Below are 72,089 nucleotides of genomic sequence, written 5' to 3'. Positions count from 1 at the left end.
ACGCCAAAGCAGGGGCGAATCCAGATGGAATGGGGGCGTGGGGCAAGGATGCCCCCCCCCACAACACCCCTAGATTAAAGGTCCAGTTTTGAAGCCTTTTTTACTACAACTACTAATACTACTTAAAATAATAATTTCAACAAGTAAAATGTTGAGAAAATTTAAATGTTAGAAAAATGTTAGAAAGATTTTAATAGTTACATTTATTAACAATGTAGGTTAGAAATTAGAAGTTTTACTGTTACAGTGCTGTCAACAGTTAAATATGAGGTCAAGAAAGAGGTCTTTATTTTACTTTTTATAAAACAAATATATTTTCATTGAAGTCAAGAAAGGGTGACTATAAAGTGAGGCGGGGACCACTACGGCCATGACGGTAAGTGAAGGTTAACTTCAGCTATTAATTGATGAACAGCAACCTAACTTGTTCATAAATCAGACATCTGTGTGTGAGAGAGACATTCTGATCTTCTGGTCCAAAGTAAAGTGCTGTCTAACTGGGTCACTCAGATATGAATTAAGGTTGGATATTATTTCCGTTCGTGCTAACTCTGCCAGTCACGTAACCTAGCCTAGCAATGTAACCTGTGCAAATGGTGTGCATGGCTAGCTACCATGCTGTCGCTGCCAGGTTGTTTCTTTATTCTTTATTCTATTTGTGTGACGGTCGTGCGTCGGTCATACGAAGTATGCTGTTTTGCACAGTCTGCGGCACGGTGGCGTGGTATAACGGTGTCCCTGTCTAAAATGTATTTTCCCATGTCCTGGCATAATTTCACATACCTAACATTTTACTTTAAATTGAGAGTCATTCTCTAAGTTGATTAGCAACACAAATTGGTAATAAAAGAAATCCTTGATGTTACTTGTAGCTTGTAGTGAGATAGACAACTGTCTCCATCTTGTGGCCTTTTTGTGTATTGCAGTTTCAAAAGTTCAACCTTTGTATCCAGTCATTGGTCCAGTCATCTAGTCATTTCTTGCTTTATATGATGAATTGTATCACACAAGTAATGATATATTATTTATAGTATAGCCTACAGTATTTCTATAACAAATGTTTTTATATAATTTCTATTTCTAAATTTAAGTAACAAGCTGAATGAAATGACGGCTTATTATGTCTAAAAAGTAATGTGACCTACTGTCAATAGATCGTACTTTTGATAAGCCTATGATAACTGTATTTCAGGAGAAGTTTTCATAATGCTTCTTATAGTGTTAAAATGTATGTGTCTCCTGGTGCACATTGATCGGTTAAGGGACCAAAAAACAAAACAAAAAAAAACAAAACACACTGTCACAGCAAGCTTAATTTTTTTCCCCTTCGATACCTGGTGGTTGCTTGGTCTTGGTTAAAAATGCCCGGCCTGAAAAATTTCCACAGTGCAGCCCTGGGTGAGGATGGAATGGAGAGCCGGGGTTCAAATGCAGGTGCTGATGGGATGTGGAACAGGTGTGTCAATCTGCTTGAAGCACGCTACCTGTGCAGAGAAGAGAGAGAGAGCAGCAGCAGCAGGAACAGAGCAGGCAGCTCACGACAATACCCCCCCTCAATGGGAGCCCCCATGCGACCTACCAGGATGACCAGGGCGATCAGGATGGTCCTGGTAGAAGTCCCGGATGAGGGAAGGGTCCAGGATCAGCCCCCGCTTAAGCCAAGAGCGTTCTTCAGGGCCGTAACCCTCTCAGTCCACCAGGTACTGGAAGCCCTGTCCCCGACAACGCACATCCAAGATCTTCCAGATGGTCCAGGCCAGGTGACCGTCCACCATCCAGGCAGGGGGTGGCGGCAGAGCTGGAGGGCACAAGGGACTGGAATGGACAGGTTTCAGTCAAGAAACATGGAAGACTGGGTGGATCTGCAGAGAGCAAGGTTATCAGAGCCGGACGGCAACCAGATTTACTACCCAGTCAATGACAAAAGGTCCAATATATCAGGAAGCCAGTTTCAGCGTGTCCGTCTGAATGTGATGTCCTGTGAAGAGAGCCACACCTCCTGCCTGGTCGATAGTCGGGGGCAGGGGACTGGTGCCGGTCTGCATGGCCCTGCGTCCCAGTCCGGATGACAGGCTGACTGAGGCCCCGAGAGCAGCACAGAAGCTACGCCAGACTTGCGAGGTGAACTGAGGCCCTTGGTCAGATACGATGTCCAGGGGTATGCCATGCAGCCGGATGATGTGGAGGACTAGAAGGTTGGCGGTCTGCTGGGCGGTTGGTATCTTCAGCATGGGCACGAAGTGGACTACCTTGGAGAACTGATCCACGATTGTGAGGATGACTGTGTTACCCTGGGATGGAGAAAGTCCAGTGTTTAAGTCCATCCCAATGTGTGACCATGGGCGGCCAGGAATTGGGAGCAGTTGCAGGAGTCCAGTGGGAGGATGGTGGGAGGTCTTCCCTCGGGCACAGACCGAGCAGGCTTGGATGAACTCCCTCACATCGGCTTGTGCTGTGGGCCACCAGAAGCAACAACGGAGGAGCTCCAAGGTACGGGTAACCCCGGGATGGCAAGATAGCTTGAAAGAGTGGCAAAACTGGAGGACTTGAGAACGAACCTCAGTTGGAACAAAAAACCGACAAGGTGCCCCTCCCCCAGGGTCCAGATGGCGGGTGAGGGCTTCCTGGACGGCTTGCTTGACATCCCAGGTCAGTGCCCCCACAACCATGGATCGGGGCAGGATTCTCTCAGGTGTCTCAGGTGGATCCTTGGTCGATGAAAACTGGTGAGACAGAGCGTCTGGTTTGGTATTCTTACTTACTGGATGGTAGGAAATAGTGAAATTAAATCTTCCAAAGAATAAGGACCACCTGGCTTGCCGGGCGCTCAATCGTTTGGCAGACTGGATGTACTCTAGATTGCGGTGGTCTGTCCAAATGATAAACGGGACTGCGTCCCCCTCCAGCCAATGTCTCCACTCAGCTAGCGCCTCTTTAACTGCCAGGAGTTCCCGGTTACCCATGTCATAGTTCTTTTCAGCGGGGGTCAGACACTGCGAGAAATAGGCACACGGGTGTACTCGATTGTCCTTCTCTGACCTGTGAGATAGCAGTGCTCCTAGCTCAGAGTCCGAAGCGTCTACCTCTACTATGAGCTGACGATCCGGGTCTGGTTGGGTGAGGACAGGTGCTTTGGCAAATCATTTTTATCTTTTATTTTTATTTTTGTCTTTTAGTACGGAAAAGGCGGAGTCAGCCTGGGGTGTCCACTGAAACACGGTTTTAGAGGTTGTGAGTGCGGTGAGAGGAGCTGCGATCTGACTAAACCCGTGAATGAAGCGTCAGTAGAAGTTCGCAAAGCTGAGAAATTGCTGTAACTGTTTTACAGAAGATGGTACTGGCCAATCCACTACTGCTTTAACCTTGGCCGGGTCTGGCTTGGCTTGATTGTGGGAAATTATGAATCCCAAAAAAGATACAATGTCGAGGTTAAACCCTCATTTTTCAGCCTTGACGAACAACCATTTCTCCAACAGCCATTGGAAAATGAGACGAACGTGTTTAATATGAGCTTGAGGGTTCGGTGAGAAGATCAGGATATCGTCTATGTAGACAAAAACAAACCGATTCAGAAAGTCCCGCAGGACGTTGTTGACTAGTGCCTGAAATGTGGCCGGTGCGTTGGTAAGGCCGAAGGGCATGACCAAGTACTCAAAATGCCCTAGTGGGGTGTTAAAGGCTGTTTTCCACTCATCCCCCTCCTGGACATGCACCAGGTGGTAGGCGTTGCAGAGGTCCAATTTGGTGAATACAGTCGCCCCATACAAGAAACTAAAAGGCAAATCAAGAAGGGCTAATGGGTATCGGTTGTGGACCGTTATGGCGTTTAGCCCCTGCAAATCGATGCAGCCCTGCCGAGCTGCATAGGCTTACCAGCAGGGGGAGCTAGCGTGTCAGAGGAGGACTTGATGGAGCTTGGAAGAGGTGGTCCTGGAGTATGCCGAGAGGCGGAGCGAGCGGAAAGGTCCCGGTCAGCCCGACGGCCGTTGAATCGACGGCGCTCCCTCATGCGGTTATCAAGCCGGATAATTAGTGTAATAAGCGCGTCTAGATCAGCAACCATTGGGAAATGGAATCCCTCCGGGTTGGATGGTCAAACATCAAACTGGACTCCTATGAAAACGCCACGAACGAACTAAGGAGCGGGGAGCGGTTGTTCCAGAGCACGGTTGCCCATGAGCGTGCGTCTCCCTGGAGTAGATTGATGACGTAAGCCATTTTGCTTTCGTTGAAGCTGTAAAGAGAAGGACGCTGGCTAAAAACAAGAGAACATTGCATCAAAAATGATGCGCAAGTGTCTACTCACCTCGCGAATGTTCCGGATGCCATATGAATGGTTCAGGTGGTGCCGTGGAGGCAGCAACAGAGAATGAGGAGGTGACAAGCTGAGCCAGAGCAGCAGGCGGCTGTGTCGGAGTGTGTACAACAGAGCTGTGACATGTTTCGCACCTGCTGCGACAAAAAACACAGAGCTCCGAAAAATCTCTGACAGGCTGCAGGTCAATAATTGCTGAAAGCTAATCAGAAGCTTAGACGCTTAGAATATATAGAATTATACTGCGTAGGGATGCACGTGAAAAGGCCAGTTACCGTGGAAGATTAGCTGAGTTTCTGGCAGAGAAGAGAGCGAGAGCAGCAGCAGCAGCAGCAGGAACAGAGCAGGCAGCCCATAACAAAACTCAATCTTATTTTATATGGTACACTACTTATGTAATCCAAAGACTTTGGTAAAACCCATTTTGAACACCAAAAGAGTTCACCCACATGAATAAGGATTTATTTTCTCTCAATATTTGATAAAAAAAAAACACATCATATTGAAAATATGATATACGAGGTCTGTGAGAAAAGTATCCAACCTTTTTATTTTTTCAAAAACCATATGGATTTGAATCACGTGTGATTGCATCAGCCAAGCTTGAACCCTCATGGGCATGCGAGAGTTTTTTCACACCTGTCGGTGACGTCATTCGCCTGTGAGCACGCCTTGTGGAAGGAGTGGTCCAGCCCCCTCGTCGGAATTCCTTTGTCTGAGAAGTTGCTGAGAGACTGGCGCTGTGCTTCATCAAAATTTTTTCAAAAACTGTGAGGCATGTCCGAATGGACACCATTCGAGAAATTCAGCTGGTTTTCAGTGAAAATTTTAACGGCTGATGAGAGATTTTGGAGTTTCTATCGGTTTAAGGACTTCCCACGGAGTGGGACGTCGCGCAGCGCTCCGAGGTGACGTCGTCATCCTGTTTCAAGCTGAAAACCTCCAAATTTAAGCCTCTGTTGACCCAGGACGTCATGAGAGAACAGAGAACTTTCAGAAGAGGTCGGAATCAGCAGTTTATCCGGACATTCCACTGTTAAAGGAGATTTTTTTAATGAAAGACATGCGGACGGATTGGCGCGTCGGCTCGCAGCCGGTGCGGCGTGCCCGCCACAGGAAAAACACCTCCGTTGGAAGCCTTAAGGACAAGTTGGAACATGCCCTGCTGTTAAACAATTTCTCAGATACTCATTCAACTGAAAGCCACCAAAAGCCGCCTGGATTTTACAAATGGTTATCAACATGGAGGTGTTTTTGCTGTGGCGAGCGCGCTGCGCCGGCTGCGAGCCGACGAGCCAATCCGTCCGCACGTCTTTCATTAAAAAAAATCTCCTTTAACAGTGGAATGTCCGGATAAACTGCTGATCCCGACCTCTTCTGAAAGTTCTCTGTTCTCTCACGACGTCCTGGGTCAACAGAGGCTTAAATTTGGAGGTTTTCAGCTTGAAACAGGATGACGACGTCGCCTCGGAGCGCTGCGCGACGTCCCACTCCGTGGGAAGTCCTTAAACCGATAGAAACACTCCAAAATCTCTCATCAGTCGTTAAAATTTTCACTGAAAACCAGCTGAATTTCTCGAATGGTGTCCACTCGGATGTGCCTCACAGTTTTTGAAAAAATTTTGATGAAGCACAGCGCCAGTCTCTCAGCAACTTCTCAGACAAAGGAATTCCGACGAGGGGGCTGGACCACTCCTCCCACAAGGCGTGCTCACAGGCAAATCACGTCACCGACAGGCGTGGAAAAACTCACGCATGCGCACGAAGGTTCAAGCTTGGCTGACGTAAAAACATATGAATCAAATCCATATATTTAAAAAAAAAAATAAAACGGTCGGTTTCTTTTCTAATAGACCTCGTATGTGTGTGTCTTAGAGCCAAACATCTGTATACAGTCTTCTATACAAATATATGTGCCACATTCAGAAAGATGAGATTGTTCTGAACATTTTGATAGGCTTCTTGTGGTTGTGGTTGGAGAGATTGTTGTGTAGTGCACATTTTGTATGTTGTCTCACCACTTATACAGCTTCATGAAGTGGTATAGCGGAGAATTTTCTTTAAAAGAAGATGACATTTCAGTTGCAGCCCATCAGAAGGCACAACAGTCCTCTTGACCTGCAGCTTACTTAAAATGTGTATAATATTTTTAATATTATACACATTTTAATATTATACACATTTATTATATTATTATAATAAATTTATTATATTACATTATATTTATTATATTATACACATTTTAATATTTATAATATAATTATTAATCAGTTGAAAGGGGGAAAAACCTTTTTAAAAAAGCATCATGCTGTGCTTTGAACTAAATTCTCTGTCTCCTCTATGCAGTAAACAAGTATGGCATGACCTTGAAAAAAGACACAGTTTTCATTTCTGCAGCCAAAATATATTTTACAGAACAATCTGTGATTATTTGTTTTTCTGATCTTGTCTGGACACACTGTAACTGTGCCTTGATATCTGTACTCACTTATTCTGTGCAGTGCAGCGAAAAAACAAAAACAAACAAAACAAAACACTAAAGCGGCTTCATGTCTTCTGATGGTATGTTTTTCTAACTAATTACTTTTATCTAGACCACAAAGCAGGGAGCGTGAGAGTGGAGTTTGATCTCCAGGAATGTGGAGGAAGCTCACCTCTGTCAACATGACACTCTCTTGATCATCCTCAGATAAATGTATAGCTCACTGTACTGTTGGTCTGACTCAGCACCAGACAGATCGGGCTGGAATAATGCACACTGTGATCGTTTTCTGAAAGAAGAATTTATCTAACAGGTAACACCATCCACTGCAAAGCCGGCAAATGGTAGGAAACCAGCTTTTAGCTCTTTATGTTTACCATGTTGGATATGATACATTCTTTCTCTGCAAGCACTCACTAAACACAAGTGTGTTTAGTGAATACTTCTATGTAGCCTACATTGGTTTTTGCAAAGCATTTGAGTCTGCTGATCAGGCTGCTCTTTGGGACATTCTGACAATTTGTGGGATCCCCAACAAGTTACTGGACATCATAGCTGGTTTATACACAGGTACTGTGAGAGCTGTGGGGACTCGAAGCAGAGCTTCTTACTTCTTAATGAATACTGATGTTTAACAGGAACATGTTCTGGCTCCACAGGTCAAAGCTTGCATGGACTAGATGTCGGATGGAGTTGTAGAAACCAGTAGGTCTGATGTATTTATTGGTGAAGAAGGGTTTGCAGATCTTGATTTTGTTGACAGTGCTGTGATTATTGTGAAATCATTGGATACCTTTACTCCAGAAGAGGGAGTGTCTGGGTTTCTGATTGTCTTTTATCTGGCTTTCAATGACTTTGTGCATTCAAGTCATCAGAAGAGTATCTGTTTATACCGAATGGATCACAACTGTTGCAAGACTCTCTGTAACCTATGTCTGTGACATCAGCCTTTGAGACTGAGAGATGCATGGGAAGAGTTTATGGAGTCATGAAGTTGCTGAAAAGAGGTGTTTTGTGATGCTGAATACTTTGCAGGAGAATGAATGTCAGTCTTTTAAGTCTTGATGCTTTCAGTCTGGTTGGATGTGAAACTTTAATCTTAACCAGTGACCTAAGGTGATTCCACCTTAGTGCTGGTCATTCCAGCACTACCAAAGACTGGATGTCTTTGGTAGTGCTGGAATGACTGTGTCAAATGAGTTACTTATTTGGAGTATCATTTACATTGTGAGGGAATGTCAGCTGCAGCATTTCAGAATCAGAATCAAATTTATTGCCAAGTAAGTTCACACATACAAGGAATTTGATCTTGTGTTATTGGTGCATAAACAATAAGAAAAGAAAAACAGTTCGATAAGAATGATAAAGAGTCAAATAGACAAAACTATATTCACTGTTAAATAAATAAACCATAATGAAATGGGACAGTGCAGAGACAGGTGATTGGAGTACATATGTACAGTACCTTTCCCTGTAGGGATGACCAATCTGTGCTTTACGGCAGTGAAGAAGGGAAGCAGAGTAAGTGGGGGTCTTTGGCATTGTTTATGAGTCCAGCTGTGGATGAATGAATGAATGAATGAATAAGTTTTATTCTGCACACACATAAACAAAATACCAACATAAGAATCTCTTACTAACAAAAAATACAAACATTTCTTACAAACAAAGAAAATACAACAATAACTCAAACAATTTCCAAATTGGGTGCGGCCTAAAGGGCATGGTCTGAAGCAAAAGCTTATAAACGCCCACCCCTACACCAGTAATAATACACATTTAAATACACTTAGAACAAGGTAACAATCAGAAAAATAACGTAACTGAACAGAACAGAACAATCAGTAATATGATGTGCAAATAAACAAAAAAGAACCACAAAAACAGTTAGCCTAATTGTTATGTTTCGGACGCGGTCGGAGCACCGACCCAGCGTTTGAAAGGACCCAGCATAAAATAAGCAGAGCATGGTTCAAAAGGAAACAGAATTTAATAAACATAACAGTGGGTGAAGTGCTAAACAACTAAAAAGTCAGCTGTCTGGTGAGGTGGAAACACGGCGCACTCTCAACAGCGCAAACAGTCCGGAGCCACAGCAGTTCGGACCCAGGGACCCCGCCGACACCCCCCAGGTGGCCGCGACAAACCAAGTCTGTGAAGAAAGAAAACATGGAGGTGAGTCCAACTCCACACAGTGAGACACAACTCAAAGGTGCACGCAATCAGCAAACACTTCCTGGCTTAAATCTATACATCAGCTTCTCACCCTGCAGGCACGGAACAACTCAGTTCAAATCTCCACTGCAGCAGAAGCTGATTAGACAATTAGCATAACGTGACAGCTCGATACAACAAGGTGTGAGGGACACCAAATCCACTGTCGTTACTTCATAAAAGTCACCAAAACCAAATTACCTCAGGAAGTGTGCTGAAGAGCGTGAGACCTTACCCAATCCTCCTTCACAGACTGTGGCGTCAAACCTGGAGCGGTCTCTGCGTCCGTGATGGTGAGATTGTTCTCCTGACATCGATCTCACACGTCTGCTCACAAGGTCGAGTCTCTGGCAATCACACACTGTGCATTCAAGGTTTAAATGCAGCAATCTCTGATCAAGACAGAATACACCACAGCTGTGAGTCCTGATGACCTGCACGTGAAAACCAGCCTCAGGTGTTCAGGGTGAGGTCCTAATGCTCAGCCACTCAGTCCTGAATGCATACCACCTGGTGGGAGAAACAGAAAACAAAAACCAAGCCAGCCAAACACCCCAGCCCACAACACTAACATAGCATATTATAGTAAGAAATTACGTTCTTTTTAGAAAGTCTTTTGACACCTACCAATGTACCAGATGATTTAATACTATCACAACAATTATTCCAGATTCTAACACCTTTTACAGAAATACAATGACTTTTAACAGTAGTTTGAATCTTTCTTCTTTCAAATGTCAGTGTTCCTCACAAATGATAACTGGACTCCCTCATTTTAAACAACTCCTGAACGTGGAGAGGCAAAAGTTTATTTTTAACTTTGTACATGGTCTGTATTGGAAAATAATCCACCAAAACTTGAAATTTCAAAATACACAGACAAGCAAACAATTGGTTTGTAATATGTTTTTTTTTTTTTTTTTTTACTTATAACTGTTATAGCTTTCTTTTGTAACAGAAAAACTGAATTTGTTTTTGTTTTATATGCGTTTACCCAGGGCAGCATGGTGGATTAGTGGTTAGCACTGTTGTCTCACAGCGAGGAGGTCATGGGTTCAATTCCCACCTGTGGCCTTTCTGTGTGGAGTTTGCATGTTCTCCCCCGTGTTTGCGTGGGTTTTCTCCGGGTGCTCCGGTTTCCTCCCACATCCAAAGACATGCCGGTTAGGTGGAATGGAATCTTTAAATTGTCCGTAGGTGTGTGAGTAGGTGTGAATGTGTTTGTCTGTTTGTGGCCCTACGACAGTCTGGCGTCCTGTCCTGAGTGTACCCCACCTCGCGCTCTATGACTGCTGGGATAGGTTCCAGTCCTCCTTGACCCTTAATTGGACTAAGTGGTGGAAGATGTGTGTGTGTGTGTTTCCCCAGACCTCAATACAATAGGTCATATATGGGACAAATAATGAATGATACAACATGACCAACGAATGTTGGGGGAGAAAATATTGTGCTTTATACAAAATTTAAATAGCTTTTGAAACTTAATTTATCATCAGTAAAAATGCCAAGAAATCTAGTTGAACATACAATTTCAATTTCAACATTGTTCAATGATAAGTTTCTTTTTAAATTCCTGGGCTTCTTTAAAAATGTAATACACTTTGTCTTACCAAAATGAAGTGACAATTTATTAGAATCAAACCAATATTTAAAATTTAATAATTCCCTCTCCATGATTTCCAAAAGTTGTCCGAAATTGTCCCCACTACCAAACATAGTCGTGTCATCGACAAACAAAATACAATGCACAGACTTTGACACCAAACTTATATCATTAACATACAACAAAAACAGCAACGGCCCAAGGACTGACCCTTGGGACACTCCACATGTAATCCTCAATTCTGAATTTGTCCCCCCAAAATGGACACACTGATACCTATTAGATAAATAAATAGCTAACCAATCCAGAGCTAATCCTCTAATGCCGTACTTCTGTAATTTGTCCAATAATGAAGTCTCTTGTTAATGATTTTGTTTAATATCTTCCAGATGCCAGTAATGTTGGTTTTATTTTTTACCAATAAGTCACAATAATTTTGCTTCTTACACGATTGCATGATGTTTGTTAATTTATTTTTGTATATCTTATATTTACTTTCAGCCTCTTTAGTTCTAAATTTTATAAACTGCTTGTACAACAGATTTTTCTTTTTGCATGCATTCTGGAGTCCCTTTGTAACCCAAGGTTTGTCACTTTTTTGTGCATTTTTACTTTTTGGCACCAGTGGACAATATTTATCGTACAAATTTGAAATAATGATGATAAAAGATTTGTATGATTTGTCATTGTCATCATTATGAAATATCACACCAATCCTGCTGCATTAAGGCCCTTCTAAGATTCTCAAGGGTAACTTCAGTTAATTTTCTTTTGAAATGTACAGGTTGTTTCTGGATGGAAAGAAGCTGTTTTTGTCTTGAAGTTTTGGTCCTGATGGACCTCAGCCTCCTGCCAAAGGAAAGGGTGACATAAAGTTTGTGTCATGGGTGGGAGGGATCAGCCACAGTCTTCCTTGCTCGCTGAAGGGCCCTGGAGGCTTACAGGTCCTGTAGGGATTGCCAACAACTGTCAATCACCTTCTCTGCTGCATGGATGATACACTACAGTCTGCTTCTGTCCTTAGCAGTGGCAGCAGCATATCGGATGGTGATGAAAGAGGAGAGGATGGACTCAGTGATGGCAGTGGAGAAGTTCACATCATGGTTTTTGGCAGATGAACTTCTTCAGGTGCCGCAGAAAGTACATCCTCTGTTGTGCTCTCTTGATGAGAGAGTTGATGTTCAGTTCCCCCTTGAGGTTCTACGTTTTGGTGATCCCTAGGTAGTGGAAGGACTCCACAATGGTGACTGGGGAGTCACACAGTGTGATGGAGCAGCAAGCAGTGGGTTCTTTCTGAAGTCAACAGCCATCTCCACTGTCTTGAGGGTGTTAAGCTCCAGATTATTCGGTCTGCACCAGGATGCCAGGTGATCGATCTCCCATCTGTAGGCAGATTTGTCCTCATCATAGATGAGTCTAATGAGGGTTGTATCATCCGTGAACTTCAGGAGCTACACCGACTGGTGACTGGAGGTGCAGCTGTTGGTGTACAGGGAGAAAACTAGAGGAAAAAGAACGCAACCTTGGGGGGATCTGGTGATGATGGACTGCGTGTTGTTGATGTGCCCTCCATGCTTCACACGCTGCCTCCTGTTAGACAGGAAGTCAGTGATCTGCCTACAGGTGGAATCAAGCATGCCAAGCTGAGAGAGCCTGTCCTGCAGTAGGGCCGGGATGATCGTATTGAAAGCAGAGCTGAAGTTCACAAACAGAATCCTGGCATAGGTTCCCGGGGAGTCCAGATGCTGGAGAATGAAATGGAGGGTCATTTTGACAGCTTCTTCTACAGACCTGTTGGCTCTGCAGGCAAACTGCAGGGAATGCAGGAGTGGGTCAGAGATGGCCTTGAGGTGTGTGAGGACACCACAGAGGTTAGGGCGACGGGTCTGTAGTCATTAGGTCCTGTAGTTCTTTGTTTTTTGGGGATGGGGATGATGGTAGAGATCTTGAAGCAACACCTGTGTGGTGTTGAAGATGTCTGTGAACACCAGAAACAGCTGGTCTGCACAGTTCTTCAGCATGACTAGGAAGACAAAGTCAGGTCTGGCTGCTTTGTGTGTGTTGTGTTTCTTGAAGAGTCTGGTGACATCACTCTCATGAATGGAGAGAGGTGTGGTGGGCGAGGAAGTGGGGATCCTTGCTGTGAGCAATGCTTCTGTGAAGGCTCTCAGTTGTCCAGGTGGTTTCCATAGTAGAGAAGCTTGAATCTTCGACTGGACAGGGTTGCTTGATGCGAGGACGTTTTGCTTCAAATCGCAAAAGCCTCCTCAGCTGATATTCTTGCTCTGGTAGTCTGACTTCTGTCTTGACCCTTGTAGAGAAGAACAAACAGAAGCCACAAAAGCTGGAGTTTTAAACCTAACCAGACCCCTCCTACTGAGAGGCAGACTGCTATTGGCTAGTGACTAAACAATTGCTTTAATTAGAACCTATTGTGTTCTAGTTAGCACCCTCCTAATGACAGGGTAGCTGTCCCTCCTAACGATGGGACTGACGCCTCTCCTGATGACGTGAATGACTCATTACCATTAACAAAAGACTGAAACTGCTTTGACCTGAGTACCCCATTGTAAACAGGGGACAAAGCATGTCTCAGACCCCCCTTCCCGGTTAAAGCTGGGTTTCAACTGTTTCGCATACAATGCCTCCTTCACCCCTCTCTCAAACCATTTCTTCTCTCTGGCTAAGATTTTAACTTCCTTGTCCTCAAACGTGTGGTTAGTGTCTTTAAGGTGGAGATGAACTGCAGACTGAGGTCCACTGGTGCCCTCTCTGCGGTGCTGGTATAGCCTTTTGTGTAAAGGCTGCTTAGTCTCACCTATGTAGTGTTTGTCACAGTTTTCCTGACATCTGATAGAATACACTACATTGCTCTGTTTGTAACTAGGGATCCTGTCCTTAGGGCAAACTAATTTCTGTCTCAAGGTGTTAACAGGTTTAAAGTAAACTGGGATTTTGTGCTGTCTGAAGATCCTCTGTAGTTTTTCCCCTACTCCTGCTAAAAAAGGGAGAGACACTCATCTTCTTCTTGTCTCAGTCTCCTGTCTGTCTGGTCTCTTTGTTTTCTGGGACTTCTGCACTTGGACTGTGATGTTACGATTGGAGAGAACAGGCACCTCCAGACAGGGGTTTACAGAAAACCCACTCACACTGACCAATATCTGCTCTTTGGCTCAAACCACCTCCTTGAACATAAGCTTGGGGTGATCAGGACTCTTTAACACAGAGCCCTACAGGTGCCCACAACTACAGAGGGAAGGGCTAAAGAACAACAACATGTCCGGAAAGCCCTCACAATATGTGGGTACCCACGATGGTCCCTAGATAAAGGCAGAAGTGATCCAGAGTTCTCTCCTCTGTTCAGACATTTAATAAGCTGTCTGCATTTGGGGAGTTCATGGGAGAGATTACTTTTGTTAAAGTCGCCACGGGCAATAGCTAATTAGTCTGCTTCACACACAGCATCTGGTCGGTGAGCATGCGTCTTGCCTCCTGTACGTTAGCCTGCAGTGGAATGTAAACACCAACCAGAATGAATGAGGTGAACTCACAGGGTGAGTAGAACAGTTTGCAATTAATAAGAAAGTTTCCATATCAGGAGAGCAATGCTGTTGGGTCACTGTCACATTGTTACACCAGCCACTGTTGATGTAAAAACAGATTCCACCACCCTTCATTTTGCAGGAGAGTCCTGCGCCTCGGTCTGCTCTGGAAAGTTGGAAGCCTGCCAGCTGAGTCCAGCATCGATCTACAATGAATTATACAAAGAAGCACAAAACTGCAGATGTAGTGAAATCTCTGCTTTTCCCCACCAATAGCTGGAGTTTATCCATTTTATTTTGCAGAGACTGCACGCTGGAGAGGAATATTTGTGGTAGTGGTGTATGGTCAATGCACTGGCGAAGCTGCACAATTGCAGTGACATGTCACGGCCAGGGTGCACGGGCCAGGGTGAGGGCACCTTTGCCCAAGATGCCCAATAAATCCACTGTAAGTTCAAGAAAAACGGGAAACACATCCATTGCCATTGTTACCCTGATCTTTGTGAGTTTGTCAGTGGTAAAGAGATCTGGGAACCACTGCAAATCACAAAAGTAACACACATAAACAACTAAAGAGTGTGCACCAAAACAGGTGCCGTGTACTCTGCCATCTGCAGTATTGAGGACTCCAGTGGGTGGAGAAGGTCAAGAGGACATCCACATATTACTTTGCTGTGGCAGATACACAGATACAGTAGTGTTCAGAATAATAGTAGTGCTATGTGAATTAAAAGATTTATCCAGGTTTTGAGTATATTTCTTATTGTTACTTGGGAAACAAGGTACCAGTAGATTCAGTAGATTCTCATAAATCCAACAAGACCAAGCATTCATGATATGCACACTCTTAAGGCTATGAAATTGGGCTATTAGTAAAAAAAAAAGTAGAAAAGGGGGTGTTCACAATACTAGTAGTGTGGCATTCAGTCAGTGAGTTCGTCAGTTTTGTGGAACAAACAGGTGTGAATCAGGTGTCCCCTATGTAAGGATGAAGCCAGCACCTGTTGAACATGGTTTTCTCTTTGAAAGCCTGAGGAAAATGGGACATTCAAGACATTGTTCAGAAGAACAGCGTAGTTTGATTAAAAAGTTGATTGGAGAAGGGGAAACTTATACGCAAGTGCAAAAAATTATAGGCTGTTCATCTACAATGATCTCCAATGCTTTAAAAATGGACAAAAAAAAAACAGAGATACGTGGAAGAAAATGGAAAACAACCATCAAAATGGATAGAAGAATAACCAGAATGGCAAAGGCTCACCCATTGATCAGCTCCAGGATGATCAAAGACAGTCTGGAGTTACCTGTAAGTGCTGTGACAGTTAGAAGACACCTGTGTGAAGCTAATTTATGTGCAGAAGAGGTTACAATTTGCCAAAGAACACATCAACTGGCCTGAAGAGAAATGGAGGAATATTTTGTGGACTGATGAGAGTAAAATTGTTCTTTTTGGGTCCAAGGGCCGCAGACAGTTTGTGAGACGACCCCCAAACTCTGAATTCAAGCCACAGTTCACAGTGAAGCATGGTGGTGCAAGCATCATGATATGGGCATATTTCTCCTACTATGGTGTTGGGCCTATAAATCGCATACTAGGTATCATGGATCAGTTTGGATATGTCAAAATACTTGAAGAGGTCATGTTGCCTTATGCTGAAGAGGACATGCCCTTGAAATGGGTATTTCAACAAGACAATGACCCCAAGCACACTAGTAAACGAGCAAAATAGTTTCCAAACCAACAAAATTAATGCCTCGCAGATGTGAAGAAATCATGAAAAACTGTGGATATACAACTAAATACTAGTTTAGTGATTCACAGGATTGCTAAAAAAGCAGTTTGAACATAATAGTTTTGAGTTTGTAGTGTCAACAGCAGATGCTACTATTATTGTGAACACCCCCTTTTCTACTTTTTTTTTACTAATAGCCCAATTTCATAGCCTTAAGAGTGTGCATATCATGAAAGCTTGGTCTTGTTGGATTTTTGAGAATCTACTGAATCTACTGGTACCTTGTTTCCCATGTAACAATAAGAAATATACTCAAAACCTGGATTAATCTTTTTATTCACATAGCACTACTATTATTCTGAACACTACTGTACTTTATGCAGATGGGGATAAACTGATTGTCCCTCTGGGAATTCACCAAAAAGGATCCAGGGTGCTTTTGTAATGTTATGGGTGCACAACACTAATGCATGGCCCAAGACCTGACCTGGATGTGTTCAAGTACATGAATGTGTAATCTCAAATTTAGTGTGCAGATTGTCCCTAGTCTAAGTGTTAAAATGTGACCTTGCTGCTACTTATGGCATACACTTGTCCAACCACTGTCATTCATAACCCACTTTATGTCTGTTGTAAAGTTGAGAAAATAAACTAATTTTATGTCACAAGTGTCCCAACCGGTATTAATACACAATCTCGGTGGATGAAAAAACTAAAAATAATGCAATGCTAAAATACCCTCGACTGTATGAGCATTGTGTTCTGTAAAATATGCAGTTGTTTAAGTAATTATTAGGTTCCAAAAACTGAGTTTGCAGCTAGCAACCACACTGTGATGTCACGGTGCAGCTCTACTCTGATTGGCTGTCACCCCTGCCACTCAAAAACTAAATAACAGGAACGTCTGCTGAATGTCTTTTAAATCACTTCAGAGGTATTATTAGGTTCTAAAAACATTTAGTAAAACACGCAATACTTATCATTTTAACACCTTACTCCTACCCTCCAACCGTAACCTTAACCATAACCTAAATCTACTCCTTCCCCTAACCCTAACCAAGGCCGACCCCCCCCCCCACTGCACTTTTAATTACATCCAGCCATTGCAGAATAAATTTGTGTTCCCATGATGAACATTTTGCACTTTTTGTGACAATATGTCAAACCAATAGATTAATGTATATTTTGTGCTGCTGAATCAGGACATGACGTTAGACTGGTATCTTTTGGCCAGCAACAAATTTTAATCAATCACATACAAGAATGTTTTTGCCCGTCATATGCTACAATGTTCCACATAGTCAGTTATCTCTTGTGACCAGACTGTGAGCTATTTAACAAGCGGTCAGAGATGTCTTCTTGTTGCTTGTTTCTTGAGATAAGGTGTCCTTCTGCATTCCTTCTCGCCTTTCCGTTTTCACGTCGTTTCAGCATCGAAGCATTCTCATACAAAGTTAGCACAATACGTTTGTAGTACATTCATATCACATAATGATAAGAGACATATACATTTTCTTACAGCTACTGTATCCTAAAACTCCAGCATGCAAATTTCAGAAACTAAATGAAATGGACATAACCTATTAAAAGAAAATACAAATTAAACTCAAAACATACTTGTCAGCTATAAATACAATACAATACAACATAAGTACATTGCTTTAATACCCAAAATCCACACCTTAAAGTGTACGTCATATAAAGATCTTGTGAGGAATGAAAATGGCTTATTCATGTCTCAAATTTACTGTAGTAGGTTTCAAGAAGCTGCTGTTATATGACACTGTGTCATAATAACAGCATAACATACGTAATATATGTTCAAAATATGGATGCACTGTCACTAAAATTAGTCGTAAATGATAAAAACATAGACAAGGAAATGATCTTTGCTTGTCATCGGGATAAGTCAAAATTTATTAACTTTGAGGAGTTGTTTATTGATATAAAATAGAGAAAAATGTCAATGTTTTCAAAGGAGTTAATTATTGCTTTCTTTAATGTGATGATGAGAGGCATTTTTAAACTTTTTAAAAAATTCAGTTACTTTTAAGGAGGCTGTAAAATAGTGGTAACTTTTTTTTTTAACCTCTAAATCATCTCAGCATTAGACAGCGGAACACAAACATTTTTAATAAGTTGAAGATAATCTTGTGCTGAATCCACTGTCACAGCAGGAAACAGTGACTTCATTGCTTGCATTTCAGATGACCTTTGACACTACAGCAGGTCACAGAGGGCTGCCATGGCTGCCTCTCCTTCGCCTTCTACAGGGAACCAGTCGGAACTATTTCCTGGTGATATTGTGGTGCTGGTTCTCTATTTTGTATTTTGGGGAGGTGATGGTCTAGTGGTTAAGGTGTTGGGCTTGAGTCCAGAAGATCATGGGTTCAAATCCCCGCCTGACTGGAAAATCACTAAGGGCCCTTGGGCAAGGCCTTTAATCCCCTATTGCTCCCAGTGTGTAGTGAGCGCCTTGTATGGCAGCACCCTGACATCGGGATGAATGTGAGGCATAAATGTAAAGCGCTTTGAGCATCTGATGCAGATGGAAAAGCGCTATATAAATGCAGTCCATTTACCATTCCATTTGTACTCGTGCTGGCTGTGGGATTCTGGGTAAGAAATGACAAAAAGCACGAACAGTCAATCTGATAAACTAAAAAAAAAAAAAAAAAAAAAAATGTATGTATGTATGTACCTCTTTGCTATCAACATTGTCTTATAATGACCTGATTAGTTTGATACTTTTTCCACTGCAAACATTACTTATAATCTTATCATGTTTGGAGATGTCAGGGCTGGTGCTGGTTTGATGCAAGAAGTGGTAGGAGACCAATGCAGACTCACAGGCATGGTTGGTTTAGATGAATAATTGGCTTTATCTTGAAACCAGGCATTAGGTACGGTACACTGGTAGTCAGACATGGAAGCGGAGGTATCAGACATGGTATAGGCTGGGACGTGGTCCATAAACCAGGCCGGGGTCGTTCACACAGTGTCGAGGAATATAGTAGGCAAAGCAAAGGCAGAGTCAAAATACAAGCAGAGTTCAGGATATGGCAAGGCGGAGATCGGAGCACAAAAGCAAGGTCAAAACACACAAGAGCAAACTAGACAAGAACGTGAGGCGAGAAAGTGTACAAAGTCAACAATCAGGCCGTGAGCTGTGGAACTGTGAGGGTTTTAAAGAGGCGCAAACTAATCAGGTTGATGTGGAGCAGGTGTGTGGAAGGAGGTGCGGTTTAGTGAACAAAGAAGAGGGAAGAAAGGCAAGAAAGTGCAGGAAGGCAAAACAAGCCGGTGCTAAGCAAGATAAGTAGGTGACAGAAAAACTAACTGAATAACCTGACGTGTTCTAGACAAACAATGCGTGAGTGAAACCAAAAGGGGCAGAACTAAGAAATACGGTGGCAAGTCTAAAGAGAAAAAACAAGGACCTTTGAATTAAACGAAACTAGGATGAAACAGATACTGGCAGACAAGAGAATACAACAACTGATGAAGGCACAACGACTATGGATTGAACTGCAAATAACCAAAACCCAGAGAATACAGAATAATGCAATAAATAATACAAGATAACTGATGAACAGAAAATGCCATGAATAACAAATGGAACATAATCTGATGAGCAACACCAAAGTTAAAAAAATAATAACGTGACTAAGCATATACAATAAATGTGATAAACTTATGATGAAAACAAACTGGCAGGACAACACTAGAATGGAACTGAATCATGACAAAAAAATACAAAGTGACAAAGAGACCAAGTAATAAAGCAAAATGGAACACAAAATAAACACATGATGAAAATAATCCACTAATAAAACAAAGCAGGAGCCGAAGGGGATGTAAAGAAAGAAGGAATCAAAGCCTTGAACAGGGCCAAACCATGACAGTACCCCCACCCCAAGGGACCGACACTGGTGGTCTCCAGAAAACCCAGCACACAAGCCGACCATGGGTGGGAGGATGGGGGAACGGCAGGAGGGCAGTGCCTAACACATCGGGAAAACCAAGTGGGGAACCGTGTGGCCGTCCAATAGTCCACACATAACCAGGGGGTCGGTCTGGAGGCCTATGCCGGTAGACAGGGAAAGACGGAAGGTGGTGGCCAGGCTGCTTAGAGCCCAAGGAGTCACCAGGAGGTGTCACCAACGAACGGCTGGGAACTGTGGCAGAGACAGAGACCAGACGGGGAGCAAGCTCTGAGCTGGGAACAAGGAACTGACAATCAACGGCCTTACTGAGCTGGCAGCGACTGGAACGAAGCACGGGAAGATGGAGAGCCATGAAGGACTGATGCAGACTGGACAGCACAGAGTAGGGAGACAGGTTAAGCTAAACACAAATCAACAAAACCCCAATGAAACTAAGGAGGCAACAGAAAAGAAAGACTAATAACTGAGATTGCAGCCAAAAACTGGATGAAAGTAGAACATCAGATCCCAAAATGAAGTTTATGGTGGTGAAAACAAAAAAAAAAAAAAGACAAACAGAAAACTGGTGACGAAAGTGCTGAAATAGGAGATAAAGAAACCAACAACCAGAAACTCTATAAGAACTAAGTGGATTAATAGAAGTAAGGAAAAAATGACGCAGGGAGTGAATAAAGCCAGAAAAGTTAACAAGATAGCAAAAAGAGGAAAAAATGGTAATAAACCATGCCCCCGAATACTGAAGGACCCCTTCAAGTTTATGGCTACTAGAACCATTGAAAAACATGAGCCAAGAAGCATACGAGCCAAAATATCGGTCAACCAATGAACGTGTGTGGGCTAGGGCCCGACGAAGGGAAATCCCCCGGGGGCCACGAAATCTAGTAAAAATCGTCTCTGGAACACTAAACAGCCATCCGAGAGAGCGTGGAAGGTGGAACAACCAGCAGAACCATTTCAGAGGAAAACCAAAAACCGAAAAACCAAGAGCTAAACTACGTGAGGGGTCAAATGACTTCAGAACTAAGGAAAGGATTAGATGAATCAAAAACCATAAAAAGCGACAAAACCGCTGATATGTGATGCAGATACAAGAAAAATAAGCAAGAGAACTACCGGGGGGAAAAAAAAACATTTGACAAAAGAATACAGAGGACCCAACCAACAGAGGCTTCTTCCACCAAAACATTTTCAAACACAACATGTGAGGTTTATGCACAAAACAATATAGTGGGCTGGCGACCAGTTTCTTACACATATTCAAGCTAAGAAGGGAACAGAAAAAGAAAATATACTTGAGACCAGTGGTGGGCACAGATAACCAAAAAATTAACTTCAATAACAGATAATAAGATAACTGAAAAGTTATCTTTGATAAAGATAAACCGATAAACCACCCAAAAATGTATCGGAAGTTACAGATAATCGATAAATTCCGGTGTTGTCTATGGGACATTTGCAGTTACTAAAGAGCTGAAATTGATTTTTAACATGATTACTTTTGAAAGCATCAAAAGCGGTAAAAGACCTAAAGAATAAGCAAGAATGTGTGACCATGCTGCCCCCTGCAGAAAGCAGCACAGACAAATTCTGAGAGCACCCACAAAATCAACTGTTTATTAATCATAATCATTTTTCTTTCAACATTCTGCCCCTCCTGGAAGCTCTTGTTTACAACAGCGCTCCCACCACAGAGACACACCAAGAGCAACCATAAGACCAGCTCCCTATTAATTTCAACACTCCGGTCAGGCGGAGGTCTTGAAAAATAAAGTCATACTAACTTATGGTTTTTTGAAAAATAGAATAACTAATGTCAATTCTGTCATTTGTACAAAATTAAAATATAACATATATCTTTTAATGTTGAATAAGGCACTAATTCTGAGGTTTTGTAACAAACACAGACCACAAAGCATTCTGGGTAAAAGTGCTAAACAGTGATTGGTTCAGTAATCCATTATGTAAACTAACACGTTAATGTGATGTGTGTCGTGTGTTGGTTTAAAGATAAATGTGCTTTTGTAAAGTAAGTAAATTTATTTATATAGTGCCTTTCACAGACATAAGGCCATGTACACACGTTGTCGGGTAATTGTAAAACCGAATATCTTACCCTTTCAGTTTGGGGAAAAAACTTCATCCACACTACGTCGTTAAAAAAAAAAATCCATCCACATCGAACCGTATAAATGTATTGTAATTAGTCTGGCAAACCTTTGGGTGGTGGTACTGATTAAAATTCTATCCCATCAGGAGCCTTATTCTCTTGTCGTCATTTCCACAAAAACTAAAAACATGGCGCCAACCTCGTTCGTGTGGACCAATAAGGAGTCAGAATTACTTCTAACCGTAGTTTTAGAATACAAAGTTAACATATATGCACACAAAAAGCGCCTGGACAATACACAATACCAACACTTTGAGAGCAGCCATGTACCCAGACGTTTAATACTGCCATGAACACTCCTGGCCAGTAGATGGCAGTAGCGGCCTTGAAAAAATGTCAAACAAAATTCCAGATAATCCGTGTCTGCTACATTTAAGAGCTGGTTATCTGGTTATCCTTTGTCTGCAGAGGATTAAGATGTTTTTATACAAGCAGTTTTCTTCTGTTCTCTCTTCTGCAGATGTTATAGCTGTATATCTGTTATAAAACTTTAACAGGTAGGTACTAAATTAATTTTAAAAATGCTTGTCGCTGTTCAGCTTTGTTTATTTTGTTTATCGGTTTAAAAGTTATCGGACAAAGATAATCCGATAAAGAAAACATTATCTTCGATAATTATCTGTTATCGGAAGTGTGCCCACCACTGGTAATTTGTAATGAAAGCCGCTTCATTTGTGCTCTTTCTGCGCCATGTTTGTTTTTTCAGAAACAACAGTAAGCTCCTCTGAGACTCAGCCAGTGTTTAGCAGAGGCACTTTTACCCAGAATCCTTTGCGATCTGTTTGTTACAAAACCTCAGAATTAGTGCATTATTCAACATTAAAAAATATATGTTATATTTTAACTTTGTACACATGACATAATTGACATTAATGGAGTTATTCTATCGGTATTAATATTATTTATAAATCAAAACCGTAAGTCAGCATGACTTTATTTTTCAAGACCTGCGCCTGACCGGAGTGCTGTAAATGATAAAGAGCTGGCTTTATGGATGTTTTTGGAGTGCCTCTGTGTTGGGAATGCTGTAATAAATAAGAGCTTGCAGCAGGGGCATAATGTTGAAAGAAAACTGGGGTCTCATTGTTTGGGGTCTGTTGTTATTTTTAATATTATTATAAGCTATTTAATTTGTTTTACTAGTAACTGTAGATGTGTCAGAGGTAATATTGGAATTTATCGGTTATTTATAACTTCCGATACATTTTTGGGTGGTTTGTTTTATCTTTATCGAAGATAACTTTACAGTTACCTGATTATCTGTTATCGAAGTTCATTTTTTGGTTATCTGTGCCCACCACTGCTTATATATATATATTACTCTGGAACAAAAAGGACAGTCAGTGTTTGACAAAAGCAAGACATTAAAGAACAAACAAGAAGCATTGCAGCTCACAATGATTCCAATTGAAAATAATGAAGAAACAACCTGAGCTTCTTCTGGCATTTTTACGGAAAACAAACACAATAACAACTTCTATAAACCCAGAGAATATATTCACAAGAGTTTTAGACACAATATATAAAGGGTTTAATGCTGTTGTCCATGTGGAGCCTGATCAGAGCATCTGAAATGCGTTTCTCCTGTCGTGAATATACTGAATTACCCATAATGCAGTGGGCACAGCATGTCCACATGAAAATCTGACATTTTCACTTTACAAAACTTCAGACGTGATGTTAATTTAAATAACTTGTCCAAAAATTAGTTTAAGATTTTAACCATAAGTTAAAACTGTATGCCTCTCTCTCTCTCTGTGTGTGAGAGTAGTTCTTTCTCTGTAGTGGATAGGGTGGGTTCTTTGTGGAAGCAGTGCTTCTCTGTTTGCAAAGGACAGAACTGCCCATCTACTACACTCAAATCTTTGTTTTTAGTCCTTATAAATGTTAATGATCTAAAAATTATCAGGCCAAAATTTATCGGAAAATATAATTAGTCCATTGATGGTTTTCAAAATTATCTGAAAAGCTACTCCGATAATCAAAACATTAGCTTTGATAATTAGCGGATTAGCGGAACTGTGCCCACCACTCGCTGTAACTAACATAACAAAATGTGGAAGAGTGAAGCGCTGCGAATACTTTTTGGATGCACTCAGTACACAGTAAATTTTGCTGAGTAAAATTTACTCTGCTGAGATGACATTTGATCCCAGTCTAAATAGAGTAAAAAACACTCTATTGTAGAGTGAAATCAGCTTGACCAGTGTTGCTGACCCTTCATTTTGTTTCCTCAAAATTCGACGCACACTGCGCATGCATTATTTTGGAGCTCAGACACTCTGTGGCTGGACTGTCTTCACCCAAAGCGAATGGATTAATGGGATTATTAACAATCAGAGGATTGGAAGAAGACTAATGAGGGAAGCCACCAAGACATCCAGACAACTCCATAGAATAAGTTAAAATCACTCTATAGTCATTTTTAAGCAGAAATGAGGCACTGTGATCGCTTCCTCCGCCTTTTCTGATGAAATAATGCTGAATTTATGTGGAAATGATTGTTGTACAAAAGCTTCAGATATCTGAGATGGATGATGGCTGCAGTGCACTCATACATGCCTGTATGAGTCGGCCATCATCCGAACACGCCTGTGATCATCCGCAGAGGCACGCATGTCCGCAGCCAGGATTTTTGAGCTGTTCAAAAATCTGCATGTGGATAACATGCGCCTTACATACCCCATATATACTCAATTCATACACAATACATACTCACTCCATGCGCTGTATATCTGCCATTAACCACTGATATCCGCAACTGATGAGGATTTGCGGCTTGACAGCGGACTGGGACAGTATGTTAAACAGATATATATCGTGCCCATCATGTCCACATCACAAACTAAAATATGTTGTAGCGAATGCATACAAATTGGCCACAAATAAAGCGTTTTTATTACATCTGCTTTGCAGCTATTTGCGGACAATCTGTGAATGCATAACAAACACGTCACGTAAATCCAAAGTACTATATGTGGCAGAAAGCGACATACCTGCCAGTCAGTGCCGGTCCGGCTGTGTAGAGCCACAAAGACGTAACAGCTGCTGCAATCCAGGACTTTTATTTAACACCAACAAAAGGAAGAGTTGCTGTTTACCCACAACTCACTCAAAAAAAAAAACCAAAAAAAAAAAACACCGTCTCACACCCTGAGCGGCTTCCCCCCCTCCCAGTCCCCAAACTCATGAACAGTTAACCCTCACATGACAAAATGAACAAACTCTGATCAACTTGTCCAAGTCCAGCAAATGCTCCAGAGGCTGTATTGTTGGTGTGAATAGTGATGCAGACGGCCCGACTGAGCTTATTTTATGACTGCAATGCAGATGCTGTGCACGTGCAACACGTGCGCTATGCATTCATAATACACCCGTAATACTGCTGTGATCATCTCAATGTGTCGGATCAGTTTCCTCACTACATGAGTTATATAACCGTGATTGTTCATCATATATTTGCTATATATTATTAATATATCCGTAATTCATACTGGGACATTTGTCATTTTTGGCCATTTTTGTTGTGGACGACAACGATCGCCCGCAATTTGTATACTCAATTCATGCGCAATTAATCCTCTCCCCAGGGGGACAGGGCAGAAAGGTGTTGGGAAAGTGTAAGTACACGGACCCACAACAGGGAGCGCAAATGAACGGACAATGGAATAGGTCAAATAACAACACTTTACTGTTGCGAACGTGCACAACAAACAACAGATTACACAATAGATCAAAGGTCAAATTACAAGGTGTCGTGTGGGCAGGCTCGAAGATAGGAGACGCCTGTCCAAAGCAGAACTGGAACCACACGATTTCCTCCGCCACCAGACCCCGGGAATACTGGAGCCGCCAAGTCCCGAACTCCCAGGTGGCCACTGCCTCCGCGTGTCGGACCTGGTACTGCTGGCGAGGAACAAAAACACAATTAAACGTGGGTGCGTCTGCACCCAGCAATCTGCACGGCAGGGAAGCTACCTCCACCTCTCGTTGGAGAAGAAGTCTGTTATCACTCACAAAAATCACAAAAAGGGCTTTCTATCAAGTAGTCAGGCTGAGGATATTACCTTTCAGGTAGAACGATATCTCGGCAAAGAGGTGGAGATGACGTCTTGCTGATATACCGATGCAGATCAGATGAGTGGTGACAGCTATCACAGGTGATGAGTGTCAGCTGTCACCCCGGCTGCTCCTGTGAGGCGGCAGCGCCCTCTGGTGCCTGGAGCCCGCACTCCAGGCAGGGTGCCCTCTGGTGGTGGTGGGCCAGCAGTACCTCCTCTTCAGCGGCCCACACAACAAAAGGTAGGTAGGTTTTTAGGTAGGTTTAAACTCTCTTTTGTTCCCATATCAGTGGTTTTGTTAAATAAGACAAGACAGTAGGAATGTGGGTTTTTTTTAATTGTTGAATTGTAATTATGTTATTTATTGGGCACGTGCAATATACTGAAGTCACTTTATTTGCAAATGCACTTTACTTGGGATTGTGCAATATCATGACATGGTCATATTCCTTTTGTTGAAATTGTGCAGACCAGCTGACTGTTGTAATGTTGTCTGTGTGTTCGGATGTTAAATGTTGTGAATGTTGCTTATGTGTTAAACAACACTGTGAGCCCAAGACAAATTTCCCCTGTGGGGACAATAAAGTTTAACCTAACCTAAACAAGGTATTAATCGGTGAACCGCGGCTGATGATGCATGCGCAGTGAAGGCAGGGCGAACTGAGTTTTAGAGAGGACCTTTCGGTCTGCACCACCATCTCATCAATGCAAGTGATTTTAGTCCAATAAGAGTGGATTTTACATTATGTTGAGTTGATTTGGCCCTGTGGTAGAGTATATTTAACTCTATTTCGATGGGGACCAAATGTTATTCCAGCAGAGTAAAATTTACTCAGCAAAATTTCCTCCTGTGTACACATATACATTATGGTCCATTTAAAAATCAAATGACAAAATAGAAGTAAAAATAAAATGATAATTACAATAACATTTATAATAATACTGATAGTAATTATAGTAATAGTAGTAATCTAACCATAACACTAACAGGTTTCCTTTTTGCTCAGTAATCCCTAAAATACTGAATTAAGTGCTTCCCTCTCATATTAGTAGTGGTTGAAGGAGGGATAAGGAAACAATGGTAGGTATTCCATGCCAATCTTCTGGGAGGGTATGTTGTCAGATGTAATTTCTGGCAAATTGTAGTTGAACTTTCAGGTCTTCTTTTTAAGAAAATCCATCAGAAAGCCTGCTGGACCACTGTATGCTGTAAAGGGTGTATGGGTAATGACTTTTGTTTTTTTTTTTCCTTCTGTAGCAGTCTGGTGCAATAGTATGTGTATGTAGAGCTGGAGGTTGTTCGTTTACAGCTGCATGTGTACAGCCGCATTCTCAGGCCGCACGCTGCTTCTTCTACTACATTTTGGTTGTATAATGTTCATTTACAATTGTCGTCATGTGTTTTCTCTCTGTGCTGTTTAAACAGCAGCAACTCCCTGGCGCGCAAAGGATTATGGGTTAAGGTCTGAGCGTCTGGGCACCAGTAGATGGCAGTGTTCTATTTATTTTGACCCTGGATATATCAGATAGTTGTCTAATCACAACTTGACTTTCGGCTTTTTTTAACATTTGAAAAAAAAATGGCATATTTTACAAAAGCACCTTTATATGTAAACCAACACACACATTACATTAATGTGTTTGTTTTTACACAGAATGAATGAGTCAACCAATCAGTGTTAGCGGAGGCACATTATACCCATAGTCCCTTTGGCATCTGTATGTGTTTGTTACAAAACTTTCAGAATTAGTGCATTTTTTAAAATTAAAAGATATGTGTTGTAATTTAACCTTGTACAAATGACTTGCAGCTGACTTGGCGTCACTGTCCTTCTTTGGCATATTGCAGCAATGAAACTTACAATAACCGATAATGCCAAAATGACTAAATAGAAAATAAGTGAAAAACTGAAAACAGAATCAGAGACAAAAGTATACTACACAGAAAAGACAAAAGTAAAGCATAAGTAACAAATAAAGCAATCAGAGACTACAGTGGAAAAAAGGCAGAACAAGAAAAATAAATTAAAGGCAGGAACATAACTGGAATGACACTAAAGACATGACTAAAGAAAAACTGATCGGGCCAGACAGTGGATCAAAGAGGGGACAAAATCAAAACAGGAGCCGGGCCGGGGCCGAACCATGACAGTTCTAAATTGCAAAAAAAAAAAACAAAAAAAAAAGTGGATGGAAACTGTGACTGGACTATATGATTAATTCACAGCCACTTCATTGAGGGCTCACTTAAACATTTTATTCAAGCAAAAAAAAGATTGTTGTAAATGCCTTCCAAACAATATTGCATCTGATGACCCTGTAACCAGAGCCCTGACTGGACTAAAGACGTGCTGAGGGATTGGCTATGAATTTGCTATCAATAACCTAATAGTTGACTGAGTTGGTAGACTCTTTTGGCAAGTGACAGAGCTGGTACCTTAATTTCTATTTTATTTCAATCGACTTGACTGTAGCAGTACCTGTACTGGTCCTTTGTATAAGACATTTGTCTCTCAAATGCATCACCACTGCCTTAGAAACCAAATTAGGGGTACCTCCCCCTTATTAAATGTTACACCACTCTCTTAATGAAACCATACCTTTACTCTTCCTTCCTGAGGCAACAGATCTGGAAGAAGATGAGGATGAAGGCAGGATGTGTTTTTATTGCCTAATTAGAATGTTGCACTGTTAGGGCCCTGTCCCACTGGGGAGAGGATTAATTGCGCACGAATTGAGTATACAAATTGCGGGCGTTCGTTGTCGTCCGCAACAAAAATGGCCATAAATGACAAATGTCCCAGTATGAATCACGGAGATATTAATAATATGTAGCGAATATATGATGAACAATCATGGTTATATAACGCATGTAGTGAGGAAACTGATCCGACACACAGATTATCACGGCAGTATTACGGTTGTATTATGAATGCATCGCGCACGTGTTGTGCGTGCACGCCATCTGCATTGCGGTCATAAAAGAACCTCACTCGGGCTGTCGGCATCACTATTCACACCAACAATACAGGCTCTGGAGTATTTGCTGGACTTGGACAAGTTGATCACAGAGTTAATGTTCTTGTTGTCATGCGAGGGTTAACTGTTCATGAGTTTGGGGAGCGGGAGGGGGGAAGCCGCTAGGGGTGTGAGACAGAGTTTTTTTTTTTTTTGTGAGTGTCACAGAAAACAGACTTCAGCGTGAGTTGTGGCTATAAACAGCAACTCATCCTTTTGTTGGTGTTAAATAAAAGTCCTGGATTGCAGCAGCTGTCTTTGTGGATTTACACAGCTGGACCAGCACTGACTGGCAGGTATGTCGCTTTCTGCCAAATATAGTACTTTGGGTTTACGTGACGTGTTTGCTATGCATTCACAGAATGGGCCTCATGTATCAACGTTGCGTACGACGATATTTGAGCGTATATGGGGTGTACGCCAAAACGGCTGCGCTACTTGGCATTTATCAATGTGGTCGTTGGCGTACGCTGCGCTGAAAATATACACCAGGTCGACTGGTGGAGTAAATTATACACCAAAATGAACCAGCGCTGGAATCCACATAAAAATGAAGATGATCAACATGATAAACAGTGCCATTATACAAATCAATGCATATGTTACATAAATAACACTTTCCTGATTATACTACATAATAATCAATACAAATCCCGCCCTTGCAGGATTGTTGGTCTCGAGCACGATCCGTGGTCACAGCGCTGACTGCAAAGAAAGCGCTGCTCGCCTTTTTCTCCAGACGTCGAGCCTGTAGCCAGAGCAGCGCTGAGCTTAACTTCATGTGGTGTGATCGTTTTAGACTATGAAATTGATAATAACAACTGTAGTTTCGTCATTCCCTTAATTCGCCCGTGCTGCAACCAGGTTTTCTCGTCTCCATTCGGTTGTCACAATAAAATAAATACAGAAATACATTTAAAAAATAAAGAAATCTGACAGATTAGGCATGTCTTATTAATTGAGCGAGCAAATATCCACGTCAAGAATTACTGACATGTGAAAAGAGAATACAGTGGTCCCTCGCTATAACGCCGTTCACCTGTCGTGGCCTCGGAGTCTCGCGGAGTATTTAGTCCAATTTTGCATGCCTTTTTTTTTTTTTTTTTTTAACAGTGTTCTGTGTTCTGCGTATCTGTTTATAAGAATCTTGTTGCCCAGAAGAGAAAAGAGCGCCAACAACTACTCATAACTGTGTTTGTCACTCGGAAACAGACACCTGCAGCCAGGTGTGAGTGGGAAAAGGCGCAGCGCCAGGACGCAGAGGCGCGATCTGTGAAATACTGGTGAGTCACTATTAATAATTTCTTATGTGTCCGACCTCGTTCGTTGATAGTTAAAATCAATTCGTTAGTTCTAAATGCCATCATAATTATTTATAGGAAAACATTCTATTTTTATTTCTCAAACAAATGTTTGGGCCTGAAAACAGTTTGGTATTATTTTCCTACTAAGGTTTGAGCTTTGAGAGTGTTTACACACGAGAGAAAAGTGAGAAAATGTTCATGCCTGATTGAGAAAGTGTATAAAGCTTTGAAACATCTATAATAATTGTAAAAAATAATGCTGATTACGTCGCGGTTTCGCGTATTACGGGCTATTTTTTAGAACATAACTACAGCGATTAATGAGGGACCACTGTAACACTTTATTGATTATATACTACAAAACAATTGATACGACAGCCGCTTTTGACGCTCTATTGGCACGCGTCGTTATTGGTGGAGTTCTTTTTCATTGCCGTCTTCCCGGCTTCCATGTCGTAAAATGCGGGTGTGTCTGAAGTGGAGTCTGAATATTTATGGGCGTGTTTATTATAATTACGATCATTTCCACCCGCCGCATTTATCAAGATCACGTCAGGCGTACGCCAGAAATGGGCAGGTGCTCACTGCTTGATACATGTCACGGCGACTTTGGTGTATTTCAAGTTTACGCCGTAAATTTACGCCACAAGTGCGCAACATTGATACATGAGGCCCAATGTCCGCAAATCAGCTGCAAAGCAGGTGTAATAAAAACGCTTTATTCATGGCCAATCTGTATGCAGTCGCTACAACATATTTTAGTTTGTAATGTGGACATGATGGACACGATATATATCTGTTTTACACACTGTCCCGGTCCGCTGTCAAGCTGCAAATCCCCGTCAGTTGCGGATATCAGCGGTTAATGGCAGATATACAGCGCATGGAGTGAGTATGTATTGTGTATGACTTGAGTATATATGGGGTATGTAAGGCGGATGTTATCCGCTTTCAGATTTTTGAACAGCTCAAAAATCCTGGCTGCGGACATGCGTGCCTCTGCGGATGATCACGGGTGTGTTCGGATGACGGCCGACTCATACAGGCATGTTACACGGATATTGCGGATGTTTGGCGAATATGGGCCAATTTTGTGCGCAATCCATACGCAAATGCTCCTAAATGCCAGTGGAACAGGGCCCTTAAGTGTTAACATATACAACCCCTGGCAAAAATTATGGAATCACCGGCCTCGGAGGATGCATTCAGTTGTTTAATTTTGTAGAAAAAAAAGCAGATCACAGACATGACACAAAACTAAAGTCATTTCAAATGGCAACTTTCTGTTTCTTTAAGAAACACTATAAGAAATCAGGAAAAAAAAATTGTGGCAGTCAGTAACGGTTACTTTTTTAGACCAAGCAGAGGGAAAAAAATATGGACTCACTCAATTGAGGAAAAAAATATGGAATCACCCTGTAAATTTTCATCCCCAAAACTAACACCTGCATCAAATCAGATCTGCTTGTTAGTCTGCATCTAAAAAGGAGTGATCACACCTTGGAGAGCTGTTGCACCAAGTGGACTGACATGAATCATGGCTCCAACACGAGAGATGTCAATTGAAACAAAGGAGAGGATTATCAAACTCTTAAAAGAAGGTAAATCATCACGCAGTGTTGCAAAAGATGTTGGTTGTTCACAGTCAGCTGTGTCTAAACTCTGGACCAAATACAAACAACATGGGAAGGTTGTTAAAGGCAAACATACTGGTAGACCAAGGAAGACATCAAAGCGTCAAGACAGAAAACTTAAAGCAATATGTCTCAAAAATCAAAAATGCACAACAAAACAAATGAGGAACGAATGGGAGGAAACTGGAGTCAACGTCTGTGACCGAACTGTAAGAAACCGTCTAAAGGAAATGGGATTTACATACAGAAAAGCTAAACGAAAGCCATCATTAACACCTAAACAGAAAAAAACAAGGTTACAATGGGCTAAGGAAAAGCAATCGTGGACTGTGGATGACTGGATGAAAGTCATATTCAGTGATGAATCTCGAATCTGCATTGGGCAAGGTGATGATGCTGTTTGGTGCCGTTCCAATGAGATTTATAAAGATGACTGCCTGAAGAGAACATGTAAATTTCCACAGTCATTGATGATATGGGGCTGCATGTCAGGTAAAGGCACTAGGGAGATGGCTGTCATTACATCATCAATAAATGCACAAGCTTACATGGATATTTTGGACACTTTTCTTATCCCATCAATTGAAAGGATGTTTGGGGATGATGAAATCATTTTTCAAGATGATAATGCATCTTGCCATAGAGCAAAAACTGTGAAAACATTCCTTGCAAAAAGACACATAGGGTCAATGTCATGGCCTGCAAATAGTCCGGATCTTAATCCAATTGAAAATCTTTAGTGAAAGTTGAAGAAATGGTCCATGACAAGGCTCCAACCTGCAAAGCTGATCTGGCAACAGCAATCAGAGAAAGATGGAGCCAGATTGATGAAGAGTACTGTTTGTCACTCATTAAGTCCGTGCCTCAGGGACTGCAAGCTGTTACAAAAGCCAGAGGTGGTGCAACAAAATACTAGTGATGTGTTGGAGCGTTCTTTTGTTTTTCATAATTCCATAATTTTTTCCTCAGAATTGAGTGAATCCACATTTTTTCCCTCTGCTTGGTCTAAAAAAAGTAACCGTTACTGACTGCCACAATTTTTTTCCTGATTTCTTATAGTGTTTCTTAAAGCCAGAAAGTTGCCATTTGAAATGACTTTAGTTTTGTGTCATGTCTGTGATCTGCTTTTTTTCCACAAAATTAAACAACTGAATGAACATCCTCCGAGGCCGGTGATTCCATAATTTTGCCAGGGGTTGTATAGGCCACAATTCTTTTTTTTTTTAGAGATGAATTCTATGTTATGATTATGATTATTTAAAAGGGGACTATTACATTAGGCCACACTCTTTCATTTTCTACCTCACAGGCCAATTTGTAACTGCATGTCACTTTGCAATATTGATTTGTAATTTGTAAGGTTAAATACATTTTGTACACATGGTTATTTCATAAGTAAGTTGTTTAAATAAATGTACATTATGCAATACAGGTGTGCCTTGCAATTACTGAACTATTATGTACGGTCACTTTCAAGAAACTGTATACGTTTTCCATGTTCTCTGAAAAAATTCAGATAAACATAAAATAAAACAGTCTGGCTTAATGGGTTTTAAATGCTCCAGTTCAGGAAACTTGAACACTTCTTTACAGATAGTAAATAAGTGGACTTGTAATGAGGAATGACTCAGATTACAAACCAGTACTGTGGAAATAATTGATTCTTTTTTATTCAACAGTGGTAAAATATTTTATATTAAACTGTGTTAATATGTTGCACACCACTTATTGCTTATGAACTATTTTGCTAACAATATTTCCAGACGTATTTTTTAAAAAACAGCTCTTGTCATTGTATTACTTGTACGTGTTATTTCAAACAGTAATTTTATAACATTGCGTACACAACAGATCGCAGTCTTGTAGTAAGTCATGAGTTCAATCGCTGTAATACAACCCCTGGCAACAATTATGGAATCACCGGCCTCGGAGGATGTTCATTCAGTTGTTTAATTTTGTGGAAAAAAAGCAGATCACAGACATGACACAAAACTAAAGTCATTTCAAATGGCAACTTTCTGGCTTTAAGAAACACTATAAGAAATCAAGAAAAAAAGATTGTGACAGTCAGTAACGGTTACTTTTTTAGACCAAGCAGAGGAAAAAAATATGGAATCACTCAATTCTGAGGAATAAATTATGGAATCACCCTGTAAATTTCCATCCCCCAAACTAAAACCTGCATCAAATCAGATCTGCTCGTTGACATTGACCCTATGCCATGACATTGATCCTATGTGTCTTTTTGCAAGGAACATTTCACAGTTTTTGCTCTATGGCAAGATGCATTATCATCTTGAAAAATGATTTCATCATCCCCAAACATCCTTTCAATTGTCCAAAATATCAACGCAAACTTGTGCATTTATTGATGATGTAATGACAGCCATCTCCCCAGTGCCTTTACCTGACATGCAGCCCCATATCATCAATGACTGTGGAAATTTAGATGTTCTCTTCAGGCAATCTGTTGTATGGCTGGGGGGCCTGGCTGCCTTTTTGTTTCTGTCTTTTGTTTTTCCTTCCAGGTGGCTTGCATTTGGAACTGAGTGGCTGTGTTGCTGAGTTTATCAGGACCTCACCCTGATCACCTGAGGCTGATCACCTGCGGCTCATCAGGACTCACAGCTGTGGTGCATCTGCATGGATTGGAACATGGTGGCATTTAAGACTGGAGTGCACAGTGTGTATTTGCCAGAGACTCGACCTTGTGACCAGACGGGTGAGATCGTCGTCTCGGGAGCCATCTCATAATCAGTGGATGCAGAGAACGTCCAGGTTTGATGCACGGTCTGTGAAAGAGGAGGGAGTGAGGTCTCACGCTCGTCAGCACACTTCCTGAGGTACGTTAGATTTTGTGACTAACATTTATACAGTCAGTAAATGTGGTGTCCCTCACACCTTTTTATATTGAGCTGTATGTTAGTCATGTATCGACTTCCACTGCAGTGGAGTTTTGTGAACTGGATGTTCCATGCCTGCAGGTTGGGAAGTTGATTAGTAATCAAGCCAGGAAGTGTTTGCTGTTTGTACACCTTTAAGTGTTCTCTCTGTGTGTAGAGTGTGGACTCACATAATGGTTCCTTCTTTCACAGACTCGGTTTGTTGCGGCCACCTGGGGGGTGTCGGCGGGGTCCTCGAGTCCGAACAGCTTCTGGCTCCGGACCGTTAGCGCTGCTGGGAGCGCACCACGCCAGACCGCACTTTGTTTTTTATGTATCACTGTTATGTATTAAATTCAGTTAGCCTTTGTACCGTGCTCTGCTTATTTCATACTGGGTCCTTCAAACGCTGGTCGGTTCTCCGAGCTGCGTCCGACACATAACAGTAGTCTCTGGCCAAACATCGCGGTAGCAGAGACGGTAACGCGCCGGGAAGGCAGCTGCAGACGTTCAGTAGTTATCCGGATCAGTTGCGGGTGCTCTCCGCCCGGATGGTGCGTGTTTGAGACCCATTGCTGAATACTGATTTGTGCTCTCTTGCAGCCGTGTTCCTGTGTTTGTGCCTTATCCGTGGGTCGTGGTGGAGTGTGACTGGCGACGGCTTCGCGTCACGCTCCGACCGGATAAGAGGTTTGAACGGGAGCTGCAAGAGTGTGTCTGTAATGGGTGCATGCGCACGGCGGAGCTCTGTGGCACGGGTCGCTGAGCTTCCTGTGTTACAGTTGTAGCCCCGTTTCCCCGGATAAAGATAACTACTGCGTCTGTTGTATCAGCTCCGGCGTTATTTAGTTGAGCACATTTTGGTTGTGTGTTGCACACAGCTGCGCACGAAGATGCAGCTCGTTTGTTTTTTGTCACCAAAGGGGGTTTTTCATTTTTAGCACTTTGGCTCCCTCTTTTGGTGACTGAGTCACATTACCGTCAAGCTCTTAACTTGGAACAGGTGTGTTCCATTTGTTGGAGCTTGACGGTATAAATCACTTGTTTTGTGTTAGTTCATTTTGTGTGGGTGTTTTTTGAGTTGGTTTTTGTGTGGGATTTCATTTTTTGTTTTACACTATTAGTGTCTGGGGTCGTGACCCTGCAGTTCTGTGTAAAAAAAAACAAAAACAAAAAGGGACCCAAGCAACTGTATGTTAGTCTGTTAGTCTTTCTTTTTATTTCTTTCAGTTTCACCTCCCAGGGTTTGATGGGACGGTCCCCTGGGGGGTCATGGGGGGTAATTGGGTTGTTTTTTTTTTTGTTGTGCCCTCTCTTCTCCTCTGGCTCCAGCCGGGTGAGCCGTAGTGTCGGCGCTGCTGGAGTGGTGCAGTTTGGTTATGCTGGGCGTTTCCCGGGTAACCTCTGCACCTGGGGGGGGGGTGTTTTCTTTTTGTTCCCTCTCTTCTCCTCTGGCTCCAGCCGTGTGAGCCGTAGTGTCGGCGTTGCTGGAGTGGTGCAGTTTGGTTATGCTGGGCGTTTCCCGGGTAACCTCTGCACCTAGGGGGGGGGGGGGGGGGGGGGTGTTTTCTTTTTGTTCCCTCTCTTCTCCTCTGGCTCCAGCCGTGTGAGCCGTAGTGTCGGCGTTGCTGGAGTGGTGCAGTTTGGTTATGCTGGGCGTTTCCCGGGTAACCGCTGCACCTGGGGGGGGGGGGGGGGTTGCCATTTGCAGCCATTTGCCATTTGAAATGACTTTAGTTTTGTGTCATGTGTGTGATCTGCTTTTTTTCTACAAAATTAAACAACTGAATGAACATCCTCCGAGGCCGGTGATTCCATAATTTTTGCCAGGGGTTGTATTTTTGAAACCACATTTCTAATTACAAATACACAAGTTCTTGATTGTGAAAATGGTCAAAAATTCTACAAGATGAGAGACACAGAGTCCCCCCCTCCAAAAAAAAAAAAACCCTCTGTAAAGAACACATTATGCTTTTGTAACAAGAGCTGGAGCCACAACATGTCTGAAGTAGAACTCTGACGCCTGAAAGGCTTCATGCCAGAGCTCCTCCTTGAACAGAATCCTTTCAATATGAATGTCCGGTCCAAGATAAATAACAAAATCACACCAAAACCTCTTGGTCACTCCCATTTGTACTTGCACTTGGGTGAAGTACTTGTGGTTTGGTTTCAGTTTACCATCCTTAAAGTAGTCAAACTCCATTTCTGAGACAGTCTTGCCAGCTTGTCTGTGTGGACATTTCACCTCCAAAATGCCCAATCCACAGCAGTCACATGACACTAATCTGTCCGGTGAAGCTGCAATGAAACATGCATCTGGCAATAAGAAAATTCCACATTTTTCGACTTTCATGTTTTGGTGAATCTGTTTCTGGGAAGCTATGTAGCAGTCCACAGCTGCAGGTTCAGTTTCCTGACCATATTTGAGCTGGATGATGTCTGGGTTCAGTTGTTTTTTTCCCCAAAATGGTGTTTTTCAGAGATTCAGAAACCAGTGCATTGAGGCTCCTGTGTCCAGTCAAGACACTGTGTGCATTAGATGCAGTGACTCTCCCCTGTCTGTGTTAAAACCACAATTCTGAGGTACTCTGGTCTCGTGTTGCCTCTTGGAGAGCATTTACTTCTTGCAATGAGTACACTGGCAGCTGCTGAAACATTTCAGAGGCTGAGTTGTATTGTCTGGCAAGCTGAGGGAGGGTGAGTGGCAAAGGAGGTTCTGATTCAACCTCAACAGTGTGTGCAACATTGACATCAGTTTCTGGTGTGTATGTCGGTTCAACATCTGCTAGTGCATACTGAAATGCAGTGGCCAAAGTACATACAGGGTACAAAACTGCTGCTATCTAGTCCAGATCTGGGCTCTCACAGTCCTTAGAACTCCTCACAGTTGAAAAGAGAGCCCTAGATACCTTAGCAGCTTCTGCGCACTTGGTGGAATTAGGCTTCCTGAAATGAGGTTTTACAAAAAGCATGTCCTGGCACTGTACATTCTCAAGGTTCTTCAGAGCAGGTGCCTTCCACACATTGGGTTTCGAAGTGCAAGGGATGGCATTACCAGTAGTTAGGCATAATCCACTTTGAAGAGCAGCGCAGCACGATTACATGTTGCACCCAAACTGGAAAACATTGAAAGTTGCTCATTATTTACACATACAAATATAAATACCATATTAGAAAATGTGTATATATTACTTGCATGCATTTATAGTTTTTTGAAGTCCATACCACAGACCAGGGTTAGGAAAGAATCACGAGTTTCATTAAAAATAATGAAAATATTTTATTTGATCAGATTAAATATGATTTTTTGGAGTTTGGATTAGCTTTAATATGTGAACTGAACACTAAAAGGGAAATTACTTTGTATACTGCACAGAAAATGAGAACATTACCTGGTCTGTACCTGGTCATTTTTTTGTTCTATTAGATTTTTACAGGTTAATAATAAAAAGCTGAACAATGTACTTACCCAGCAAAACATGAACAATATGCACTGCAAATTGCCCCGGTCTTCTTCTGGAAACACACCCATAACTTTTGTGGCACTGCTCTGATGTTTTGTGAAGGTGTGCATGTTGTCTTCAGCACACAAAGGTCTGGATCAGCATCTCGGTAGAACACTGTTGTATCCATGACTCTTGTGACGCAAAATAACTGAATGCCTTCCCTAAAGAAAAAAACAAAGATAAACTCAATTTTAATGTCAAATCAATGTGGTAGGTGGTTCTACTGAAAAAGGCTCACAGTCAGGCCACAACTAAAAAGATTTTGTTTTCTGTCCACCATTGACACATAAAGGATTGTGTTTTGAAATTTTTTTTCAATGCTTAGTTTAAATTTTTCTTTTGTTTTCACATTAAAAAGCAACGATTTCAGTAAATAAAAAATAATTTCCTTGATCCCTCACTACTTAGATTTACCTTTATTATCCACTGGACAGGAAGCTTTCTAGTCATAACGTCCACAAGCCAAAAAGTTCACAGCCAGAACGACCACAGCCAAAACGTCCAAAAATACACCAAAACATCCACAGATTTAAGCCAAAACGTCCACATGAGATGAGTTGAAATTACATGAACACATGTATACTCTTATTACTGCAAAAATGTTATCTTGTCTGACATTAACTTAATAAAATTGAGTACTGTATGATAGGTGTGTGTATATATTGCTGTTCTGTGATGTGTGAAAGCACAAAGAAAGGAATTTTGACTGAAAATAATTCTATAATTCCTACATGCCTTATGTGAAAAGGTAATAAATAATATTATATTACCAGGAATTTTGACTGAAAATAATGGTTGTCTGTTTTATCGCATGTATTTCCACAGATCACTATTTTCTCAAAATTGGATAATTTCTACATGTCTTATGTGAAAAGGTAATAAATAATTAAATTCTATTACCAATAAACTGTGGACGTTTTGGCAAATACATGTGGACATTTTGGTTTGTGGATTTTTGACTGTGGAACTTATGACCAGCACCCGACAGGAAACATTTCTTTTTAGGGATGCGTGGCCTCTGACATATTTTTATTATTAGAGAGTGTAATATTGACATGCTTTATAAACAAACTGCATGCATGCACATATCATTGTATGTCTGTCTACTTATCAAAACAAACGTGACACCAAAGAGTTTATATGTGAGACCCACCTTCTTTGTAATCATTCCGAAGCCGGTGGAGTAGCGATTTCTCATCCCTGTTTAGCAAATATTCTGCAATATCGGCTAACATGCACGGCGGCCACAGTTTCAGACCGTGGACTTCGCTGAACCATCCGTCGGTTGCATTCAAGGGGTCAGAAATTTGTTTGTCTCCAACTATTAAAAGCCTGTGGTACATAGCCAACTAATAAAGATAGATTGATCATATTTAAGATCGAAGCATTAATTAACGGTAGGGCTTCCTTGAGCAGCCTGGTAGGAATGGGGTCTAATAGACATGTTGATGGTTTGGAGGGTGACTAATGAAAATAACTCAGAAAGAACAATCGGAGAGAAAGAGTCTAACCAAATACCAGCATTACTGAAAGCAGTCGAACATAAAGATATGTCTTTGGGATGGTTATGAATAATTTTTTCTCTAATAGTTAAAATTTTATTTGCAAAGAAAGTCATGAAGTCATTACTAGTTAAAGTTAAAGGAATACTCGGCTCAATAGAGCTCTGACTCTTTGTCAGCCTGGCTACAGTGCTGAAAAGAAACCTGGGGTTGTTCTTATTTTCTTCAATTAGTGATGAATAGTAAGATGTCCTAGCTTTACGGAGGGCTTTTATATAGAGCAACAGACTCTTTTTCCAGGCTAAATGAAGATCTTCTAAATTAGTGAGACGCCATTTCCTCTCCAGCTTACGGGTTATCTGCTTTAAGCTGCGAGTTTGTGGGTTATACCACGGAGTCAGGCACTTCTGATTTAAGGCTCTCTTTTTCAGAGGAGCTACAGCATCCAAAGTTGTGCTCAATGAGGATGTAAAGCTATTGACGAGATAATCTATCTCACTCACAGAGTTTAGGTAGTTACTCTGCACTGTGTTGGTATATGGCATTGAAGAACATAACAAAGAAGGAATCATATCCTTAAACCTAGTTACAGCGCTTTCAGAAAGACTTCTACTGTAATGAAACCTATTCCCCACTGCTGGGTAGTTCATTAAAGTAAATGTAAATGTTATTAAGAAATGATCAGACAAAAAGGGGTTTTCAGGGAATACTGTTAAGTCTTCCATTTTTATGCCATATGTCAGAACAAGATCTAAAGTGTGGCTAAGGTGGTGGGTGGGCTCATTTACATTTTGAGCGAAGCCAACTGAGTCTAATAATAGATTAAATGCAGTGTTGAGGCTGTCATTCTCAACATCTATGTGGATGTTAAAATCGCCCACTATAATTATCTGAGCTAAGCACTAAGTCAGACAAAAGGTCTGAAAATTCACAGAGAAACTCACAGTAATGACCAGGTGGATGATAGATAACAACAAATAAAACTGATTTTTGGGACATCCAATTTGGATGGACAAGACTAAGAGTCAAGCTTTCAAATGAATTAAAGCTCTGTCTGGGTTTTTGATTAATTAATAAGCTGGAGTGGAAGATTGCTGCTAATCCTCCGCCTCGGCCCATGCTACGAGCGTTCTGACAGTTAGTGTGATTCGGGAGTGTTCACTCATTTAAACTGACATATTCATCCTGCTGTAACCAGGTTTCTGTAAGGCAGAATAAATCAATATGTTGATCAATTATTATATCATTTACTAACAGGGACTTAGAAGAGAGAGACCTAATGTTTAATAGACCACATTTAACTGTTTTAGTCTGTGGTGCTATATTATTTTTTCTTTTTGAATTTTTATGCTTAAATAGATTTTTGCTGGTTATTGGTGGTCTGAGAGCAGGCACAGTCTCTACGGGGATGAGGTATTGGGGGGATGGCAGGGGGAGAGAAGCTGCCGAGAGGTGTGTAAGACTACAACTCTGCTTCCTGGTCCCAACCCTGGATAGTCATGATTTGGAGGGTTTAATAAAATTGGCCAGATTTCTAGAGATGAGAGCTGCTCCATCCAAAGTGGGATGGATGCCGTCTCTCCTAACAAGACCAGGTTTTCCCCAGAAGCTTTGTCAATTATCTATGAAGCCCACCTCATTTTTTGGACACCACTCAGACAGCCAGCAATTCAAGGAGAACATGCGGCTAAACATGTCACTCCCGGTCCAATTGGGGAGGGGCCCAGAGAAAACTACAGTGTTCGACATTGTTTTTGCAAAGTTACACACTGATTCAATATTAATTTTAGTGACCTCCAATTGGCCTAACCAGGTGTCATTACTGCCGAAGTGAATTACAATCTTACCAAATTTACGCTTAGCCTTAGCCAGCAGTTTCAAATTTCCTTCAATGTTGCCTGCTCTGGCCCCCGGAAGACATTTACTATGGTTGCTGGTGTCGCTAACTTCACATTTCTCAAAACAGAGTCTCCAATAACCAGAGTTTGATCCTCAGCGGGTGTGTTGCCGAGTGGGGAAAAATGGTTAGAGATGTGAACAGGTTGGTGGTGTACAGGGGGCTTCTGTTTAGAGCTATGCTTCTTCCTCACAGTCACCCAGCCGGCCTGCTTTCCCAGCTGCTCGGGATCTGCTGGGGGACAGCTAACGGCGGCTAAGCTACCTTGGTCCGCACCAACTACAGGGGCCTGGCTAGCTGTAGGATTTTCCAAGGTGCGGAGCTGAGTCTCCAATTCGCCCAGCCTGGCCTCCAAAGCTACAAATAAGCTACACTTATTACAAGTACCGTTACTGCTAAAGGAGGCCGAGGAATAACTAAACATTTCACACCCAGCGCAGAAAAGTGCGGGGGAGACAGGAGAAGCAGTCATGCTAAACCAGCTAAGAGCTAATAGCTGCGCTAAGCTAGCGGATTCCTAAAAACACACAAAGTGAAGAATGTGAAAATAATTTAGAGGTGATTCAGCAGAGAGGGTGCATTAGTTAAGGCACGTGAAGATTACACTGTGAAATAAATCATTATCTAGTTATCTAGATCAATCTAACTACGCAGATTAAACAGCTAACAGATACAGCAAACACCACTGTGCTCCGGAACAGGAAGTGATACAATACCGCAGTGAGAGCCAACCACCAGTAGAGTCAATCAGTAGAGTCAGAATGTAAGAACTCAACAAAGCATTAGATGGTGGAAGCTGAAAGAGGAAGGCTGTTGTGTGAAATTCAGTGAACAGGTGAGACAGGCACTGGATGGAGGGGAAGCAGTTTTGGACAACTCGAAAAGTACTGCAGATGTGGTGAGGGAGACAGCTAGATGGGGTAGTGCAGTACTGCAGTACAAGGATAGTGTGACAGCGGTGAGATGTGCAGTAGGAATGACAGTCATTCAAGGTGGAGCTGGGATTACACCAAGGATCAGGTCTGAGTCCTTTCTTGTTCGCAATGGTGATGGACAGATTGACGGATGAGATCAGACAGGCATCTCCATGGACTATGATGCTTGCAGAAGACATTGTGATCTGTAGTGACAGTAGAGAGCAGGTTGAATCTAGCCTGGAAAGATGGAGATATTCTGTGGAAAGCAGAGAAATGAAAGTCAGTAAGACTGGGTACATGTGTGTGGATCAGAGGGAGCGTAAGCCACGTGCATTGTTTCCTTCAAACTTCTACTCACAACACCCCAAAATGACAGCGTCAGAATCAGAATCATCACCTTTATTGTCACTGTAATTTACATTGCAATGAGATTTGAGTGCAACTCCAAAAGGTGCTTTTCCGAGGTACGAGTAATTGTTAGCCAAATAAAAAATAATGAAATTTTACAAAATAAATTATTTAAATATATGTCCAACTAAAATAAAATGTGGACAAAATGTAAAATGTAAAACGAGAATTATGTACAACTGTGGAATGATAATGCATTGGAAATGCATGGGATAATGCATGGGTCATTGTTCAGTGCAGTGATTGCTCTGGGGAGAAAGCTGTCCCTAATTCTGTTTGTCCTAGTTTTGATTGACCTATACCGTCGGCCCGAGGTTAGTAGGTCAAGCAGGTGGTTGCTGGGGTGAGATGTGTCTTTGATGATGCTGTTAGCTCTGCTGAGGTAGCGAGAGCTGGTAATGTCTTCCAGGCTGGGCAGAGAGCAGCCAGTGATCCTCTGGGCCGTGTTGATCACCATCTGCGGTGTTCTCCTGTCTGCTGCTGAGCACTCCTGTACCATGCTGTAATGCAGTAAGCCAGGATGCTCTCAATGGTGGCTCTGTAGAACAACACCAGCAGCAGTTTCTCCAGATTGTTCCTCCTAAGTACCCTCAGGAAGTGGAGTCGCTGCTGGGCTTTCTTCACCACCACTGTGGTGTTGGTAGTCCAGGAGAGGCTGTCAGAGAGCTGCACTCCTAGGAACCTGATGGAGCTGACCCATTCCACACAGTCCCCATGGATGTAGAGCGAGGCTGGGTCAGGTATCATGGTATTCAGCAGCAGGTTGCTAGCTGAACACCACGCTGTCAGTCGGTTCACCTCGTCTCTGTAATCAGACCCCCCCCCCCGAGATGAGCCCAACCACGGTGGTATCACCTGCAAACTTTATGATGGTGTTTGAGAAATGGGTCAGAGAGCAGTCATGAGTGTAAAGGGTGAACAGGAGGGGGCTCAATACACAGCCTTGAGGAGAACTGGTGCAGAGTGTGATGGTGGAGGAAAGGTGGGGGCCAAATTCACAGATTGTGGGCAGTTCGTGATGAAGTCCTTGATCCACTGGCAGATGGGGGTTGAGATGCCCAGATGTGTTTGTTTCTGGACCAGGATCTCCAGGATGATGTGGTTGAAAGCTGAGCTGAAGTCCAGGAAGAGCATCCTCACATAGCCGACCAGGTGCTCCAGGTGGCTCACCACGGTGTGGAGAGCTGTGGTGATAGTGTCCTCTGTGGAATGGTTTGCCCTGTAGGCAAACTGGTGGGGGTCCAAAGTGTGAGGCAGACAGGCCCTGATGTGCTGAGAGACCAGTCTTTTAAAGCACTTCATTTGTACGCATGCTTTATGTTTGAGTAAACATGGTCCAAAGTATTTTCCCCTCTGGTGGCACACTTCACATATTGGATGAACTTAGGGAGCACAGTCTTTAAACACGTTTGGTTGAAGGCACAAACAACAATACAGACGCCATCCAGATGGGCAAGCTACTGTTTATTTATGCAGGCAAGCAAGAGGCTAAGGGCCGTGCTAACGTTAGCATCGGATGGGATGTAAACAGCAAACACAATGACTACTACAGTTGTATCTAAAGGTTTGGGCACCCCTGATGATTTCCATGATTTTCCTTGATAAATAATTGGTTGTTTGGATCAGCAGTTTCAGTTAAATATGTCATATAGCAGACAAACAGTGATATTTGAGAAGAGAAATTAAGTTTATTGGATTTACAGAAAGTGTGCAATAATTCTTTAAACAAAATTAGTCAGGTGTATAAATTTGGGCACCCCAACAGAAAAAATACATGAATATTTAGTAGATCCTCCTTTTGCATAAATAACACCCTCTAAACACTTCCTATAGCTTCCAATGAGAGTATGGGTTCTGGTTGAAGGTATTTTGGACCATTCTTCACAACAAAACATCTCAGGTTTGTTGGTTTCCGAGCATGGACAGCCCGCTTAAAATGACACCACAGATTTACAATAATATTCAGGTCTGGGGACTGAAATGGCCATTCCAGAACGTTGTACTTGTTCATCTACATGAATGCCTTAGTAGATTTTGAGCAGTGTTTAGGGTCCTTGTGTTGTTGAAAGATCCAGCCCTGGCGCAACTTCAACTTTGTCACTGATTCATGAACATTGTTCTCAAGAATCTGCTGATATTGACTGGAATCCATGTGACCCTCAACTTTAACAAGATTCCCAGTACCTGCACTGGCCACACAGCCACACCGCATAATGGAACCACCTCCAAATCTTACTGTAGCAAGGGTTTTTCTTGGAATGCTGTGTTCTTTTTCAGCCATGCAAACCGCCCCTTGTTATGTCCAAATAGCAGGGAAGCAGGTGCTTTTTAAATGGCAAAGGCTGTGAATACTTATGTACCCATGATTTCTTTGTTTTTTTATTTTTAGTAAATTTGCAAAAAAAACAAAAAAAAAAAAAAACATGCTGCCACCACCATGCTTCACTGTAGGGATGGTCCCAGTTTCCACCAAACATGACGCCTGGCATTCACACCAAAAGGTTCAATCGTTGTCTCATCTGACCAGAGAATTTTATTTCTCATGGTGTGAGGGTCCATCAAGTGCCTTTTGGTAAACTCTAGTTGGGTTGCCATGTGCCTTTTACTAAGGAGTGGCTTCTGTCTGGCCACTCTACCATACAGACCTGATTGGTGGATTGCTGCAGAGATGGTTGTCTTTCTGGAAGGTTCTCCTCTCTCCACAGAGTAACTATCTCTCTCTCTCTCTCTGACAGAGTGACCATCGGGTTCTTGATCACCTCCCTGACTAAAGCCCTTCTCGCCCGATTGCTCAGTTTAGACGGGTGACCAGCTGTAGGAAGAGTCCTAGTGGATTTTCATCCATTTACAGATGATGGAGGCCACTGTGCTCATTGAGACCTTCAAAGTAGCAGAAATGTTTCTGTACCCCTCTCCAGATTTCTGCCTTGTCCAATCACCTGAATTTACCCAAGGTGGACTCCAATTAAGCTGTAGAAGCATCTCAAGAATGATCAGTGGAAACAGAATGCACCTGAGCTCAATTTTGAGCTTCATGGCAAAGGCTGTGAATACTTATGTACCTGCGATTTTTTTTTAGTAAATTTGCAAAAATCTAAAAACAAAAAAAACTTTATCACATTGTCATTATGGGGTATTTTGTGTAGAATTTTGATGGAAAAAAAATGAATTTCATCAATTTTGGAAGAAGGCTATAACATAACAAAAAAGTGGAAAAAGTGAAGCACTATAAATGCTTTTCAGGATGCAGAAAATTCTCTCTTGTCATGGTTGGGGTTTCAGTGGCAGCTAGGATTATTCTTAAACATCGGAAAACCCCCAAAGCCCCACAGTTTAAAGAATGGGTAAATATGATGATAAAGACTGCTTCATATGAATGAATGCTGTACAAGTTAAATAACACGGTTGATATCACAGCACCAGATTTGGAGTCATTTTGGTCTTGCATTGGTGCTGTTACCCATCAGTGAGACAATGGCTGATTTTCTTCCTTCTGGTATTTTATTTTACTTTAATATGTACAGTGAGGAAAATAAGTATTTGAACACCCTGCGATTTTGCAAGTCTCCCACTTAGAAATCATGGAGGGGTCTGAAATTTTCATCTTAGGTGCATGTCCACTGTGAGAGACATAATATATATAAAATAAAAAAAAAATCCGGAAATCACAATGTATGATTTTTTTTAATAATTTATTTGTATGATACTGCTGCAAATAAGTATTTGAACACCTGCCAACCAGCAAGAATTCTGGCTCACACAGACATGTTAATTTTTCTTTAAGAAGCCCTCTTTTCTGCACTCTTTACCTGTATTAATTGCACCTGTTTGAACTTGTTACCTGTATAAAAGACACCTGTTCATACACTCAATCAATAACACTCCAACCTGTCCACCATAGCCAAGACCAAAGAGCTGTCTAAGGACACCAGGGACAAAACTGTAGACCTGCACAAGGCTGGGATGGACTACAGGACAACAGGCAAGCAGCTTGGTAGAAGACAACAAATGTTATGATTATTTATTAGAAAGTGGAAGAAACACAAGATGACTGTCAATCTCCCTTGGTCTGGGATTGTGGGGTAAGGATGATTCTAAGAAAGCACAGAACTACACAGGAGGACCTGGTCAATGACCTAAAGAGAGCTGGGACCACAGTCACAAAGATTACATTAGTAACACATGATGCTGTCATGGTTTAAAATCCTGCAGGGCAGCAAGGTTCCCCTGCGCAAGCCAGCACATGTCCAGGCCCGTTTGAAGTGCACCAGTGACTATCTGGATGATCCATAGGTCCAAACAAATGAGGTGGGCTTCATAGATAACTGGCAAAGCTTCTGGGGAAAACCTGGTCTTGTTAGGAGAGATGGCATCCATCCCACTTTGGATGGAGCAGCTCTCATTTCTAGAAATCTGGCCAATTTTCTTAAATCCTCCAAACCGTGACTATCCAGGGTTGGGACCAGGAAGCAGAGTTGTAGTCTTACACACCTCTCTGCAGCTTCTCTCCCCCTGCCATCCCCTCATTACCCCATCCCCGTAGAGACGGTGTCTGCTCCCAGACCACCAATAACCAGCAAAAATCCATTTAAGCATAAAAATTCAAAAAGAAAAAATAATATAGCACCTTCAACTGCACCACAGACTAAAACAGTTAAATGTGGTCTATTAAACATTAGGTCTCTCTCTTCTAAGTCCCTGTTAGTAAATGATATAATAATTGATCAACATATTGATTTATTCTGCCTTACAGAAACCTGGTTACAGCAGGATGAATATGTTAGTTTAAATGAGTCAACACCCCCGAGTCACACTAACTGTCAGAATGCTCGTAGCACGGGCCGGGGCGGAGGATTAGCAGCAATCTTCCATTCCAGCTTATTAATTAATCAAAAACCCAGACAGAGCTTTAATTCATTTGAAAGCTTGACTCTTAGTCTTGTCCATCCAAATTGGAAGTCCCAAAAACCAGTTTTATTTGTTATTATCTATCGTCCACCTGGTCGTTACTGTGAGTTTCTCTGTGAATTTTCAGACCTTTTGTCTGACTTAGTGCTTAGCTCAGATAAGATAATTATAGTGGGCGATTTTAACATCCACACAGATGCTGAGAATGACAGCCTCAACACTGCATTTAATCTATTATTAGACTCTATTGGCTTTGCTCAAAATGTAAATGAGTCTACCCACCACTTTAATCATATCTTAGATCTTGTTCTGACTTATGGTATGGAAATAGAAGACTTAACAGTATTCTCTGAAAACTCCCTTCTGTCTGATCATTGCTTAATAACATTTACATTTACTCTGATGGACTACCCAGCAGTGGGGAATAAGTTTCATTACACTAGAAGTCTTTCAGAAAGCGCTGTAACTAGGTTTAAGGATATGATTCCTTCTTTATGTTCTCTAATGCCATATAACAACACAGTGCACAGTAGCTACCTAAACTCTGTAAGTGAGATAGAGTATCTCGTCAATAGTTTTACATCCTCATTGAAGACAACTTTGGATGCTGTAGCTCCTCTGAAAAAGAGAGCTTTAAATCAGAAGTGCCTGACTCCGTGGTATAACTCACAAACTCGTAGCTTAAAGCAGATAACCCGTAAGTTGGAGAGGAAATGGCGTCTCACTAATTTAGAAGATCTTCACTTAGCCTGGAAAAAGAGTCTGTTGCTCTATAAAAAAGCCCTCCGTAAAGCTAGGACATCTTTCTACTCATCACTAATTGAAGAAAATAAGAACCCCAGGTTTCTTTTCAGCACTGTAGCCAGGCTGACAAAGAGTCAGAGCTCTATTGAGCTGAGTATTCCATTAACTTTAACTAGTAATGACTTCATGACTTTCTTTGCTAACAAAATTTTAACTATTAGAGAAAAAATTACTCATAACCATCCCAAAGACGTATCGTTATCTTTGGCTGCTTTCAGTGATGCCGGTATTTGGTTAGACTCTTTCTCTCCGATTGTTCTGTCTGAGTTATTTTCATTAGTTACTTCATCCAAACCATCAACATGTTTATTAGACCCCATTCCCACCAGGCTGCTCAAGGAAGCCCTACCATTATTTAATGCTTCGATCTTAAATATGATCAATCTATCTTTGTTAGTTGGCTATGTACCACAGGCTTTTAAGGTGGCAGTAATTAAACCATTACTTAAAAAGCCATCACTTGACCCAGCTATCTTAGCTAATTATAGGCCAATCTCCAACCTTCCTTTTCTCTCAAAAATTCTTGAAAGGGTAGTTGTAAAACAGCTAACTGATCATCTGCAGAGGAATGGTCTATTTGAAGAGTTTCAGTCAGGTTTTAGAATTCATCATAGTACAGAAACAGCATTAGTGAAGGTTACAAATGATCTTCTTATGGCCTCGGACAGTGGACTCATCTCTGTGCTTGTTCTGTTAGACCTCAGTGCTGCTTTTGATACTGTTGACCATAAAATTTTATTACAGAGATTAGAGCATGCCGTAGGTATTAAAGGCACTGCGCTGCGGTGGTTTGAATCATATTTGTCTAATAGATTACAATTTGTTCATGTAAATGGGGAATCTTCTTCACAGACTAAAGCTAATTATGGAGTTCCACAAGGTTCTGTGCTAGGACCAATTTTATTCACTTTATACATGCTTCCCTTAGGCAGTATTATTAGACGGTATTGCTTAAATTTTCATTGTTACGCAGATGATACCCAGCTTTATCTATCCATGAAGCCAGAGGACACACACCAATTAGCTAAACTGCAGGATTGTCTTACAGACATAAAGACATGGATGACCTCTAATTTCCTGCTTTTAAACTCCGATAAAACTGAAGTTATTGTACTTGGCCCCACAAATCTTAGAAACATGGTGTCTAACCAGATCCTTACTCTGGATGGCATTACCCTGACCTCGAGTAATACTGTGAGAAATCTTGGAGTCATTTTTGATCAGGATATGTCATTCAAAGCGCATATTAAACAAATATGTAGGACTGCTTTTTTGCATTTACGCAATATCTCTAAAATTAGAAAGGTCTTGTCTCAGAGTGATGCTGAAAAACTAATTCATGCATTTATTTCCTCTAGGCTGGACTATTGTAATTCATTATTATCAGGTTGTCCTAAAAGTTCCCTAAAAAGCCTTCAGTTAATTCAAAATGCTGCAGCTAGAGTACTAACGGGGACTAGAAGGAGAGAGCATATCTCACCCATATTGGCCTCTCTTCATTGGCTTCCTGTTAATTCTAGAATAGAATTTAAAATTATTCTTCTTACTTATAAGGTTTTCAATAATCAGGTCCCATCTTATCTTAGGGACCTCGTAGTACCATATCACCCCAATAGAGTGCTTCGCTCTCAGACTGCAGGCTTACTTGTAGTTCCTAGGGTTTGTAAGAGTAGAATGTGAAGCAGAGCCTTCAGCTTTCAGGCTCCTCTCCTGTGGAACCAGCTCCCAATTCAGATCAGGGAGACAGACACCCTCTCTACTTTTAAGATTAGGCTTAAAACTTTCCTTTTTGCTAAAGCTTATAGTTAGGGCTGGATCAGGTGACCCTGAACCACCCCTTAGTTATGCTGCTATAGATGTAGACTGCTGGGGGGTTCCCATGATGCACTGTTTCTTTCTCTTTTGCTCTGTATGCACCACTCTGCATTTAATCATTAGTGATCGATCTCTGCTCCCCTCCACAGCATGTCTTTTTCCTGGTTCTCTCCCTCAGCCCCAACCAGTCCCAGCAGAAGACTGCCCCTCCCTGAGCCTGGTTCTGCTGGAGGTTTCTTCCTGTTAAAAGGGAGTTTTTCCTTCCCACTGTAGCCAAGTGCTTGCTCACAGGGGGTCGTTTTGACCGTTGGGGTTTTACATAATTATTGTATGGCCTTGCCTTACAATATAAGGCGCCTTGGGGCAACTGTTTGTTGTGATTTGGCGCTATATAAAAAAAAATTGATTGATTGATTGATCCATAGGAGGCATGGGAGAAGGTCATGTGGGACCAGAATAGAGCTTTTTGGAATCAGCTCCACTTACCATGTTTAGAGGATGAGAACAACCCCAAGAAAACCATCCCAACTGTGAAGCATGGGGGTGGAAACATCATACTCTGGGGGTGCTCTTCTGCAAAGGGGACAGGACCACTGCACCATATTGAAGGGAGGATGGATGGGGTCATGTATTGTGAGATTTTGGCAAACAACCTCCCTCCCTCAGTAAGAGCATTGAAGATGGGTCATGACTGGGTCTTCCAGCATGACAATGACCTCAAACACACAGCCAGGGCAACTAAGGAGGGGCTCTGTAAGAGGCATTTCAAGGACCTGGAGTGGCCTGGCCAGTCTCCAGACCTGATCTCAACAGAAAATCTTTGGACGGAGCTGAAACTCCAAACCTGAAAGATCTAGAAAAGATCTGTATGGAGGAGTGGACCAAAATCCCTGCTGCAGTGTGTGCAAACCTGGTGAAAAACTACAGGAAACGTTTGACCAGATTGGGAGTCATTTTGGTCTTGCATTGGTGTTGTTGCCCGTCAGTGAGACGACGGCTGATTTTCTTCTGGTATTTTATTTTATATATATATATATATATACACATACATACACTACTTAATTTTTTTTTTCTTTATGAGCGCGTCGACGTCTTGTAGTGCTATGGATATTTTCATTTGCATATGGGAGTCCTGCTTGTTGATGCTGGAAAGTACTATGTGATTGTCATGTACCAAGTGAAAACTCCAATAAATAAACTCCTTTCTTTCATTAATTTAAAGCCTGATTTATGCTTCTGCAACTCCATGTCATGATGTTGACGTGTGTGACAGTTTTAAAAGTTCTCTGTCGCTGGATTATGCTTTATTCTGGATTTATTTGTCCCTCAACAAGATTTTCTTTCTACAATCATCACATCCAATTCAAACGTAAGGTGTACAATTTCCTATTCTTTCTGACTCTGTGTTGTAAATTTGCAGACTTTTCTGCCAAATATATTTGATCCATTATGTAATCAGCATGCACCCTGCAAAAACTATTAAAATATGAGAGGAAAGAGTGAAACCACAAAAGTGTCAAATCACAACCGTTTGCAGTGTCTGATTTGACAAGTGTACGTCAGGTTGTGAGTCCATGTCTGAGCATGGTGTGAAAAAAATAAACGGTCGGGCTTTTAATCACAGAAATGACTCCAGTCCCACTTTCCTCAAATCGGCGAATGCCAACAATGTCCGATGTGAGTGAAAATCTGTTATACAAAATCCGCTATACGAGGTCTATTAGAAAAGTATCCGACCTTATTATTTTTTTCAAAAACCATATGGATTTGAATCACGACATCAGACATGCTTGAACCCTCGTGGGCATGCGAGAGTTTTTTCACGCCTGTCGGTTACGTTATTCGCCTGTGGGCAGTCTTTGAGTGAAGAGTGGCCCACCCTCTCGTCATTTTTTTCATTGTTTAGGAATGGCTCAGAGACTGCTGCTTTGTTTGATCAAAGTTTTTTCAAAACTGTAAGGCACAACTGAGTGGACACCATTCAATAAATTCAGCTGGTTTTCGGTAAAAATTTTAATGGCTGATGAGAGATTTTGGTCTGGTAGTGTCGCCGTAAGGACGGCCCACAGCGCCTGACAGCGATCTGCGCTTCGAGGTGGCAGCGTCTCGCCGTTTCAAGTTGAAAACTTCCACATTTCAGGCTCTGTTGACCTAGGAAGTCGTCAGAGAACAGAGAACTTTCAGAAGAAGTCGGCATGAGGAGTTTATTCGGACATTCCATTGTTAACGGACATTTTGTAATGAAAGAACATGCGGGCAGAGTTGCATGTCGGGCCGAACCCGACCGCGGGGGGTCGTGACAGGAAAAACACCTCCGTTGGAAACCTTAACGGGCAAGTTGGAACATGCCCAAGCTGTTAAACAATTTCTCAGTTACTCACTTGTTGAAAGCCATCAAAAGCCGCCTGAATTTTACAAATGGTTTTCAACACGGAGGTGTTTTTCCTGTCGTGGCACACACAGATTTGCCGAGTCGTCACGGAAACGACTCAGCGAATTTGCGCGCACGTCTTTCATTAAAAAATGTCCTTAAACAGTGGAATGTCCGCATAAAGTCCTCATGCCGGCCTCTTCTGAATCTTCTCTGTTCTCTCACGACATCCTGGGTGAATTAAGCCTTAAATTAGGATGTTTTCAGCTCGAAACAGGTCGACGACAGCGCCTGGAAGCGCTGCAGGACGTCCCGGTCCGTGGGAAGTCCTTACACCGACAGAAACACCCCATAATCTCTCATCAGCCATTAAACTTTTCACCGAAAACCAGCTTAATTTCTCGAATAGTGTCCACTCGGATATTCCTCACAGGTCCAGAAAAAATTTTGATAAAGCAACGCGCGCCGTCTCGAGCAGCGTGTGAAACAAAGGAATTCAGCCGAGAGGGCGGGACCACATCTCACTCAAGGCCTGCCCACAGGGAAATGATGTCACCGACACGCGTGAAAAAAACTCACACATGCGCACGAGGGTTCAAGCATGATTGGTGTAATCGCATGTCATTCAAATCTATATAGTTAAAAAAAAAAAAGGGTCAGTTTATTATCTAAGAGACCTCGTATAGCGTGTTTATTACATGGAAAACCACACAAAAAAAATCATGTGTATACAATGACAGTTTAGCCAAGTTTTACTGTACATGGGACTGAACACTAAATTTACCTCTCAAAACTTTGACGATGAAGTCGCTTCCACCCCACACGGCTGACTTTATTTTCCCAAATTTTTCTTCTGTTCGGATCTGAAATGAATCTGTACATCTCAAACTCCTTGTTGTGTCTACTGGTGCATCCAAATGCACAATAATCTGGCATTTGCAGCAAATAAATAAATAAACAAGTTGGATTTACATGCAGATATTTTAACAGCAAACGCTATTTTGGCCCCAAGATGACACCAGGAGTCACATGACCTTTATTTTTTGGCTCATCATGTTGCTACTCTCTGTATCAAGGGACTCTCGGTGAGTGTTCCTGAGAGTAGGGATGCACTGATACCACTTTATCCCAGACGAAGTACGAGTACTTACATATGGGTACTCTTCGATACTGAGTTCCGATACGAATACTTAATGATACCATTACAGTTTTATGATGACTTTGAAAATGTTTCATTCATCAGTTGTTTCTTACTTTTTGACTGTAACTGCTACCAATATCTATAGCTTTATTTTTATTTACAAACATTTAACTTAAATCATGTAACTTCACTTTTTGACTACAACAAATTGTGCTTTAACATTAACCGTGTGTTCCTTAACAAACATGACACTGCCAGACATCTCACTTAAATCTTACCTGTGGACTTCAGCACGACAAAATATACAACACCAGGAACAGAACTGAAACTGTCCATCAGTAACTTTACTTATGTTTGTGAGCACCAGTGTTACCAGTTACTTTGAAAACGTGATCCAATTACTGATTACTCCTTGAAAAAGTAACTTAGTTACTTTACTGATTACTCAGTTTTAAAAGTAACTAAGTTAGATTACTAGTTACTTCATTAGTTACTTTCAGCAGCTGCTGACAACAACCCCCTGCCACCTCAACACGAAAATGATAACCAGTTTTGCAAGCACTCACTTTATAGTCACTCTTTCTTGACTTAAGTAAACACAAAGATATCATTCTTGACCTCATAATTAAATATTGACAGCACTGTTACAGTAAAACTTACAATTTATAATCTACATTGTTTATAAGTGTAACTATTTCTAACATGTTTCTAACATTTAAATTATTTCTTAACATTTTAATTGTTAAAATGATTATTATAGTAGTTGTAGTCTTCAAAAGTGGACCTTTAATCTCAAGGTGTGGAGGGGGAAACACCCCCCCCACCCGCCTTTCCGTCTGAGCAGGAAGAATTGACAATGAGTATTTATGGAAAAAGCACTACCAGATTTACAGGAAGGGATTTTTTTTTTTTTTACATTTTTCAGCATTTTTTTTTACTTCATGTCGTCCTGAGAGAGATTTTAGGTGCATTTGGGTGGAAAAAACAAGCGTTAGCATTTGTTAATGTGTGCGGATCAGCTGTTTTTAGCGAGGACCCACACGGAGTGGCACAGAGTTTTAAAGAAAAAAAAGCGTAAAAATGTAGCTGTATTTGGAGTGGGCGGGGCCTAAACCAGAAGTTGGCGTGGTTTAACAGGAAATGGGTGGGGCTTACATTTGTACATTATTTTAAGTCTGAAATTGATATATGTAGCCCATCTTTACCCAAGGTACTAGGTAAGGGCTCCCCGAGCTCTTATATTTAGTATTAGAGACTAATGAAGGTTAACTACTTTATTTAACTTACTGTCTCTTTAGTCTCATGTGCCCTTTAAGCACAGTATTACACTTAATTCACCCTTCAACACACAGTGGTCAAATCAAATCACAGCCACACACACTCAGACTTCTCCAAAATGACCAAACCATAATTAAGCTTGAACTTATTTACTGAACATATAACAGAAAAAATACAAAGCTCACAAAACACATTTTATCCCAAATTTTGCACTATATACTCTATGTGAGTGACCCACTCACCAACCACACACACTCACACCAGCCAGCTTATTTAGTTACCAAAAGCTTATAGTTGCAGGCCTGAGTGATGCTTGGAAGCGGCGAAGCCCAGAACTTAACGGCCGCCTCACTCTCGGAGCAAAACCAAAATAAAGAGGTACCTGGTTTAGTAGTTCAACAGGTATGGACTCTTGTCCAAGTTCAGGTGAAGAGGAAGAAACAAAACCATGTCTTAAGATGGTGATGCTGCCACCCGTCTGCTGGTTCAGGCTTAAGGTCCAGTGAGTGATCTCCAGGAAAGGATATCTTCCAATGGCACACTTTTAGCACTTCACAAATGACTAGTCGTCATCTCCAGGCCGGAATGATGAACAGGTAGTCTCTGTAGCCAGCTGAGTTCGCTGAACTAGCTCTCATCCAATGCATTTACTTAGCCAGCAAATGCTAAATGTCCATATGCTAAACCACTTTAAAATGATAGACACCTTACTGCAGGACAAACTTCGAGTTGAAAAGTCCTCAGGTAGTTCAAAAAGCAACAGACTGACAGCGGTGGTATACAGACACAGCACTTCCTTTCGCTCTTCACAATAAAACAAAAATAAGATACATCAAAAGCATTTTATCTTTACTCGTTTTTAACTATGCCGAGGTAGTTTTAACAGTTCTCATTCCTTTAAAACATACATGAAATACCCATATTTATGTAATATATTTAACAATTAAAACTTTTTAACCCTCTTTAACTAATAAATCTCATGAACTTTGTCAATACATTTGTCCGGGTTACACCCTCCCCCTGCTAAATGTCTGGTGTCCTCATCAGACAAACAACTACAACTATGTGAAAGGTGCAATTAAGTTTTACCAATGTGTATGGTAATACCTCTATGTACTATTGTGAGAGGTTGATCTTTGGATTTGCCGGGTTGATCATAAGTCAGTTTGACGACAGGTTTAACCGTTCGTCTGGGTCTAGAAGGTGTTTGTGTCAGTATTATGGCATGAAGACTTGGTTGTCGTGTGTCTTCTTCACTTGAGAGAGGTTCAGGCTCTGAATCTGATTCAGCGGCACCATCTTGCTCATTATTCTCTTCAACAGAATGATCTCCTTCTGAGACACTGTCGTTCACAGACATATTTCTTTCTCTCTGTCCAGGTGTGTCATGACTGGTTTCATTTCTCTCTTTGAGTAGCTGTTCAAGGTAAGTTCTGTAGGATCTTTGGGGGTCTTACATACTCAAAATCGGAAGACTCGGATGACAGCTCGCGCTCCATTTGTGCTGAATGATCAACAGAAGTATGCTTACTCCGCAGATTTCTTTGTGCAGGTGGCTTTCTTTGCACCTCTTCCACTTCATCTTGCATAGGGATTCTCACAAGATCTCCAATTGGCAAGAGATTGTCCCTTTGCAGGGTTTTCACTTTTCCATAGCCACTTTGGGGTTTCAACTTGTACACTGGGAGGTATGGTAGCTGTTCAAGGATGATGTAGGGAACATCATTCCAACGATTTTCAAGTTTGTGTTTGCCCTTTAGACCAAGGTTCTTCACCAAGACTCTGTCCCCTGGTTGAAGGTTCTGGAACCCCAATCTTTTGTCATAGGCTTTCTTGTTGCGAAGGTGAGCTTTGTTAGAGACTTCAGTAGCCATTTTGTAAGCCTTTTGTAGGTCTTTCTTCAGCTTTGTAACATAAGCTGAATGTTGCGTTTCTCCTTTGTCATTTGGGAAGGTACCAAAGCACAGATCAACAGGGAGCCTGGCTTCTCGCTCAAACATAAGGAAATAAGGGGAGTAACCAGTGGAATCACATTTGGTACTGTTATAAGCATGTACGAGATGAACAACATGCTGGCTCCATTGACATTTCTTCTCTTGACTTAGGGTGCCTAGCATTGACAGTAGGGTTCTGTTGAATCGCTCAGGTAGCGGGTCACCCTGGGGATGATACGGCGTTGTACGTGACTTCCGTATTCCTAATGTTTTCAGAAGCTCTTTAATGAGTCTGGATTCAAAGTCTCTGCCTTGATCCGAATGGATACGTGCAGGTAAGCCATAGTGGATGAAATACTTTTCCACAAGGATTTTGGCGACTGTGAGAGCTGTTTGTTTGTGGTGGGAAAAGCTTGGGCATATCTCGTAAAGTGGTCTGTTACCACTAGCACGTTGCTTATTCCTTTTGAATCAGGTTCCATAGAAAGGAAATCTATGCAGACCAGGTCCATGGGGCCTGTACTCACAATCTGGTGCAAGGGTGCAGCTCTTTGGCATGGAGTTTTCCTTAGAACACACTCTCCACAGTTTTTTATGTACTGCGCCACCTGCATGGCCATTCTTGGCCAGAAGAACCTGCTTCTGAGCATGTCAGTGGTTCTCTCCACCCCTAAATGGCCAAGGTCATCATGCATGGACTTCAAGACAACTGTCCTAAACTTAGTTGGCAGTACAAGCTGGTTTGTCTGTTTTCCTGTGTGGCTAGTACTCACACGGTATAGTAGTCCATCTTTCATGAATAACTTTGCAATGTCTCTTTTCATGGCTTGCATTTCAGGATTTGACTTTATATCTTCAGGCCACTTGCCTGAGTTCATGGCCTGCATGGTAGTCTTTATGACTACATCTTGACTTTGGGCAATGATTAGCTCTTGTTGAGACATTTGGTTTAAGGTGTTGAGTTGCATGCGTGTTGGGTAAGCATACACATCAGGGATGGACTCAGGAGGAGCTCCAAGTTGCTCAATGTACTTGGGGGAGTCAAGAGCACCAACACGCTGGCATATTGACTTAACGCCAGAGTGTCCAGGATGGTAGATGATGTCAAAATCGTACACTGACAGATCCGACAGCCATCGATGTCCCGTTGCGTTAAGTTTGGCAGTGGTGAGGGCATACGTTAGCGGATTGTTGTCAGTGCGTACAGTGAAGCGGGCTCCATATAAATAATCATGGAACTTCTCAACTATCGCCCACTTTAAAGGACAGGAACTCCAGCTGGTGGATGGGGTAGTTTCTCTCAGAGGGGCTTAGTTGGCGACTGGCAAAGGCCACAGGTCTCAGTCCTTCGGGGTACTCTTGATAAAGGACGGCCCCAAAACCAATTAGGCATGCATCAACATGCAATACATATTGCTTGTTTGGATCAGCAAAAGCCAATACTGGGGCATTTGTGAGGCAATGTTTGATCTTTTCAAAAGCCTCGGTGCATGACTCATCCCATCTGTCACCAAATGGTTCCCTTTCATTCAGATAGGTATTGTTTGTTTTTGGGACTTTTCCCTCGCTGTGTGGAAGGATATCCCTTGGTAAGGTCTGTCAGAGGGCGAACAATTGACGAGTAGCTTTTGATGAATCATCGGTAGTAATCACAGAAACCTAAGAAGGATCGCATGGCCTTTAGGTTGTGGGGTCTGGGCCAGTGGGTAACAGCTTCAATCTTTGTCGGGTCAGCAGCAATGCCATCAGCTGAGACAATGTGGCCGATGTACTTGACTTTTGTCTGACAAAACTGGCACTTGTCAATCGAAATCTTTAGACCTACTTCATGAAGTCGGTCGATGACTTTCAACAGCCTTTCCTCATGTTCCTCTAATGTTCGGCCGAACACGATCAAATCATCCAAATATACAAGGACTTGAAGGAGGTTCATGTCACCAACAGCTTTCTCCATCAAGCGTTGGAAGGTTGCAGGTGCTCCAGTGATGCCTTGGGGCATTCTCTCAAACTCATAGAAGCCCAGAGGACAGATAAAGGCAGTTTTTTCTTTGTCCTCTTCTTTCATGGGGATGTGATAATAGCCACTTCTCAGATCCAGAACGGTAAACCACTTGCTACCTGAGAGGCAATCAAGTGCTTCATCAATGCGTGGAGTAGTGTATTGGTCAGGTATGGTACGGCTATTCAATGTACGGTAGTCTATACACATCCTGACATCTCCGTTTTTTTTCCTGACGATTACTATTGGGGACGCATAAGGGCTTCTGGACTCTTTGATAATATTGGCTGCTAACAGTTTCTGAATGTGACGGCACACGTCATCGATATCTGCCGGAGCGATACGACGGGATCGTTCGCGGAATGGTCTTGGATCTGACATACGGATGCTGTGCTCAACTCCCTTGGCTAATCCTACATCAAGCTCATCTAGGGAGAAGACTGTTGCTCTTTCAGCTAGCCTTTGACGTAGTCTTGTTTTCCATTGCTCAGGAACAGGCGATTCTCCGAAGTCTATCTGACTGGTGTCAAATTGCTCGGGCTTGGACTGATGACAGGGTACTGTTGTGACAACATCAGCGACACAGAGTTGCCCTACAACAGCGCCAACAGGTAAATTTACACTCTTTAGCGACTCATTTTGAATCAGGACCATACATTGGTTGTTTTCAGTGGCACTGCTCAGTATCACCATAGGTTGGAGTAATACCTCTGCAGGCAGTGGATTGGTTGCTGAGGCTTCAATCATCAGGATTTCTGTAGGGAGGGGCTGATCTAACATGACAGAACAGGTAGCTTTGAGGCTGCCCCCTGCAGGTATGGTTAGGGATCCAGGGCCTTCCCATTTTACAAAGCCTACTGCAGAGTCCTCTTCAGTGGTTGACGGGGTAATGCTTGTCTTTGTACTGGGGCAAGAGCTTTGCATACCAAGAGCATGAGCTGAAATGCCAGGGGTGTCACAGCATAGCTGGGCCAAGCGTTTGGAAAGACTGGCTTTGGCATTAGTCCCTATGATGACAGGTGTCTGATCAGGACCAGGCGGATCGGGACAAATCAGGGCTAGGACAGACATGGTGGTTGGGGCTCCAGTCACTTTCTTTGGGAACTCCATATCAACAACCACATAACCAAGGTAGGGGTAGCTAGAATCACTTAGGCCCCATATATCAAGTTTGTTCACTGAGTGGATGAGTGTATTTGGCAGATATCATCTGTACCAGGACTCAAAAATGATGCTGACACGGGAACCACTGTCCAACAGTGCATCACATAGGTGCCCATTTACTTTTAATGGCTCAACTGAAGATGGGCCTATTAAGCCTTCAGGTACTCCAGGCTCCAGGAGATCTATCGCACTTTTTCTCACTGTGCAGTTAGGATCAGTAGGGGGTGTGTCTTCAACTTTTGGCAGTGAGCTATTGGTCTTGGCTTTTTTTTAGTGCTTGGAGCAGTCTCTGAATAACTTTGCTTTGGTTTTCAGGTCTGTTGCATTTTCCTGCCATATGACCATTTTCACCACAACGGTAGCAAAAGAGTTCTTCACTCTCGGTTGAGGACTTGACTGGTGTGTTAACCGCCATTACAACTTGTGGAGCTGAGGTTTGATGTCTTGAGGTCTTTGAATTCACTTTTTGCTGCAAGTGCTGGACTTGTTTTTTCAGTGCTATTACTTCAGGATCCAATCTGGTTGCGGTATCAGTATTAGCTGGACTCCTTTCAGTAACTGCCTCTTCAGGCTGAGGTTGAGTGGCGAGAGCTGCAAACATTGATATGACTTCCTTTATTTCTGCTCGCAGGTGTTGTATTTCTGACTGTCTAGTCTCTGCTTGCACTTTGGTATGGACAGTGTGGACTGACTGGTTGAGCTTTACTCGGGAGGCTTCGTACTCCTCTTCTGTCCGGATTTCTCTAAGTAGCTCTAAAAAGGTGGGGGGTTTGGCTCGCCTTTCTCTTAATCTGAGTTGCAACAACATTAAGTCAGCATTGACTGCCCCTTTAAGCAGCTGATCGACTCTGGCTGTGTCCATATTTTTGGCTGGCAGGCCACCGCGTTGTATGACTTTGGTCAGTGTACGCTCAAGCCTTCTGAGGAAGTCTGACAGCTTTTCCCCAGGTTGTTGCTGTAAGAGTCTAAAAGAGAAATACAAGTCATCACCAGACTCAGCTAGTCCAAAAGCACTTTCGAGGGCTTCTAAGCACTTTACTGGTGTAATATCAGGATCTGATAGGCGTATTGCTTTGATCACTTCCAGAGCTGGTCCCTTTAAACTCTCCATTATCCTTCTTCTTTTGTCTTTGTCAGAGCCATCACTTTCCTCAACCATCAGGTAAGCTTGCTCTAGCCAATGGTCAAATTGTTCCTCTCCAGCCGGAGTAGGTAAGATACCTGAGAGGACACGCAGGCGGCGATACCCTCCGCTCTCTGCAGCAGGTTTGTTCATCTTGTCTATTAGGTTAGTAACAGCACGAATGAGGGACTCTTACGGAGAGGGGGTAGGTTGTGAATCAGCAAACAGAGCTTGTACATCATTCATGGTTTTTCCCTCTGCCTGTAAGAGAGCGATCAGTTTAAGGTTAAAGTCATCCTGAAGACTGGACTTATCAAATGCAGTGATAATTGGCCAGGCTGCCAAGGCTTCTGGTGCTGCCAATTCTGGTGGGACACGTTCTGCAGAGACTCTGTCTCGGCATTCACAAAGCATGAGCATTTCCTTTTCAGTGTCACCAAAAGTCCTTCCTCTGACTCGGACTCGACCAAGACACTTAATGGTTTGCATCGTCTCTTCAATGACTGCTATCTCTGTGTCTTCAGGGACGACTGTCAGCAGGGCATGGCCCTCATTGAGTCCCTCTACACGACACCACTTCTTCAGCTTGTCAACTAAGGCGTTGGCCATGTTGTATGTGTATAAGTGTGAATATTAGGGGTGAAATTATAACTATAGGTGTGACTGTAGGGTTATAAAACACAGTAAGCAAAGTAAGTATATCCCAATTAATCTCAATATTATCCCAATTGATCTCAATACTCTCAATACTATCCCAGCGGTGCCTCCAATTTATGTAGCCCACCTTTACCCAAGGTACTAGGTAAGGGCTCCCCGAGCTCTTATATTTAGTATTAGAGACTAATGAAGGTTAACTACTTTATTTAACTTACTGTCTCTTTAGTCTCATGTGCCCTTTAAGCACAGTATTACACTTAATTCACCCTTCAACACACAGTGGTCAAATCAAATCACAGCCACACACACTCAGACTTCTCCAAAATTACCAAACCATAATTAAGCTTGAACTTATTTACTGAACATATAACAGAAAAAATACAGAGCTCACAAAACACATTTTATCCCAAATTTTGCACTATATACTCTATGTGAGTGGCCCCAGAACTTAACGGCCGCCTCACTCTCGGAGCAAAACCAAAATAAAGAGGTACCTGGTTTAGTAGTTCAGCAGGTATGGACTCTTGTCCAAGTTCAGGTGAAGAGGAAGAAACCAAACCATGTCTTAAGATGGTGATGCTGCCACCAGTCTGCTGGTTCACTCTTAAGCTCCAGTGAGTGATCTCCAGGAAAGGATATCTTCCAATGGCACACTTTTACCACTTCACAAATGACTAGTCGTCATCTCCAGGCCGGAATGATGAAGAAAAAACGATGAACTAACTCTCATCCAATGCATTTACTTAGCCAGCAAATGCTAAATGTCCATATGCTAAACCACTTTAAAATGATACAGACACCTTACTGCAGGACAAACTTCGAGTTGAAAAGTCCTCAGGTAGTTCAAAAAGCATTAACCAGGGTCCATTACCAACCATTGAGTCAACGATCAGGAAAACTTAGTTAATTACTCCAACAGCGGCGCACATGTTAACTTCAAAGTGCATTTTTTCTCTGGCGGTACATCAAAAGCATCTCCCTCCTGGCTTTTTTCACTCACGTCAAGCTACTACCACAACAGACTGACAGCGGTGGTATACAGACACAGCACTTCCTTTCGCTCTTCACAATAAAACAAAATAAGATACATCAAAAGCATTTTATTCTTTACTCGTTTTTAACTATGCCGAGGTAGTTTTAACAGTTCTCATTCCTTTAAAACATACATGAAATACCCATATTTATGTAATATATTTAACAATTAAAACTTTTTAACCCTCTTTAACTAACAAATCTCATGAACTTTGTCAATACATTTTTCCGGGTTACATATGGATTGATCAGAAGTTACTATATTTATTGTTTATTTGAAACCTATTTACAGAACAGCCTCAAAATTGAGATTCAAATCAATGATTTTGATCACAAAAGTAAGAAAACTAATTTACAGAACTTTTTTTATGAACTCAGAACTTGAATGTTCTTAAGTGTATGAATGAATATTTACAGAACAGCCTCAGAATTGACATTCAATGTTTTTGATCACAATCGTGAAGGAACTAGAGTGCTGTGAAAAAGTGTTTGCCCCCTTGACCCTTTGCATGTTAGATCTTTATTAGGACATCAAAAAAACAAAACAAAAATTCAGGCCTTGTATATTACAATTTCTAAAATCATGCTCTTTAAACTCACAGTGAAAGGTAATCGCTACATCATGAATTAAAAGAAACAAAATTCTAAAAGCCAAAATGATGGTGTGAATAAGTAAGTGCCCCCTTTAGTATAGCACATGTAAACCATCACTTTTATATACAGTTTACTTCGGACAAGTCAGGGGATGGATACGTGAACATTCTCAAGACACTGACTATGTCTTGGACATTATTTACATGAATTATGAAGAAATACAAACAGTATTGCACTCTATGGTAAATCTGTGCGGAGTAGATAGTTCTCAAAAACTGAGTGACTGTATAAGAAGGTGAAGAGTGAGGAAAGCCACCAAGACACCAGGACAACTCTAGCTCTAGTTAGCACCCTCCTAATGACAGGGTAGCTGTTATGTGTCGGACGGAGCTCGGAGAACCGACCAGCGTTTGAAGGACCCAGTATGAAATAAGGAGAGCACGGTACAAAGGCTAACTGAATTTAATACATAACAGTGATACAAAAAACAACAAAAGAAAGTGCGGTCTGGCGTGGTGCGCTCCCAGCAGCGCTAACGGTCCGGAGCCAGAAGCTGTTCGGACCCAAGGACCCCGCCGACACCCCCCAGGTGGCCGCAACAAACCGAGTCTGTGAAAGAAGGAACCATTATGTGAGTCCACACTCTACACACAGAGAGAACACTTAAAGGTGTACAAACAGCAAACACTTCCTGGCTTGATTACTAATCAGCTTCCCAACCTGCAGGCATGGAACATCCAGTTCACAAAACTCCACTGCAGTGGAAGCCGATACATGACTAACATACAGCTCAATATAATAAAGGTGTGAGGGACACCACATTTACTGACTGTATAAATGTTAGTCACAAAATCTAACGTACCTCAGGAAGTGTGCTGACGAACGTGAGACCTCACCCCCTCCTCTTTCACAGACCGTGCATCAAACCCTGGACGTTCTCTGCATCCACTGATGATGAGATGGCTCCCGAGACGACGATCTCACCCGTCTGGTCACAAGGTCGAGTCTCTGGCAAATACACACTGTATACTCCAGTCTTAAATGCCACCATGTTCCAATCCATATAGATGCACCTCAGCTGTGAGTCCTGACGAGCCGCAGGTGATCAGGGTGAGGTCCTGATAACCTCAGCAACACAGCCACTCAGTCCCAAATGCAAGCCACCTGGAAGGAATAACAAAAGACAGAAACAAAAAGGCAGCCAGGCCCCCCAGCCATACAACAGTACCCCACCCTCACGGGAAGCCTCCCGGCGACCACACAAACCTGGCCCAGGAGAAACACCCCCCTCCAGGGACCATGGCTGGAAACCGCATCTGCATTCGTCTTCCAACAGAATGGTTGATGTCCTCTCCTCTGGCTGCATCCTTGCCTTTGTTTCAGTCAGTCACTTAGCACAGGTGTGGCCAGGAGTTCTTAAACCTGTGCGGTCAACCTTTATCCAACCATGTGCGGTCATTAGTCATAAAACAAAAAAGACAAACACAAACAACCAAACCACCCCCCCCCCCTCCCCAGGGGACCGTCCTATCAAACCCCGGGATGAGGAGAAAAGAAAAACCCCAAACTTAAGTTTACAAATAAAAGCGCTAAAACACCCCCCCCAAACGACATGTAGGGACCAACACCCCCCAGAGGACTTCCCGCCAGCTCCAGGAGTAATAACCACAGCCGAGGTCCCTCTGGGATCCAACGTCACCCACGGGGACTCCCAGCGCCTCCCAGAGGACCACTCGTCAACCCCAGGAGACGCCTCCCCTCACGACCAACGGACCCAGCCCCGGCCGTCTATGGCTAGATGGACCCACAGCCCTTTCCCCCCCAGAGGACACCACAGTCAAACCCTGAGGGTGGAAACTGGGGGGAAAACACCCCCCCCCCCCCAGGTGCAGAGGTTACCTGGGAAACGCCCAGCATAACCACACTGCACCACTCCAGCAACGCCGACACTACGGCTCACACGGCTGGAGCCAGAGGAGAAGAGAGGGAACAAAAAGAAAAAGAAAATACCCCAACCCCCACCCCCCTCCCCTCCCGGGTGCAGAGGTTACCCGGGAAACGCCCAGCACAACCTAACTGCACCACTCCAGCAACGCCGACACCACGGCTCACACGGCTGGAGTCAGAGGAGAAGAGAGGGCATAACAAAAAACAAAACAAAAAAAAAGAAAGAAAAAACAACAACCCAAATACCCCCCCCATGACCCCCCAGGGGACCGTCCCATCAAACCCTGGGAGGCGAAACCGAAAAAAAAAAAATAAAAAGAAAGACTAACAGACTGACATAAGGTTGCTCGGGTCTTTTTTTTTTTTTGGCAGAACTGCAGGGTCACGACCCCAGACACTAAATAGTGAAAAACAAAAAATAAAATCCCACACAAAAACCAACTCAAAAAACACCCACACAAAATGAACTAACACAAAACAAATAAGTGATTTACACCGTCAAGCTCCAACAAATGGAACACACCTGTTCCAACTTAAGAGCTTGACGGTAATGTGACTCAGTCACCAAAAGAGGGAGCCAAAGTGCTAAAAATGAAAAAACCCCTTTGGTAACTGAGAAAACAAACTCATGCTGCCTTTCTGTGAGCAGCACACAACCAAAAATGTGATTCAACTAAATAACACCGGAGCTGACACAACAGACGCAGTAGCTATCATTACCCGGGGAAACGGGGCTACGACTGTAACACAGGAAGCACCGCGACCCGTGCCACAGAGCTCCGCCGTGCGCGTTCACCCATTACAGACTCACTCCTGCAGCTCCCGTTCAAACCTCTTATCCGGTCGAAGTGCAACGCGAAGCCGTCGCCAGTCACACTCCACCATGACCCACGGATAAGGCACACACAGGAACACGGCTGCAAGAGAGCACAAATCAGTATTCAGTAATGGGTTCTCAAACACGCACCATCCGGGCGGAGAGCACCCGCAACTGATCCGGATAACTTCTGAACGTCTGCTGCCGCCTTCCCGGCGCGTTACCGTCTCTGCTACCGCTGGGTCCGTGATGTTTGGCCAGAGACTACTGTTATGTGTCGGACGCAGCTCAGAGAACCGACCAGCGTTTGAAGGACCCAGTATGAAATAAGGAGAGCACGGTACAAAGGCTAACTGAATTTAATACATAACAGTGATACAAAAAACAACAAAAGAAAGTGCGGTCTGGCGTGGTGCGCTCCCAGCAGCGCTAACGGTCCGGAGCCAGAAGCTGTTCGGACCCAAGGACCCCGCCGACACCCCCCAGGTGGCCGCAACAAACCGAGTCTGTGAAAGAAGGAACCATTATGTGAGTCCACACTCTACACACAGAGAGAACACTTAAAGGTGTACAAACAGCAAACACTTCCTGGCTTGATTACTAATCAGCTTCCCAACCTGCAGGCATGGAACATCCAGTTCACAAAACTCCACTGCAGTGGAAGCCGATACATGACTAACATACAGCTCAATATAATAAAGGTGTGAGGGACACCACATTTACTGACTGTATAAATGTTAGTCACAAAATCTAACGTACCTCAGGAAGTGTGCTGACGAGCGTGAGACCTCACCCCCTCCTCTTTCACAGACCGTGCATCAAACCCTGGACGTTCTCTGCATCCACTGATGATGAGATGGCTCCCGAGACGACGATCTCACCCGTCTGGTCACAAGGTCGAGTCTCTGGCAAATACACACTGTATACTCCAGTCTTAAATGCCACCATGTTCCAATCCATATAGATGCACCTCAGCTGTGAGTCCTGACGAGCCGCAGGTGATCAGGGTGAGGTCCTGATAACCTCAGCAACACAGCCACTCAGTCCCAAATGCAAGCCACCTGGAAGGAAAAACAAAAGACAGAAACAAAAAGGCAGCCAGGCCCCCCAGCCATACAACAGTAGCTGTCCCTCCTAACGATGGGACTGATGCCTCTCCTGATGATGTGAATGACTCATTACCACGAACAAAAGACTGAACCTGCTTTGATCTGTGTACCCCATTGTAAACAGGGGACAAAGCGTGTCTCAGACACCCTCCCCGGTTAAGGCTGGGTTTCAACTGTTTCACATAGAATGCTTCCTTCACCCCTCTCTCAAAACCATTTCTTCTCTCTGGCTATGAAGTCATCAGGAGAGGCGTCAGTCCCATCATTAGGAGGGACAGCTACCCTGTCATTAGGAGGGTGCTAGCAAGAGCACAATAGGTGTTAATTAAAGGAATTGTTTAGTCACTAGCCAATAGCAGTCTGCCTCTCGGTAGGAGGGGTCTGGTTAGGTTTAAAACTCCAGCTTTTGTGGCTTCTGTTTGTTCTTCTCGACAAGGGTCAGACTACAAGAACAAGAATTTTAGCTGAGAAAGCTTCTGCGATTTGAAGCGAGATGTCCTTGCGTCAAGCAACCCAGTCCAGTCAAAGTTTCAAGCTTCTCTACTATAGTTTGTGCTATTGTTGTGAGTCTTGCGCCATCTCGCAGTCCGGGACTCATGTGAGAGGTCAGTTTCAGCAGAGTTCCAGTGTTGCCAACCGAACGGTCCCCCCTAAAAATCGATCCGCCTTAACTGTGCATGCATCATTTGTGATCATCACCAGCGATTCACCGATTATCACCTCATTTCTGCATAAAACTGCACTCCAGTCATCATCTATGTCAGTGACAGATATCTGAAGCTTTTGTACAACAAAAATTTCATAATTAAAGACGGGGAAATGATCAGAGCACCACAGAGCGCAGACCAGCACATCTTGACGTGCGTACTTCATTTAAATGTGTCACTAGTGACTCACCAATTATCACCTTGTTTCTGCTTAAAACTGACTTTAGAATGATTTAAAAGATTTTACTTCGTCATCTGATGGTTAATAATCACATTTTTTCCTTTGATCACGTTGGGTGTAGAGAGTCAGACTCAGACGTGATGCTGTGGTCTGAAATGAGATACCACCACAACCTCAAGTAGACCAAACAAAACGTCAATAAGAGTAACCAAGAATTGTCACATCAAAACGAAACATAACCTGCCAACAAAACGGCCACAACTTATGTGTCACAGAGGAAAATGTGCCAAAAGGCTTTTTATATACAGGGTGTGTCACATATTTCCATTCATTCATTTCTGAGCCTAACGTGTGTATCTTCATCATTGCAAAGTTTGGAAATGTGGTCTAATATTAGTGGAACAAACACAAAATTTTAGTGTGAAAATTTTTATTGAGACAACAATATGTCCAATGACCTGTCACAAAAAAAATTGTACAATAAAATCACTTAAATTCCTGCTTATTCTTTCACTTTTAGTTGAGGAGTACTATTCATTTGTTATAAGCAAATGCTGCTGTAGTGAAACCAGCAAAGAGGCAAATTCCAGCGAAGAGGAATTTGATGGTTTTCTTGTTATCAGCCTGCTCCTTTTGATGTTTCTCTTCATCTTCCTCCAGCTGCTTGATGAGTTTTTTCTGCTCTTTCAGTTCCTTTTGATATATTTCTTCTTTTGCTTCCAATTGTGAGATGAGCTTTTGCTGGTGTTTCAGACCATTCTGATAGGCTTCCTCTTTTAATTGCAATTCTGTGATGATTTTTTTCTGGACTTGAAGATCATTCCAATACCTCTGTTCTTTGTCTGCCAATTGTTTGCTTATTGTTTTCTGACCTTCCAGTTCCTTCACATAGTTTTCCTCTTTCCATTCCAATTCTGTGATTAGTTCTTTCTGATCTTTCAGTTCCTTCACATAGTTTTCCTCTTTTAATTCCAATCCTTTGATTAGTTGTTTCTGACCTTTCAGTTCCTTCAGATAGTTCTCCTCTTTTGATTCAGCTTCTTTGATGAGTTGTTTCTGACCTTCCAGTTCCTTCACATAGTTTTCCTCTTTGGATTCCAGTTCTGTGATTACTTTTTTCTGATCTTTGAGTTCCTTCACATAGTTTTCCTCTTTTAATTCCAATCCTTTGATGAGTTGTTTCTGACCTTTCAGTTCCTTCAGGTAGTTCTCCTCTTTGGATTCCAATTCTGTGATGATTTGTTTCTGGTCTTTCAGTTCATTTCCAGCCTTCTCTTTCGTTGCTTTCAGTTCTTTAAGAAAATGTTCTTTCTGTGCTTCCAGTTCATCCATGAATCTTTGCATCTTTGCTGACAGCTCCTCAACATGTTGCTCCTCTTTGGCTCTGAAACTTTCATTTTTTTCTTTCAGGTCTTCATAATTCCCTTGCAAGGCTTCCAGCTCTCTGCTGATGTTGGCCTTCTGACTGTGCATCTCCTTCAAGCTCTCTTCGTTGACAGCCAGCTCATCTCTGAATCTTTGCTTCTCCACTTCTTGCTCTTTCTGCTGGCTTTCTATCTCCTGCCTAAATCTTTGCTCCACGGCTTCCATCTCTTCGTTCTTGGCTTGCAAAGTTTCATTTTTAGCGTCCAGCTCCTTCTGAAAATGCCTCTTTTGGACAACCAGCTTCTCACTGAAATACTCCTTCTGGGCTTCCAGCTCCTCCCTGAAGCACATCTCCTGGGTTGCCACCTCCTCTCTGAACTGCTTGAAGCAGTTCTTTGGTCGGGCCACAGGAGTCTCCCCAAGCTGACTGATGCTGTCATTGTTTGTTTGCTGCCTGGCTTTGGTTCCTGTGGTCTGTTGAGGAGCTGGAGGCTGAGACGCCACCAGGTGTCCATCATCCATCACATTCAGGCTGTGATGCTCCATCCAGCTCATCTGAAATATAATAACAGGAAATTAAATGATTAAAAACCAACATCAGATACCAGCTTTGTTAGAAAAAACACATATGAGTTCAATTTAATCATCAAACAACCTTTTGATCAAATATTAACAAACCAGATGAACTAAATGAGAAAAAAAAAAACTAGCCACTTTGTCTCAGATCAATTTTAATGTGATAAGAAACTTTTAGAATTGAAGGTTGAGAATAAAATCTCTAATGTTGTTCTGCTCACTGCTGACATGAGAATAATACTGTTAACTCTACACACACACACACACACACACACACTGAGCTTTGTGACATACAAGCCCTTGCTTTAGTCTTTGTGACATCATCACATGATTAAGTCAGTTCAAATGGATGATGAATACAATAAAACGAATATGTTAAGTAATTTAGCACTAATTTGAAACAAACAAACAAACAAACAAACAAAAAAACAGATTGGACTTTGGTGTATCTGACTGGAATCTATCACAAGACTGATATTTTATTAATTTCAATCTTTTCACTCTGGTATACAAGGTTTGTTAGAAAAGTATCGGACCTTTTTATTTTTTGCAAAAACCTGATGGATTTGAATCACGTGTGCTTGCATGAGCAAACCTTGAACCTTTGTGCGCATGCCTGAATTTTTTCACACCTGTCAATTGTGTCATTTCCTGGTAAGCAGCCTTTGTCTGAGGTGTGCGTCATGCGCTTGCCGTTTTTTCATTCCACAGAAAAAGATGGAACAACTGGAGCAGCGCGACTGCATCAAATTTTGCCAGAAACTGTGCGACAGCCAGGTGGAAACCATTCGGATGATTCAGACGGCTTTCGGTGACGATCCTATGGGCATCACACAGATTAAGGAGCGGTACAACCGGTTTAACGACGGCCGCACAACGGTGGAGAGCGAGCCGCGCTCCGGTCGGCCATCAACATGCTGAAATGACCAGATCATTTCAAAAGTGAACTCTGTGGTGATGTGGGACCATCGTGTGACTATCTGAGAAATTGCGTAAGAGGTGGACATCAGCACTTTTTCGGCACATTCCACTGTGACAGAAGATTTAGCCATGAAATGAGTTGCAGCAAAATTCATGCCGATGGCTTCAGCACGAAGCTGACGGAGCAAAAGCGCCTTCGTGTTGAAGCCTCACAGGACATGCTGTGACATGCCCACCTCTTCCACAATTTCTCGGATAGTCACACGACTGAAAAGCCACCGAAAACCGTCTGAATCTTCCAAATGGTGGAAGGGGTGGGCATCATTTTTCGGAGTCCAGCATGTGATTCATTCCATAAGGTTTTTGAAAAAAATAAAAAGGTCGGATACTTTTCTAACAGACCTCGTATAATGCTATGGTGCCACCTAGTGGCTGACAACATAAAAAGTTGCACAGATTTGAAGAAAAGTGTTTCAAGCACCATTTGTCAGACAAGACAGATGGATCAGTCAGA

General features: G+C 42.4%; 2 long non-coding RNA genes across 2 annotated transcripts; both read left to right on the top strand.

The window, feature by feature from the left end:
* The first annotated feature begins 12,475 nt into the window (after positions 1 to 12,475).
* On the top strand, positions 12,476 to 18,369 carry LOC117528518. The gene is made up of 3 exons (XR_004565795.1): positions 12,476 to 12,551; positions 15,210 to 15,214; positions 18,358 to 18,369. It is a non-coding gene; the product is annotated as an uncharacterized LOC117528518 (long non-coding RNA).
* Positions 18,370 to 37,291: 18,922 nt separating this feature from the next.
* Positions 37,292 to 50,174, top strand: LOC117528516. Its single transcript, XR_004565794.1, has 3 exons — positions 37,292 to 37,373; positions 43,455 to 43,463; positions 50,164 to 50,174. It is a non-coding gene; the product is annotated as an uncharacterized LOC117528516 (long non-coding RNA).
* Positions 50,175 to 72,089: the final 21,915 nt, after the last annotated feature.

The sequence above is a fragment of the Thalassophryne amazonica genome, chromosome 16, assembly GCF_902500255.1.
Source record: "Thalassophryne amazonica chromosome 16, fThaAma1.1, whole genome shotgun sequence".
Classification (NCBI taxonomy): domain Eukaryota; kingdom Metazoa; phylum Chordata; class Actinopteri; order Batrachoidiformes; family Batrachoididae; genus Thalassophryne; species Thalassophryne amazonica.
The sequence above is the reverse complement of the archived record's forward strand: the minus strand, read 5'-3'. Positions and strand labels throughout refer to the sequence as shown.